The sequence below is a fragment of the Solanum verrucosum genome, unplaced genomic scaffold (assembly GCF_900185275.1).
Source record: "Solanum verrucosum unplaced genomic scaffold, falcon-dt-bn FXZP01000100.1, whole genome shotgun sequence".
Classification (NCBI taxonomy): Eukaryota; Viridiplantae; Streptophyta; class Magnoliopsida; order Solanales; family Solanaceae; genus Solanum; species Solanum verrucosum.
The window spans coordinates 847145-900097 of NW_026020254.1; the positions used below are offsets into that span (position 1 = coordinate 847145).

The following is a 52953-nucleotide window of genomic DNA, read 5'->3' on the forward strand; positions in this document are numbered from 1 at the left end:
ACAAAACTTAATAGTAATTTATTTAATTTATATTTAATTTAAATAGATTTAAAGAATGGTTAAGGAAAGTTGTAGAAAATAAACCAAAGAATATTAATCCTAACTTAGTTAGAATTTTTTACTTGATATGGTTTTCCTAGTTTATATTGGAATAAGTGTTATAAATAGAGTTCTCCTGCAACGTATTTTCATGTGTAGCTTCTTCAGAGATTTCTTCAATGTAATTATAGTAACCTCTTTCACTAATTCATTTAGATCCTATTCAATGGCTTCAAAGTTTCCAAGAGCTACACGGGTGAAGAACAAAACCCCAGCCCCAATCCAAATCACCGGGAAGCTAGAGAACGTCAAGAAGCGGAAATCAGACCGCCCAAACGGAAAATCAGTGACCCAACACAAGTATCTGATTACCGCCTTCGCAAGAGAAAGGAATTTGAGTCCTTAATTAGCCGTGTAGGCTGGAACAAGAGTGTGTAGGTGAAATATGCTGAATGGGAAGAATCACAAAAGGGCTTGAAGCGTGCTCGTTTTATCTGGGAACGTGCGCTTGGAATTGATGCACTTAACCGTGACCATATCATCTGGTTGAAGTATGTCCATATGGAGATGAAAAATAAATTTATTAATCATGCTCGTAATCTATGGGATCGAGCTGTTATCCGTTTGCCTAGGGTTGATCAGTTGTGGTACAAGTATATTCATATGGAAGAGATGCTCGGCAATGTAGCTGGTGCAAGAGGTAATTTTGAGAGGTGGATGGGGTGGATGCCGGACCAGCAAGGGTGGTTGTCTTACCTTAAGTTTGAGTTAAGGTATAATGAAACAAAGAGGGCAAGAGAAATTTTCCAGAGATTCGTTCAGTGTCATCCCAAAGTTAGTGCTTGGATTAGGTTCAAAATTTGAGATGAAGAATGGGGAGATTGGGAGGGCAAGGAATTGTTATGAGAGAGCTGTGGATAAGTTGGCAGATGATGATGAGGAAGCTGAGCAGTTGTTTGTGGCATTTGCAGAGTTCGAGGACAAGTGTAGGGAGACGGACAGAGCAAGGTGCATATATAATTTTGCACTTGATCACATACCGAAAGGGCGAGCTGAGGATTTGTACAGCAAGTTTGTGGCATTTGAAAAGCAGTATGGTGATAGGGAAGGTATTAAGGATGTTATAGTTGGAAAAAGGAGGTTTCAATATGAGGATCAAGTAAAGAAGAATCCACGTAACTATGATACTTGGTTTGATTATATTCGTCTAGAAGAGAGCGTTGGAAATAAAGAGAGGATTAGAGAGTTTTATGAGAGAGCCATTGCTAATGTTCCTCCTGCTGAAGTGAAGCGGTATTGGCAGCGATACATTTACTTATGGATTAGTTATGCATTATATGAAGAGCTTGATGCACAAGACATGAAAAGGACCAGACATGTTTACAGGGAGTGTCTTAAGCTGATTCCGCATCACAAGTTCTCATTTGCAAAGATTTGGTTGTTGGCTGCCCAGTTTGAGATTCGGCAGTTAAGACTCAACGAGGCACAGCTTTTACTTGGAGAAGCTATTGGTAGGGCTCCTAAAGACAAGATATTTAAGAAGTACATTGAAATAGAGCTGCATTTGGGGAATATAGATCGTTGCAGAAAGCTTTATGAAAAGTACTTAGAATGGTCACCTGAAAACTGCTATGTTTGGAGCAAATTCGCTGAGTTAGAGAGGTCCTTGTATGAAACGGAGAGAGCCAGAGCTGTTTTTGAGCTTGCAATTGACCAACCTGCATTGGAAAACAATTCTGGTGAGTTTGGTGATCTAGTCCATGCCAAACTACCAAAAAAGATGAAGAAGAGAAGGCAAACAGCGAACGAGGAGTACATAGACTATCTTTTGCCCTTTTCAACTGCATAGCACTGTTAAATTGAATTGGCCAGAAGGATATTTATCTTAAAACTTAATTATATCATGTTTAGATGTGGCGCTTCCTTAGTGTTCCTACTACTCTTCACCACTACAGCCATATGTCTGTATCTTTTCTTCAACTTGTTCAGAAGATCATATAATGGTAAAGAATCTGGGACTCTGCAGGAGATTAAAAAAGATACACAAGTCAACTTTCCCTTTCACTTTTATTTCAACTATTATCAAGTTGAATTCTCAAATGGTCATAGTTAATGTGTTAAAAAGTTACATTTCATTCTTGATTCCAATTTTATTCAACAAAAAAAGTAATTTTCTGAGATAATAACACTATCAGTTGAGTGGCCATCTGAGAAATCAACTAAACTATTTTCTTAAATGTCATGTCTAAGCAAAATCAATACCTATAATTTGGAACAAATGGAATACTCTAATTTCATAGATCAAATCCAAGTAGTTGATAGTATTATACTTTGGTATACTCCTTATAGTGAGATCTTTGATAGGCACCTCCTCATCAGGATGAAATTTTATCAAATTCTTCACCTGGAGGGTTGTATGAATGGTAAAGAAACTGAAGAAAAGTTAATTATGCAATGAAAATGTTGCAGAGTGATAATTGAAGTACTAGTACATTTTTGGGTTATCCTTGAAATACTACCAAAAAAAAACTTAGCAGGATTAGGCCTATAACATTTGTTGGACTACCGAGGTATATATAAAGGCATGCGAGTGAGGCCTTTGCTTTATGATCAGATTCATCATCTCACTGAGAATCATCAATGGGTTATACATGTAAACAACAAGTGCTAATTGAATGAAAAAATTAACAGGGCCTTAGACCTTAGTAGCATACTCGGTAAGTTTATAATGAAGATCAAGGGAAAAGACTCTGGACATGCTCAAGGGAACGAATTCCGCCTATCATCAAATATATATGGGATTCAAAGCTAGTCTAGTCTTAGAAGTTAGAACTTGGACCAAGCAAAAGATAATGTATGCAGGAACTAAAGCATCTAGGAACATATTATTTCTTGCTTTAGCCATCTAAATACCCTGCCTTTGCGAATTGGACAAATTCTGATTTAGTGATAATCTGCATAAAGGTTATTTTCCAATTAATAAGTGTTGTTTTAGCTCATCTCAGATTAGAGTAAGTAAGTGAACCTGTTGATATGGAGCAAAGATGAGAATGAGAATTCAATAATGGTTATTATTGGCTAATGTGTTTCTAATGCTCAACTACATCATTGTTTCTTTGTGACGACATCTAAAATTTATCCATGTGCTATTGAATAATATGTCACACCCTTTTCAATCAGGAAAAATGGTTGGAACCCATAAGTAGTTGGACAATCACTTTCATGTTTAGTTGCTTTATATATGGAAATGTTAATGGAACATTAAAAGTTTAATGATTGAAATTCAGAATCTCCGTGCTGCAACTAAAGTGATTCTGCAAATAGTATCCTTACGGTCCACAGGGTCTTAAATTATTCCATTCTTAGAACTGATGCATCAAGGATGAGTTATCGACTCACGTTGCAGAAGGTTTTGCTGTTCCTCAATCAATCTATCTGATTATATATAGGTTCATGAAGTGTTATTTTGACGTAGGCTTTGTTGACTATTGTTTCACATGGTCAACTTGCTCTCACACATACATAGTCCCTTAAAACCGAAATTGGTGGTAATAATTTCCCTTTATGTTGTGATTGTTTCAGTTTGTTGCCTCCATTTGTAAGGTATAAGCATGTATGGTGCTCAGTGTTGTCGAGTTCGATTGCATTCCCTTGGCACTAATAGGTGTTGTTTCTGCAGGAACTTATTACTGTATGTGATGTTACACATACTTTGTACTTCTACATTTGATGAAAAAACATCTTTCTTGTTTGAATCTCTTATTTGATTATGCTGCTTTATACAAGTTGAGTACTACCCTATCTTTATGAATATTTGGTTTTGTAACTTTCTTATCAACATTTCATGCTTCATTAACATTATTGGACAAAATATTTCTCCAAGTTATGTTTATGGGAATCCTATGTATAATGTAGTCATTGAACAGGGGATTCACTACATCAAGAGAAACATGACGTGATAGGTAACTGGCTAGTTTTTGTTGTCTGATGCCAACCCGAATTCCCAACGTTTTGGATGTTTGGTTTGGATTGAATATTGAATTTGGTGCTATGGATTTTCGGACATCATACGAAAATCTAAAAAAAAATTGTACATTATATTCAATTCTACGTATATCATATGTGTCCATTACTAATAAGTTCAGTTTCCATCGGGTGCAGATTAGTACTTCATCTGTCCCTAATTACTTGTCCAATTTTACTTTTTTACTTGTCAATTTTGACAAATCAAGAAAGAACAATTTTTTTTTATCTATTATACTCTCAATTAATTAATTTTGAAAAAGGTAGAACTTCCTGAAAATCTTAAATTTTTAATTTATCTACTTCATAATCAATAAGGGTAAAATAGTAAACTCACTATGTCAATAATTATTTTCTTAATAAGTGTGTTAATTCAAAAGTGAATAAGTAATTAGGGACAGAGAAAGAGAAAGTGCCTTGCAACCCTACTCACTAATGCAATATTAAGCCCTATATGAAACTTCTACTAAATCAAATACTCCCTCCATCCAACAATAGTTGTCCACTATACTATTTTGGATGTCCAACAATACTTGTCCATTTAATGAAATAAATGGATAAATTTACACATAGTTCCTAATTTACCATTATGTCCCTATAACATTTTTCAAGATATTGAATTTATTATATTCAAAAGATGATATAGTAAAATTACCCTTCAATTTATAGTTTCTTAAGAACTGTGCAAAGGCAATACTGGACAGAGGGAGTATAATATACGCTTTTCGTCTTTCTCATGTTACCCATGATAAAGTTATACATTCTAAAGTGCATATCATTAATAAGTGAATTGAGGTTGTTAATTGTTTTTGACTGTCTTAAAGGCTCAAAAGTCAAAATTAAAAATTCAAAATATCTAAACAAGTTAATCCAAAACCGAACTTAAAAAATCCAATCCAATACGAGCTTATTTGAATTGTAATTTCAAACCTAAATTTTCATATCCAATTCGAACGACTAGATTCAAAGACTTGGCCAATGGCCACATACATTGTATTCTGTTTATAGATGACTGTTTTCAGACTTTTCAATTGTCCTCTGCTCATTGGAAATCAAATGACAAAAGTATTTGATTTTGATGAGAGTCTCAATTGTACTTAAATCTTTAATTCTTTTTTGAGGTTATTATTTGTGGTGATAAAGTGTTTTGCAATGGTCCACATTAAAAGACAATTCTATTATAACTTAATTGTTTGAGAATATTTGTATACTTTTCTATTTGCTTTAACTCTATAGGAGACATGTGAGGGGACCATTTGGTTTTAGGTCACTTTCAAATTACTTGTTTTGCTCCCTGATGGCTTCCTCAATGTCTATCTCTTTCTCCAACACTAATGGGGACCTCTGGTCTGGTATTTTTGTTTCTCTCTGCTCTTTGTAAATAAATTATTATTACAGCTTTTTCAATTTTTCTTGAAATATTGCTACCACTCAGGTTATTGGTGGATGTTAAAGTCTGAGATTTCTTTACCAAGAGAATTAGTCTGATATTTCTTTTGTTTGGATTTTGCACATACATCCCACCAACGAATGATACAAAAATTCTTAATATGACTTATAGTATGTAAAATCAAGATATGCTTTCATATTTCTATTGAAATGATTGTTGTATTTGCTGTCATGAAAAGGAAAAGGGAATATTAGCAAGTAACAAATCAATAATAACCAAAGATCTTTGTTTCTTAAAATATCATATTCTTTTATAACTTAACCATAACATGTTACTTACCTAGACTCTAGCTATGAGCCTATGACTTCCAAAAAAAAAAAGAAAAGAATATTAGTGTTTACCACAACAAGCACTAATGATTTTGACAACAGAATTGGAAACAGAGGAAATATTCAGTAAGTTTTAAGTTCTATATGAGCAGAGGCGGATCCACTAAATGAAAAACATGTAGCTTTACGAGAATCAGTACCTTTTGTCTAGACCTTGTATATATATATATATATATATATTAAAACATCTACTAAATATTTGATTTTGAATTCAGTTTTTATTATGTATCAATTCGAGGCTGTCATAGAAATTCATAAATTTCAAATTTTGGATCCACCTTTCTGTATATGAGAACTTCCCTCAAGTTCAACAAAGTTCTCAATTTGATGCTGAAAAGCTGTTTGTACTTGGTTCTGTAGACAATGTAATGCATGGTTGTGATTGATAGTATAATGAGAATATTATTTTAGCAGATTAATATATCAAAAATCCAAATGTGACATAAAGTATAAACTAGTACTATATAGTACAAAGTAATAATAGAAAATAATTTTTTGCTTTGCTTTATGGATGATCTAGATGACATTAGAATTAATTCTTCAAGAATAAAACGTTTAGTCATCAAATTGTATGCATAAATTAAAATTTTATAATAGTACTAAAATTAAGGTAATGTAGCAACAACATCCGTGAGTGTATATATATGGGGTTTGTCTTTCAATTTTTTTTCACTCTTTCTTCATTTCGTTTTCAGTTATTAATTGAATTTGTCTGTAGTAGACCACCCCATATGTTATTGTTAGAAAAAGGATAGTACATCCTTCAATCAATACTGGTTTATTTATTTTATTATATATATATACATATATAGTATTTATTCCTTATATGAATGAAGCTAGAGTTCTTCATTCATAAAATCTTTTCTCTTTAATTTCTTTGTGATTTTTTTAGCTTCCGTAGTAAATTTGATTATCGAGGAGATATGGAAACTTCGCAGTCTCTCTCGATTGAGAGTTTTTCGTATAGTTGGTTAGTAGATTTGGGGGATTCTTTCAGAGCTTCTATGGATGATTCTGGAGATGATTATGAAACTGCTTTTATTGAGATGGATCCTGCACTACCTCCTTCAAAGAGGTTTTTTAATGTGAATCCACAGGATTTGAACTTTGATTTTCCTACATCGGATTCTTCTTTAACTCTTGTTCATGCTGATGAACTCATTTCAAACGGCTTCTTGGTGCCTCTGTTCATCAAGAAGCCGATGAAGATGGAGTCGGATTACGATGTAATTGAATCCCACTCCATCGCGAATTCTCCGGCATCTTCTGCTGCGCAGCAGCAGGATGAATCGTGTTCGTCCTCTTGTAGGAGGGTGAATCGGTGTGTATCATTGAGGAGATGCCGGAGTTTGTCGAGGAGGATTTTATTGAAGTATTTTGATTTTCTTAGGCCATTTTGCCAGAAAATAAGAAGGTGTAGTAGAATTGGTAGGTGCAGATCAAGTAGTGGAAAGGAAGTGATGAAGAAGTGGGAATATTGTTCAGCAGCAACATCTCCAAGGACAAGTGTAGCTTATTCTGTTGATAATTGGCGCAGATCTTGTGATTCTGAAAGCTCTATTTATGAAGCTGTTCTACATTGCAAAAGAAACCATTAATAGTATGTTACTACTTCTTTTCACTTTCTCTCTCTTCTACTTTTTTTCAAACGGACAAATTCAGGATCTAGAGTTGCAGAGTTTGAAATAAGTTGAATATTTCACATACGTGTGTATATACGTAGTTCGAGTTAAAAAACTGTAGCTAAACTCAGAACTTATTGTTGAGTTTATTCCACATGGATCGTGAGATTAGTTTTTTTTGTTTCTTTTATGATCTTAGACGATATATACTCACCTCAGAACTATTTTTTTTAATTTACACCGAAGATCCATTTACTATCATGGTTAGAATTAAGACTCATTTTGAGTTTTTGGTTTATTCAATAATGGACCCTCATATTATGTTGTCCATGCTACAGTTGTCAGGTTTGGACGTGTGAGATATGTTGAGATTGTCCCACATTAGAATTTCATCTTTTTTGAATAAGTTAACTTTTGAATTGAATTAGGGTCAAGGTTCATATTTCTTATCGGTTTCTCTAGATCCATCTATGCATGTTGTAAATTTTTTGATTGTCACTCAGATTATAATATTGTTTTTTTTGGTTAATTTGTTAAATTTCAGGTAAATAGAGAAAATGAGAAGCAAGTAATATGGGATGAGAGGTCTAAAGAAGTTCACATGTGACTGAGGGGTCGTTTGGTGTGAGGGATAGAAATAATTAGTGATGAGATACGAAAATAGTGATGGGATAAAGTTTTTGTATCTTGTTTGGTTACCATATTTGGGACAATTTATCCCACCATTTATATCATAGTGATGGAATAAGCTATCTGGTATATATGATGGGATAAGTTATCCCAAAATAGTTTATCCCAGGATAACCTATCCTGGGATAACTTGTTCCCAACCAAACGACCGTGAATACATTAATTGTCACTTTGTATAGCTCCTTCTCTTTTCTTCAAGAATGGGATTGTGATTTTTTTGTCTTCTTGAAGGAAGTGGAAAAAGCTTGTAAGGAAGGGACTGTGTCAGCCATGAGAAAAATATTCTTTGGGATTTTTGAAGATACGATATATCTTCATCATGACTCATATTATTTTATTTTATTTTATTTTGTCCTTTTTTTTTCTGCACAATTTCAACTAGGAAATTGTCTTTCTTTTGTGATTTGTATAAAGTTTTTGTGGGAATAATAATAATAATTCAGAATTAATATATTGTATGTCATCACTTACGTACTTCCCCTATTGCATTTACCCTTTTGATCTAGCTAATTATTATAACAAGCATACTAAAATATGTTATAATGATAATAACTATATTCCTATGAAGAAAGTACTAGTAATTAAATTTGGATTTATCGTTCATGGGATTGAAACAGTTTAGTACTACTAGAAGTAATAGTTTTATAATATATTCGAAAGAGAATTCATATCGTTTTCTGCATGCCTTGTATCTGCCATTAATGGCGTCTAAATGGTCGACAAACATAAATTTGTTAAGTGTATGGACATTTTGTGAAATGACGGTGATATTTAATTTGTCAGGTCTGATACCATATTGAAATGTGTTATAATTTAGAGTAAATTTAGGTTTACCAAACATAAAAATCGTATTTGTATGTTATACTTATAGTTTGTATAATTGCGTTCCATAACAAACTTTATGTTTGCTATGGCTATTAATCTGTATATTTCGGTATATATATACATAAAAATCTGTATTTGGGTCTATTTGTATATTTCGGTATACAAATGGGTTCTACAATTAATTTTTATACAACACATATGTATACCGAATGGGTCTATTTGTATATTTCGGTATACAAATGGGTCCTACAATTAATTTTTATACAACAGATATATATGCCGAATGATACTATTTGTATATTTTGGTTTACAAATGGGTCCTGCAATTAATTTTATTCAACACATATGTATACCAAATGAGTCTATTTATATATTTCGGTATTTATACAAATGGAATGGCAAAATACATGGAATGTTTACTGCAAATTACAAATAAAAAAAACTATGGCTATAACATTTAACTTAAATTAATAATTTGCTATTTATCTAAAAGTTTAAGTTATCAAAGAGAATATTATTATTATTATTTAATTATATTCTCAACATATCTATCATTAATGGCTGCTTAAATGGTCGACAAATATAAATTTGCCCCACTCGAAAGTGATGTACCTATTTAAGAAAAAAAAATTGGTCACTTTTAATTGCTTGTCTATTTTAAACTCTTTACTTTGAAAGCTTATAATTTAGACAATATTAGTCTATCAATTCATTTTATTTTTCCATAATACGTTCTTATATTTACTTGTCACTTTTAGCTTATTAAGAAAAAAACATGTTTTATTTTTAATGTTAATTACGTATTTCCCATATTCATTTTCCAACATTAACCAAACATCGATTAATATAATTTTTTGGTAAAATGACTATATCAATAAGTATTTATGAAGATCAAGGCTGCAAAGTTCAAAATAGACAAATAAAAATGAACAAATCAATTTTTTTAATCATAATTTTAATGAAATAATAAGTCTCGAATAAGTTGTACCTTTAATTACCAACATTTCACTACCATTTGTTTTAGCAAAGAATTTACAGCAACTTGAATGTAAACACTATTCAATGAAATACGAATAGGGAAGATTGAAAAGAAGAAGAACAAAGTGAGAATATTTGGAGCCTAGAGATATCTTAATTGATTATTTCATTATTATATTTTTAGTTTTTATTTTCAGTCTTTCGGATTTTAAAAGTATATATATATATAGCGAATGGGCAGGGCTAGTTTCTTTTAATTAATACAATAAAAAAAAATCTCAAAAAGAAGAGTACAAGAGAGGAGGCTAAGGCATTACTTATCCTAATAAGATAACGAATTTCTACTAATTAACATGAGAAAATATATGAGTTAGAGAAAATTAGAAATTTTATACCACATAAATAATGAGGTTAAAAGCCTCCACGTCAGTCAGCTAAGTGCATGTACCCTCGAAAGTTCGAAGGGTTAGGAATTATGATTATTTGATAGGGGCCTTTGATGAACCTGCTTAATGTACGTACTACAAATAATATCATTTTGTCACCAAAATTATATACTTCTTCAATTTACCTGTCTTAGCTTAATTGAATATGAAAATTTAGAGAGAGAGAAAATAACAAAGGATTTTAATTCTTTATGATTTTAAATTTAGAAAAAAAATGCATAATGTATTAAAGAGTTGTCAAATTAGTAAGGAAATATATTATTGTTTTTAAAAAAAAAGTAAAATGTTGGAATATATACCATAAATTATAATATATTTTGGTTGAAATATAAATGATAAAGAATGAATAAATAAATATTCAATTTGAAGCAATAAGATCTCATTCTTTTTAAAGAGAATCAAGCAACAAAAATGAAAAAGGAGTTCTACACTAATCATGTTTTATTTGAATTAATTACAGGACAATATTATACAAAATAAAAATAAAAAATGCTATGAAGTTTACTGTATATCCTGTTGGCATATATAATAATATAATAATCATCTAATAATATCAAAAGACTCATAAAAATCATATAGGACCTAAAATAAATGAATTAATTAACATGACATATTTTTTCTCTTAAAATATCCTTCTTTTGATAATCAGGTAAGATACACAGCATGAATATTGAATAGTAAATGATTTTAAATTCTTGAATCATATGGAAATGGTAATAATACTACTGATTAATTAATGTGTATTTTAGTACATCTTAAAGTGCAAATAATGTATGAATTGAGATATAAGGAACTAATAATAATACTTCTATAATTATTTCAAGCGTACGAAGATATAATTACCCTAATAATTAATCCACAAATTAAAGTATGTTGAGACCATACTTTTTCTGAAATCCCTTGTAAGGCTGAAGGCAACGTGAGACTATACTATAATCTTTTTTTTCCATCTTATATGGTCTATTTTAATTTTTTCATTTTTTTCACAAAATAAAAAGCTTAGTTTACTAGTCATTATATTGTCTTTTATTCCATCTGTGATTTATTGGCAATCATTACTAGTATTATTTTTATATTAAATAAGATCTAAACTAGGGATAATGCATAAGTATCCTCAATTTATGCCCGAAATCTCAGAGACACACTTATACTATACTAAGGTTCTATTATCCCCGAACTTATTTTATAAATAATTTTCTACCCCTTTTCGGCCTACGTGGTACTATCTTGTGGGCCCAACGCGTGTTGACAATTTTTTCAAGCTATCTGGTTGATAGTGCCACGTAGGCCAAAAAGGAGTAGAAAATTATTTATAAAACAAATTCAAAGGAATAATATGACCTTAGTATAGTATAAGTGTGTCTATGAAATTTCGAGCATAGATTTGAGGGTACTTATGCATTTTTCCTCTAAACTACAAAGTTTTGATGGGGCTCTAAGAATATAATAATTCAAACTTTTTCTTGGCCCCTTCGTATTGACATGACCATTTTATGTTGCTTCGATTAATAGCCTATAACAATTAATTTAAATATTCCAACAAAAAAAAGGTTTTCTGTGTGTACGGTTTACTTCTTCTTTGGATGATTGTTATTCATTGTATTGTATTGTTAGTTTAAATACTGATTAGTACTTAAGTTTTATTATATCGTATCGTTTAAATTCATCGTTAGGTAACGTTGAAAAGACCCATGAAGACCAGTTTGGTGTGATCGCATCGTTACCTTAATATTTTCTTCTCATTTTATCTTTATTTATTATTTAATAATTCTATTTCATCTTTTACCCTACTTTTTCATAGTATCTCTACCCCGTACCCTACTTTGCTTGTAGGTTTATTCAAAACATGGATGTGTGACATTATGTAAGAACGATATAACTTATTCAAACACTGTATTCATTAAAACAATACAATACGATACATTATGAAATAACACGTAACAATCATCCAAACAAAGTGTTAATTGCCTAGAATTTTATTTTTTTTATAAAAAAAATTACATTTTATGCTAAGGACTACACCAATTACCTAAAAAAAAAAAAAGAAGTAGCTCTAATTCGGGAAATTTAGATTTAAGGAATAATTGCACTTTTATTCTTCAGTTATAGATAAATTCTGATTTTGGTCCATTTAATATTTCCTAAGCACTTCTAATCTCAATTAACTAAAATATGTTTTTTCGTAACAATAAAAATTAACATAACACATCGATAATTGAATAATTTAGCATTTAATAATTTGTTAATTTTGTGAAGATTTATGATCCGAGAGATTAAAAATGTACAAATCAAATTTCAATTAATTAAAATTGATATGTGCTTAATTAAAAAATATAAGGACGGAAAATAGAATTTATGGATATCTAAGTAACTAAAAGTGCTAATTTTCCTAAAAATATTTCTCTTTCTTAGACTCGGTAGTCCTTTCCTTTCCTTTCCTTACTACTTTATTTTAGTACAAAATTTTAAATAAGAACAATCAAACTTTTTTATAACAGCGTCATTTATTTCGATAATTTTTAACTGCTATAGAAAAATAATAAAACATATAATATAACCTAATGATTTCACGAAAATATAATTATTAGAGAGGTTTGATTGTCCATAATTGAACCACTTACTTAACAAGGAAACCTTACTTTATAATTTTATATGGAATGTGATAGAGTGACCCACCACGTGAAAGTCAATAGCATTATAAGAATCGTTATCCCCTTGGCTTTGTATGTTCAACTTTAGACATTGGTTATGGTTTATGGTTTTTTGCCCATTCCACCATGTTTTTCTGAAACCTCAATTCTTGACAACATAATTCTAAATCAATCCCTACTCCACCACTACTTTTCCTTCATATTTATCCAATATAATTATATATTTCATACACTGCATCAAAAAATAATCTTTAGTGGCAATTAATTAACTGCAATAGCTTAATTGTCGCTAAAGATGTATTTTTGACGGCAATTAGCACTCTTTGTATATGTCTCTAAAGTCTTTAGCGACATTAGATCTAATGACACTTAACTAATGTTGGTAAAGACTTTAACACTCTTAATTAATGTGTATATTTATTGCCGTTAAAAATTATTTTATTGTAGTGATAGTTTTATTACAAAATATATTTCCCAAAAACACAAACTTGAAGATGTCTTCTTTTTTTGAAAATGCAACTTTGGTTCAAAATTGGTATAAACATACTCAACATCTTTTTATCGTTTACAAATATGGTGAATTTTAGAAATTCAGCCTTAACAATTACCAAACGAACAAACTCAGATTGATCGAGTTATTTATGAAGTTGAGTATAATATTCATGTAGATCAATAAAGCATGTCACATATTTAATAAAAGTCTCGCACATGTTCCAACATATATACATGCTTCATCTCATAATTTCGTAAAATGGGGAATAATTTTAACCCAAAAATTCACAAAAAGGGTTATTGGAGGCCAAGAGGTAGAAAGAGAAGAATTTTTAATCCGAACGTTAAAAATAATTAGAATCAATAGGTGAAAATAGAGGAAATTTAAATAATTCTTTTAATATATGAGAGACATTGTTGATCCTTTTTCAAATAAAGAGAGATGTTGATTCAAATTCAACATAAACTTTTCACTTTCTAAAGAATAGAAATTTGGTAAACTTGTTAAAACTAATTCATTTTGAAAAGTATTTTTTTTTTTAAAGTTTATTTGACAGAAGAATATTTTATGCTTGACTAAATTATTTGAGATTTTTGTGCTAGGACAATATTTTTAGAAGTATCTTTACGTGTCAAACTACAGACAAATATATGCAGGTGAGTTGATTAACTATCTATCAAGGTACCTCAATACTATATTGGGTAAGCCCTTCTTTTAATTAAAATATAAACGTTGTATTTAATAAGATATAAACATCATTTAAAAGACTACTATTATTAAGAATATATAATGAGCCTATATTTATGATTTATAATTTGCAATTTCGTTGATATAACTCTTAAATTTAACCTTTTAATGGAGTATAGTTACCAAAAATTGTCCTTGCGGTCGAGGGTATGCCTACTTTTATCTTTTAAATAATACCCATGAGCAGTTTTAATCTCTAAGTTTGCTAAAGTAAATCACTTTTGTAACTAATAAAATGGATAACTCTTTGTTAAGAACTAAGGGTTGTTGAGTGTTGATCATGCATGAACATTTTACATGTTAGAATAAAAAAACAAGTTTACCATTAGTTGTCCAGTGTCACCATTTTAGATTTCACGTTTATTAAGAAATTAGGAAAATTTATCATTGTACCCTTATTTAGTGTTATCTTGAAGTCAAGTTTTCAATAACTGATCATGAATTATAATTTATTTTTATTAATTAAATTGATCAATGAACATGAATTAATTATTTAGTTTTCCTATGTCATACTTTCAAGGCTAAAAACTCTCAAGGATAAAATAGAGCCAAAATTTTTATTAATGTGTCCAAGAATAATGGTGTAAAACAAAACAAAACATTGTGCTATTTGGGGTTCGAACCAAAAACTTCTCCATTCAAATGGACATCCATTATCACTTTGTCAAAGACATAGCTTTTGTAAAGGGTGTCCAACTTTAAATATATATCCTTTGAATGTAGAATTTGACTATATATACAACGTAATTTTCTGATGATCGAAGGGTGTTCAGTTGGACACCCTTGAGTGGCTATAGCTCCGCACTTGACGACATATAAATAGGAACGAAGGGAATATGACAATATCTCATTAAATGCTTCAAGCCGACCAATTTGCTTGTCTAACATGAAGATCCAAATACCATCATCATCAATCAATGTCTAAGTCAAGCATCAAATAATTCAAAAACCATCTTCATGCTTCAAGCCCATAGCGGACGGAACTAATCCGTTTCTTTACCCAAAATAAAGGAATCATGGGCCTCGCTCACGGTTGGGCCCATAATTTGGCTCTCCCCTAACTCTCTTGATATGTTTCGACATTTCATTCACTTTTACTTGTCAACTTTATTACTAGTATATTTTTACTTTTAGTATATAAAGAAAAAATATATCATTTAATATGGATACGGTAATAAAATACAGGACAAGTAAAAGTGAATGGGGAGAACTTTTCCGAGAGCAAATTAGGTACTATTAACATGTTCAATGGAGGAAAAAGGATACATAGACAAAAGGTAGTCTGTTTTTTCTTTCTTCTTGAACTTGTCTTCTTCCTTAGTAATATACCCCCTTTGCGGGGTTGGAGCTACCTGTATTGAAGAGGTTCAATTGAATTTATTTTTTTAATCATTCGTGCAAATATAATAAAGTTAATTAATATACTTTTTTGTGTGTATGTATAATCAATCAGTATATTCCCCTAACATAACGAAAGTTATAGTATAGTGCCAAAAATAACTCAATTTATTTTCGGTTGCAATTTTGAATCCCAATGTGGCATGATTCGAATTTCGTTAGAGCCCAAAAGAAGTGCGACCAAATAATGGCATCTATAAATAATATAGTTTTTTGCCCATGTCTAGTATCAATGGTGATGGGGAGGGGGGACCAGAACTCATCATGTATGTGTAGCTACCCATACTAGTCAATTTTGTGATTGATACTTTGATTGCTGTAGCTACTATTATCAGCAGCACCAAGTAAGTTGAGTCACCATTGTGCTGATTTACTTGTCACACGACACTACATGTACTATTAGCAACATGTTTCTATGTCAACAGTGACATCTTCAACCTATTGGTTACAAATGAAAGTAGATCAATTTCCAAGTTTTAGAAGTTATCAAGTTGCTATTATTTGAAAAGGCAAAAAACATTTTCAATCCTCATGTAATTGGAATCGTCTATTATATAGATTCTTAACATTAGAGCTTAAAAGCTTTTGCAATTTTATGCTTAGACACACACACACACACACACACACACACACATATATATATATAATAAAAGAGACAACACTTAGGAGGAGCGAAAATCTTGTCGAGTGATTCATATAATGACATTGTTTGAAGGTATACATAGGACAAACAAAAATTTGAAATGAATTCATGTGACCAAACATTCATTGTGGACACTTGCTTCTCAGAAGGCATATTAACCCTGTTTCCCTTTTAAAAGGTGGTAAAGAAGATACATGCTTGTCATGGAACCCCTCCTTTTACCTATACCTTTGATCATCAATCTAAATTTGATCGAGTATGTTTTTAAGAATTGACAACAACAACAAAATACCATGTATAATCCCCCACTAAGTGGGGTCTGAGGAGGGTAGAGTGTATGTAGAAGTAACATAAGTATAAGAAATAGCAGATAGTAACAAATGGTAACTACAACAACATAATATGATAGTCAAAGAACAAGACAATAAATAATACTTAACAAAAATCAAAGGACCAGAGCAATACTACAACTACCATGGTAGAATAGACCTCAATAGAAAATTGGATAGTTATGTCAATAGTTGAGTGAGTTCAGTAGTTTCTCATATATAAAATTATTGGCTCTACAGATAAAGTATCATGGAGCAGAAGACAATTGTTCAAGCATCTGAAAAAGCTTTGCCGCGATGACTGATGAGGATGGCCTTTTTCTCTGAAGACCTTTCTCTTCCTTTTCGGCTAGTAATCACTTCGATTTTGTAAGATATTTAAACGATATAGATGGTAAACATCTTCTCTGATCTTTGGCTTCAAATACTTGAGACTTGTTACTTTATGATCATCAGTTAAGTATGTTAGATAATCTGATTCCCTAAGTTGAATACCAAGATACTTTATATATTCTCCTAGGTGAAATGCTTAAAAGTCTCAGTCCTTCTGTATAAAACACAACAAAAAGACAGCAAACCATAACAAAGACAGCAATCATCAGAGGTGAAAAAAGATACCAAGGACCCTTTTATTATAGATACTCATCTCAAACACTTTATACAAAAAGGAAAACTTTAAACTTGGAACGGCACTCGTCCTCCTTATAGATACTCATCTCAAACATTTTATACAAAAAGGAAAACTTTAAACTTGGAACGACACTCGTCCTCCTCTTGCATCCTTCTTTTTACAAGACCTTTTATGTGCCTTCTCCTATATCAAGTTCACAGGATCACCAAACTCTTGGTGTTCCTCACTTGATTAAAAGCTTAAGGCTTTACAAGCGATGCAAGCTATTTTAATGCAGGATCCTCAAACAGAACGATTCAATCTTGACTAACTTCTTTTGGAGCAGAGGTCCTTATTAACTCTACGCTGCCAGATAGAGCTGCTTCGATATCTTTGGCTTCAGCAGAATCAGCATACTTAAGGAATTGATCAATATCTGTGCTGCCAGCTCGTCTATGATGATACCATCGTCTATGTGTTTTAGGCTTTCTTTCACTAATTGCAATAGAAATGTCATTTGGAAAGAGGTCTCTTTGAACAAAGGCATGAATGATAGTTGTCACAAGCAGTCCCGTCACTGTGAATGTAGAAAGGGTACAAAGTATGACAACCAGGCACTTTGTCACAACCGTGTTAACCATGATTGAGTATTTGATCGTGGCAATAGCAGCTCCGGTCATTGGAAAAGTGTAAGCCCACCAAGCCAATGAGAACCTGAAGCCTCGGAAGAAATTAATTCGAACAGCCTGTAAATGAATTAAGAAAAACACAAAAGGAAATGGATCAGCTTGCTGTCATGACATAACACAAGAAGAGGCTCCAAATATTTTTGTAAAGAGAGTAATATTTACCAGTGAGAAGTAAAGGAACAAGGCAATGAAGTAGGCGATCCGTGCACCAAAATCAAAGGACCCTTGGATATTTGCCCATGCCATAGAAGCAACACTAGGGGCAGCAACAAATAGAAAGAACACAGGATGTAGCTCCTTTGGAAGTGTCTCATTTGTTGGAAGTCTTTGGTAGAGAGTTACAAACAGAACGGTGTAATGAGCCAATCCAACAGCAAAGAAGAAAATTGGCCCTTCTTTTAATCCCATGGATGCACCAAGCAAGGAACCAACAAAATTTCCCACAACTGAGAGATGATTCGATGGATTGGCTACCTTTGAGAGCCTTCGTTGACCACCAGACATCCATTGTCCGTAAATCTTGAGCTCCAAACATAAGAATGGAGTCATAAGGACATACCATAAAGCATGAGGAAGGTTTTGATAGACTGAAGGTGGAAGTCCAAGTGCTAAGAATAGAAGTGCTATCCATGGAGCAAAGAAGAAGTTAACACGTATCGGGTGGTAGTACTCCCTACGAACTGCTTCAAAGTAGAAAATGATTTTCAGCGCATAAGCAAAAGTAACAATCACCATCAGGACAACAGAGATCCACCAAAGCACAAGGTTTACATCCATGCTTATGTGAAGGAATTTGGTGGAGGCAGAAGTGGCCAAGGCTTTCCACATTATAGCTTGGCTGCTAACGCCAAGAATGATACCAAACGATGAAATAGGATAACGGAGTAGAAATGGCCATGTCTTGTCCTCTGGAAGGATACTTTCCTCAGAAGCCTGTATAGGAAAGATATAAAACACCCATTAATTCACACAAATAGTTAAAAAGACAATCTATTACCTAAAACAGTTAACCAAAATTAATCGATAAAAGCATACCCTTAGCTTATCAAGTTCTGGTCCCTCCAAGGCATCAAAAAATCGATCCACAGGAATATTAACCGGAGTATTAGGCTCCGGTTCAGCACAGGGTTGAGCTACAGACTCTTGTTCTGTTTCCTGGTTCCTAATTCCGCGCAAATTTGATAATTGTCTCTCAAGCCCACCAGACCATGTTTTGAAGCTGTCAAATCTTTTATCCTTCGACTTGCTAATCCTAGGATGCCTAGGAAGTTCGCAGCTTGCATGAGCTCCAGCTGAAGATGCAGTAGTAGTATTAGCTCTTGGCATAGGCTGAGAATAAAACTTTGTTTTCCTATCTTTTGATGTAGCAGTAGCAGAATCAGGAGCATCTATAGTCTCGTGGTTCTCAGCGAAACCAACTTTTTTCGGAGTGGGTGGCATGCTAATGGAAACTGCATGAACTCTTTCGCTCTCTCGCTCAGCAGCAGCAGCAGCAGCAGCTTCAGATATCTATAGAAAGATCATAGAAAGTATACATTTAGGCTAATGAAGTGTCACTCAGTATGTTACATATCAAGGTGGAAATAAGGTCAAATATACCTCCTACTTTGTTACATGATCAACAATAAACAGAGGATTTTCATAGTTGTTGCAACTATAATAGAATCAGAGAATTTCAAAGATCAAGCATTTAAATTTAAGTACGTATATATTATCCTTGTTATGTTCCAGAAATTGATCTAATTTCTTTCGATAAATACAAATATATGATCATCTATGTCAACGATAACATCAAAATTATACGTCCCTCAAGAAAAATTAATACATATTATACATCAAGCTAGCTAATAGTACCACATATCCTTTATCAGCAAAAGATGCAGAGTCAATAAAATAAATACAACTGAATAATAACCACTAATTAAGCAGCTGGCTGATAGTAAGTACTAGTACTATTAATCAAGATTTTAAAGAAAAAAGATTTACCATAATTGCTGAGTTTGAAAAGTTAGAATCTGGTGCAAGCGCAGACTGATTATTAATATGGTCATTCACTATGGCATCAAAATCATGGTCCATTTCAGAACTGATGAATCTGATAAGTGGTGGAAGTCCTTCTGGAGAAGCTTCGTTTGCAGGATGAATTTGTTGATCACTTGTTCCCATCCTTATTTAATACTCCTGTAAGAACAATATTATTAATTATTCGCACTACTAAGAAGAAAAATGTTCGGTGGTTATTCTCACAAATATATAGAAAAGAAAAAATGAGAGTGTTTTCACAAGGAAAAAAAATATATCAGGAAGCTTCTCAGTATTTCAATGAAAATCTATTTCTTATCATGTTTTTTATCGATGAGCTGGTTTGGTGGATGGCGATGGTAAAATCATATTTTATAACACAAATTTTTTATTAATTCACGATGAAAAAAGTGTTTATTTCTAATAGTGTGATCGATACTTTGAGTTTTTCCATATTTAAACTTACGTCACACCATCAGCTCACTTAAAGGGTAATTACAAGTTCATTACACTATCGTGTATCTAACTTAAATAAAAAAAATTTATGCTTAACCATATGAAGAAAGAAACTTCAGCACGCATATTTTAGACAAACGTAGACAAATTCTCAACAGCACAAACCAAAAGGAGTATCATTATATGCTTGTTCGTTTCAATTTATTTGTCCGATTATTTTTTTAGTCTGTTTAAGAAAAAAATACTTTTTTCCCTTTTTACCACTCTTTAAAACCAACTTTCCAATACGAGATGTTTAAAGTCAAAACCAGACATACAAATTGAAAAGTAACATTTTCAAAATAAGTATGCCATTAAAGAAAAAAATACTAATTGAAAAGCTAAGATTGATAACCAAAAGTCTCTGGATAGCAGGTGACCTCTCTAGATTTTGAACATCTTTCTTTGCAGACATAATGAAAAAAATAAAATAGACCAAAAAAATCACTACTTTACCTTTCTAAAATGTTATGTTGCTTAAATGCAGACAATGCAATAAAGTCCAATAAGAGTATGAGATTTTTATGTCAATTGCAAAGCAATTTTGAAGAGGCCAGCTACAGTATTTATATAATTATATTGATTGAAGATCTAAATTGTGGCACTCAAAAAATCTGATTTTTTTGTTTTTGTTTTGAGAGAGATGAAACAGGCAATATATATGTAGGAATAGAGTAGAATGGAGAACTTTGGAAGGACCAAAATTTATTGAGAAAAAAACTACGACTCTGCCAGCCAAAGAAAGTATAGTAGAAATAGAATTAAATTAGTCATGCAATGTTCTTGGAAGCAGACATCAGTCACATCATGCGTTATTACAATTTACAGCTGCCATGTTATTTTAAAAAAAAATAATAACAATCCGTTCAACAAAACATAAATAAAACCCCATATGCGACAAGAAAGTTTAAAAAATTATTTTTTAAGTTTTGTGTACCGTTTCTGTTTCAATTTATGTGAAGATATTTAACTGAAGTTTAAGAAAAAAAAAACATTTTTGAGGTTTGTGTTCTGAAACATGTCATAGAACCTTAAAGATAATATAGAAAATTTGGAATTAAATTGTTGTTCAATACAGAAAGATATCATTCGATTTAAGACGGATTAAGAAAAAAAATAGTGCCATATAAATTGGAAGGGAGTAATTTCTTATAGCAGTCTGGTATATGGTAATCTGATAAATACAATAAAATTATACTAAAAAGATTTTTTTCTTCGTTTTTTTAAATTGGGGGTAAAGGATTTTAAGGAGAATCATACGCTCACCAACAAAGTAAAAATTCAGATAGTCAACTAATTCAACTACTACTATTATTTTCCTAAAAAATCTTTATTTTATCGATGTATATAAATTAGATTATTTAAATATAATAGTAGGTGAATATAACAAGTACAACTTGAATATTTGTCCTCCATTGACTGGAGAATAGGTTTGACTTCAAAATATTTGCCAACTAATGAATAAGCGGAGCAACGTATATAATTAGTAAGGCATGGAGTTGGACAAAAATGTATAGGCATTTTCAACATTTCTAACAAATTGGTACTACTATTAAATTAAGGAACAATTTTGCCACCTTTTGAAAGATTACTACAAGATAGAGACAAAGAAACAACAACTATGATTCAGAGGTGGATTTAAAACTTTCAATTTATGGATTTTAAGTTTTTTCTTTTTTTTAAAAAATATTACTGAACATATTAAATTCTAAATAAATTATTTATATATTTCTTGTGAATTGTTCAAAACAAATCAAAAGTCATGGCTAAAATTATTGAATTTGACGAATACTATTGTAGCTGGAACTTTAATTTCGAGAGCGCTAAAATCAAACACACACAAATAAATCACGAACCATCAGTTCCAATTGCGACTTGTCTACGTGAATCATTTCAACCTAACCCTAAAATACTAGATAAAATTTAGCTAGTCTAAAATTTGGCGAAAAGATAACGATTAATGAGAAAAATAAAACTGAAGAAAGAGACAGCTCAAAAAATTAATTCTGTACTACGGCAGCTTTTATTATTTTGAATACTATTTTATTTTGGCAAGTAAACTAATTAAGCATACAGGTCTGGTAATTACATCATTTTTTGTACTTGTTAGAACATGAGACATCGGAGGTTCTTGACAAAAAACAAAAAGAAATATATATTCCATACTTCTCCAAATAAACTAGCTTACTATTAACGTCACATAATCATCAAAGAGTTAACATAATAAATATAATAAAGATCAACGGAAGCAATAGGTGACAACAAAAACAACCTGTGACAAATTAATATTACAAGATATTTTCCCTTCCATGAAAAATATTATAGGTCTATATCAATGCTCAATTAATGTAACAAATTTGTCAACCTGTATTAATTGAAAACTATAGTGTAAGAAAAAAAAATCAAATTTAAATTGTAGAAAAAAATTTCATTACCTCAGAAAAAATAGACTAGCCCACGAGTAGATTTAAGCATAAAGGAATATCTTACCGTGAATTGAGGAGAATCTTAGAAACTTATACACGGAAATTAAAGAATGGACAAACAAGCGTATTGGTGGGTCAAACATGTTATACACAAAGAGATTATATACACACATAGAGAGTCCCCACTGTACAGCAATGAAGAGTACTATTCATTTATTAAAAATATATGTATTGAAGTTGATCACCCACCAAATAAAAATATGGTCCCTCTCCACGAGGGTTGTGGAGGAGTGGTAAACACTCTTTCATTTTTAATTAAAGGTCTCAAGTTTGATTCTCTCTGAATATGGAGTCGTCTCTGTTAGGGATGACTTTACCCTCAATGTGGGACTTTCTAATGCAAATTTGGATTTAATTGAGCTCCAATTTGATTATCGGACACCGAATGAAAAACAAAAAAAAGGATATGATCCCTCAACTCTCACGATTAATTTCACCTTGTTATGATTGTTTTGGAAAGAGATCCAAGCCGGAAAGTAGAAAATAAAAATAATTTTTTTTGAATATAAAATTTACTAATCTTAAAAAAGAGAGTGTAGACACATGAAGAAAGTAGTAGATTCCTCATACAATTCTTATAAGAAAAAAAATGTACAAAAATTGGTTGAAGAATCGACTAAGAAAAGATGAAATTGGTCGAAGAATCGACGGAAAGTTGAGAGAAATTGGTCGAAGAATCGAAGTAATTTACATATGATAAACTAGAGTTTTAGTTTGATGAACGAAAGACTCGAGAGAAATGGGGATTTTTTTTAGGTTTTTAGATAGATTAGTTATTCTGAGTAATGAGTGTATCAAGGTGGTTAAACGGGTGATGGACTGGTATTTGAATTTGGGTTAATTAATTGGTTAAATCGGATTGAGCTGTAGGATTGCGCCATGTGTACCTAATAAGTCTTCTGTTAGAGTGAAGGGTAAATATGTTCTGATTTTTGGACGGCAGGGGTACCAATGTCCGAAAAATATGACGAAGGGTATCTGTATACCATTTACGATAGTTCGGGGGTATATTTATCTTTTTTCCCTTTTCTTAATAGGTCTACCAAATTAAAATTTGACTAGTAAATTAGGCTGGAGGGAATAAAATGTTTAAAGTGCCTCAATGTTGCACAAATCTTAAATGGGAAAATTGTTCTTTTTTTCAAATATTTATATTTTTTGTTACATTACTAGTTTCAATTGTTTTCATGTTAAATGCATGTTAAAAAATAATTCAATTTGAAATATTTTTTTCCAACTTTTGTTCAAATACTATTATTTTGCAATATCATATCTTTTTATTTTTACAAAATAAAAATAATTTTTTATATATGTAAACACCCTCTTTACACCCGACTTGTAGAATTACACTGAATATATTATTATTATTGTTTATATATATAAGTACAAGTAAACTAGAACGGAGGGAGTATTTGAATCTTAGTCTTTAACTTTTAAACATTTCAAGAATAATATTGCAATTAATTCTTCTTAAAAGAACACTTTTTTTCTAACAAAAGAAGTCATAAATAAAACCGTCATCTAGATCTAGTGAGAAATCAGCCTCTTGTCATCACATTTTTAAGGTGTGTTAAAATTCTCTTCTTCTTTTTTTCAACGCGGACTAAGCATGTTTTTGGCATCAGATCAATTTGCTTGAAACTACGTACGTCAAAAAAATGTGGACTTGTTTAATATTGTTAGGAATATTGAAGCGGTCACATTGTTCCACATGAAAGAAAAGACGTCATACAAATTATGCATAAAAAAACAGGAATATAATATATTTCTCTCTCTATTTCAATTTATATGATACATTTCGTTTTTCGAGTGTCAAACACTTTAAGTTTGACCAAGAATATGCGCATGAAATCTTCAACTTTTTTGAAATAAAATTTATATATTTGTACACTACGTAAAAAGTATTTCAAGTCACAATAATTGATAATTCAAAATATTTAAAAAATTATGATAAAAAATAGATTTATTTAAATCTCAAAATCTGAAATATGTCACATTAGAACAGAGGGGTATATAATATAATCCAAGTGGATCCAATAGAAGGTGTTTAATTTGTTGAAACCTAGGAAGCGCACTTGAGTGCAATTTGTTTACGTACGACATAATAAAGCGTGTCCAAAACGGGTGCATGCCTATAGAGAGAGAGCAAGTGGAATAAAGGGTCGACGTACATTGAGTAGGTTTAGTGGAATTCATAGTGGAAACTAGAAACAAAGTGGTGGCAAGAAAGGAAAATATATATAATGAAGCAAGTGAAAATTTGCACCAAGTATAAATATTCTCACTGGTGGTTAATGAAGCAAGTGAAAATTTTGAAAGTGAGTTATTCGATATTTATATCGATAATATATATGTATAGCATAATGTAAAATAATATTATAAAATCTCGTTATAATTATAATATTTGTTTGAAAATTCCTGGATTGTTTTACTAATAAGGCATTATTGTTATATATATGTATACTACATTTGACGTTTGGTTTTGATTTAGTTGTTATAACAAAAGTACAATTTTTTTTAAAAATAATTTTGTGTACCAAGAAGAAGGAAATGTACTTATTCACCAATTTAACCAAAAATAAATAAATAGAAAGAGTATGATGGATGTAAAAAAGGTAAATATTTTGGTAGTTTTTTCTCTTGAAGTTATGAACATAATTTATTGATATTGTTTAAATACAATTTTTCCTTTTAGATATTTGTATTTGAAATTTTTCATGTACATGACATCGATGTTCATGATTGTCATAAGTGTTTCAATATTTTATTTTTATACATAATATTTTTCTTAATATAATATAAAAAAATAATTCTAGAGAAAATCAAATTATCATAATAATATGTTATCATAACAAGATTTGAGTAAGTTAATTATAAAGGGATAATTTTATGAATAGTGTAACGCTATAATTATTCTCACTGCTATTATAGGTAGAATGTTATTATAGAAAAAAGTAAAATATAACATGAAAAATGAATTCTAGAGAAAATTATATTATCATAATAATATGTTATTATAACGAATGACTGATATAACAATATTTCACGGTAGGATTGAATGAATATGCACGCTACCACATTATCAAAAATGATGAAAAAAGACAGAATAGTACATATAACACCTTAAAGCTGTGCTATATGAATTCATCATTTGTTTTAACATACTCATCAAAATGTTGTACGATTACATCATATATATTACTCCCTCTGTCCCTAATTACTTGTCCACTTTTGAATTGACACACATATTAAGAAAACAATTAATGACATAGTGAGTTTACCATTTTACCCCTATTAATTATGAAGTAGATGAAAAGTTCTACATTTTTCAAAGTAATAAGTCATTTAATTGAGAGTATAATAAGTAAAAAAAAATTGTTCTTTCTTAATTTGTCAAAATAGGCAAGTAATTAGGGACAACTATAAAAGGAAAAGTGGACAAGTAATTAGGAACAGAGAGAGTATTGTTTTAGGTACACTAAACTTTGGTAAAATTTGCAATTAGTATCATTATTAAACACTGTCGCTCAAATCTAGATTGGATTCTACTTTATTTTGAGCACCATGTAACATAATTAAACAACTCGATAACCTAATAGTATTACGTGGTAAACACTAATTATAGCGGATTAAAAGCGGATCTCGAGAATAGTTTATGTATTCATAAGAACTCAATTAGCTTCTCTATAGATTTTATATTTCAATAAAAAAAAAAAGTCCTAATATATCTATGACTTTGAATCCAATTATTTACGATATCATAAATTTTAAATCCTAGATCCGCCTCTGAAGTCCGAGCAGAGGATATTGCTTCTAGTGACATGAGAAAAAGTAGTCATTGTCTAAGAATTGAAATAAAGGGAACAACACATATTTCCAAAGCGGAAAGCGAACTCCACTATACTTTATATAGAATGACGAATTACAAGTTGCTCATTGCAATGAGTTGGTTGTAGACATATATAGCAGAAAAACTGGAGATTCAATTCAAATAAATCCACCATTTTTGAGTCACACAATTAGTTTTTTTTAAATAAAACCAAAATAAACTTATGTGGATACTTGTAATAAGTGGAATTCTGACTCTGAATATGCCCACCACATAGGAATTGGTCCAATCTTTTTTCAGAATTTGGTGCCTAATTTTTGTATTTCTTTGTTTGGAACTTGGTGTCTTCAGATATACATGTATCTTGGATACATATGGTCAAAATTAGTTGTAATTTATTCTAGATATAATATATTCAAATAAATTTGCTTATATATATATATATATAGTGTGATCTGCATGTATTAGGGATACAATTGAATTTCACTCGCATCCTCCTAGTGGCGGAGCTAGGAATTTCACGAAGGATATAAAAAAAAAAGGTGAAAAAATGTTGCTAGTGAGATTCAAACATATGAGCATTTAGGGCTCTTTCAAGGCATTTAAATTCACTAGGCTACAACACTTTATTTTGTCAAGTGTGTCCAAAATTTGTTATTTAATCACTCCGTGTATCATTTTACTTATAAATACGGTATTATTTTTCAACGAAGGGTGTCCAATTGTAGCTACGCCCCTGCCTCCTTCCCAATCTCGCTCGTCTCTCTCCCTATTTTTATGTATCTAATAGAAAAAATTATATGTATCTAAGTTTATTTTTTTCAATATATGGTAATTAAGAAACTCGTAATTAATGAAAAATACGTAATATTTTAAAAGTATAAGTAATAATAGTATATATGATAGTAAAATATACCTAATTACGTAGATTTTCTTCTTTTTTAATGTTTTTTTTTTGTGTGTGTGGGGGGTGACCGGAAAATACCTAAAATTAAATTTGGTCACAACACATGCAGTTGACAAAATTTTGCTCTCGTCCACCAAAGACAAATAAAATCCACTTTACCCTTTTGCCTTTTATCTTCATTTTCTAAGATTTTCCTTTTAGTGGTTAAAGATCTGATGTAAATTATTTTATTGGTGAAATAAAAAAACCATCCTTTTTAGTAAGTTTATCTTAAACTAAATTTTCCCCGAAAAAGGTTATAATCGAACAAGTGGGATCGAGCAAATGACTTTATAACATTTACGTATCACAAGTCATTTTTATAGTAATTGATTTTTGAAAAAATATTTCTACAAAATAGCAATATATTAATTTGGCTAAACTTTTAAAGAGTATTGCGAGAAGCTCATTTTTAAGCCTCTGAAAAAGAATTTCTATGACTATGCCTGAAAATACTTTTAAAATTATCTTGATCGTCACCTTAATTAATTCTCCCAAAAAAAAATTTAAAACTTCTTAAGAACTTAGATAAACAAACTATAAAATATCATATACCTATATACTCGCTAGCTAGACAACAAACGTTTAGAAAAAAAGAAGGTAACAAGTAGCACACGTTACAATTATTTAGAGAAAATAATATAATTGTTGTTGTATTATATTAAGTACTGATAATAATAAATATGAAAATTTATAACAAATACTCTATATAAATTTCGTTAAAAACTTTAGCGACTCAAGATGCCATGACATTAACACAATTATTGATAAATATTTTACGGCAATAAATATTACCCTTAAAAGAAAAATAAATCTATTACCACTAAATATATTTTTGTTATAATAACAATAGTTTTTTTTAGGTAAAACATTTTTCAAATAATCCTATTTTATGAAATTACTTTTATGTCATATTCAACTTAAACGGGCAAGATAAAAGTTTTTAGGTAAGTTATATATTGATACATAAACTAATACTAAGAGAGACTAAGGAGGTGTCATATCTTTTTTTATATATTATTTTTTATTTGGTGTCGGATATTTACTTTTGAAGTAAAATGCCTCCATTAAAAAGGACTTCATACCCAACATTGAAATCCCATATTTTGGATTAAAAATTTAGAAGTACTTATCATTTATCACTACTTTAATGAAGTAATTAGATGACGTCTATTTGATAGTATTGGGAGAAATAATCCCCTCCTTTAATTGTACACAAATTTTGTTAGCAAGGTAAGAGTCGTTACTATTGTTTTTCTACTTATCTCGTTAAGTTATTCACAACTATAAACGATGAGCCAAGTCACACATTTTCATCTTGTGCGAACTGCGAAGGGTTTTTCTTCTACTTTTGCAACTAATTAAAGTAATTCGAGATTTCTGGGTTTAGTTCTAGTCCCCCATAGAGGTGCTTTAGAAAGGTAGATACAATAATTTTGATCAGTGGCGGATCCAGGATTTAGACTCCGTGGGTGCCAAATAGACTTATCGATTGAATTAATTTTATATTTGATTAAATTATTCGTCTTTTCGATATAAATTAATTTTAGTTCTCTAATTTTTCTTAAAAGAACGTGTGCAACAATTTCCTTTTTCTTAAAAAAACGTCTTTCTCAAAAAAATAGGTACAAATGGGATTCGAACCCGCAATATCAGCCTTCTAAAGTTGCCCTCCTACCGTGGCACCACAAGCCAATTTTGTTCTGTGGGTGGCACGCTTTATATAAATATAAATATTATATATATATATACCTATGTATATATAGAGTTTCCGTCGAAGTTCGGGGTGGCGTGGCACCCCCAAACCCCTTAATAGATCCGCCTCTGATTTTGATAGTTATTGTTACCTTAATTTATTCTATAAAAGCACATATTGTGTGTACACAAAAAAAATAATAAAAAATCACCCCTCTCAAGAAATTTTTGTTTTTTTCTACTCAAATTTACAATTTTAGAATTGAAGGTGAATGGTGTTGACTATCCGAGCAATCCAATTATGCACAATCTAATTGGTGTAGATATTGGAGTCCGCAACGAAAACAATTTTTTCACCAAAATAGTTAATCATCTACTATAGGGTAAAGGTGATACACCTCCCAATTTTGCTTTAAAAATCAAACTCCTTCTTAATTATTGTATATAAACATCTCCCTCATTTATTCTAATTAATTTTTAAAAATATCTATTTTACCTTTACATTATCAATTTTTGTCTACTATAAATTCATTTAAGAACATAAATAAATCAATTTTACATATATATACTTATAATTTTTCGATGAAAAAAATGTGAATAAACCCCTTCTACCCCTCTAGCTCCACCTGGACAACTTGTAATATAGTTCTATTAGGTACATCCGAGACTTTAAACTTTCTTGAGCCCATAGATTTACTCTAAGCTATTACGAGAGGCATGCTATCATTTATCATTTCTCTCACTAATAAACATTTGATTTTATTAAAGTTGTACGATTTGACATTAAATGTATATTGACTTTTTCCAATAACCAAATATTTTTGTCCATAATTCAAACCTCATTTTAAGTCAATTCACAGATGTCAAATCAACTCATTACTATCATAAAATTTATTAGCTTTATTCTTTCCATAATTTTTGTTAAATGTTTTCTTTATATATATTTTAAAAATATATGTAATTTGTCTACCACAATTATTTATACCAATTTAAAGGTACTGCCGTCAATAGATCCATATTCTAAGATGTGTTATACCCTTTCAAAGATTGGACCACACATAATTTGTATAGTAGTGATGAGTGTGTATTTTTTTGGTTTACATCACATTCAATTTTAAGCCAATTATATATAAAGTTGCTATAGGAAAAAAAGGAAGAGCAATTGTCTCATTAATAAATGGGACCTAAGTGAAAAAGGACAGAGATATGTAGACTTCAATATAATTGCGATGTTTTGGAAATGAAAATAGGAATAGGACTATGCACTAAATTATATAGGGAAACTCATCACTATGTATAGTTCGATCAAATTTATTAACAAAATTATGTATATTACACTTGAATATACAAATAATATATTGGTTATTCAATACTCTGTAAACAAGATCACTCAAAGACATTGGATTGTAATTATCTCAATTATATATCATCAATAATCCATCCTTATAGTCTTGGTGAAATATGATCTATTTTTCTTTTTATGCATGTAATAAAAATTAAGAAAATTAATAGAGTACTATTATTTGGTTCTACCAAAAGCATATGTTAGGCAACTCCTTTTTGTCCTAATATAATGGTGTCATCTACTTTTACCTAATAACATAACACGTATCATTTTTCACAATATCTCAAAACACAGATACCCATAGGTTGTTTTAATTATGGAGCACTAGTTATCATTAAAGCACTTTTTTTTTCTTTTATAGCTAAGAGTTTGTTAAGTTTGGCATAATTAAACTCTTGTCCTCTATTACTTTACTTATCCATTCACATTAGTAATCTATAATAAAATTTTAGGAGAATGTTATAATCACTCCATTTTAATTTACTATTAATTAGCTTTATGACTTTCATTGAGTTTTTTAGCAAAACCATCCAAAAAACTATTTTCCTCAGCTTTCACTATGTATAATCCACATAATATATATCTCATTCAATATAAAAAAAAAACTGAACTTTAAACTTTTCAAAGTAAACAAAAGCATCTCTCAATTAACTTTTTCATTCACTTCTACCAAAGCAAAGTGATGTGTCCATTCATAGCTCCAAGGTCATGGTACTATAACTAGGCCCAAAATCTATTTCATATCGAAGTATTATTAGAGTAAGATACATCTCAATTTTTAGTTCAATCGATGTTAAGTCTCATATTATATTATTTTCGATCTAGATGTCAGTCTAGCGAGGTGTGTGATGGGTATTTGAAGTCCCACAATGATTATATGAAATCTTGGACAATATGATATTTGCATTAATTGGTTTTTCCAACTAAATTGAGCATTTTTCCTATTGGATAATAAGTTGGCATTACCTCACTTATGGGTACAACTCTTTAACTATCTTAAGTTTTAACTTTAGGATCAAACAATATTGAATACTTTTGTTGTAGCAAATACAGTAATCATTGTCTTTCATCAACTTTTTTGTTGGTTTAATTTGTTTCTTACTCGATGTCTAGTAATTATTTTGGGGTTTGATTAGTTTGAATTCACGCGGAAAATTTTCACTTTGAGAGGTAATATATGCATTTCCTACATCCTACCAAAGATAATTTCATATTGGAAAAATCACACCACACATCTATTTAAGGGTTAATATTACAACTTTTAGATCTACTTTTTATATTACTACTTATAACATTTTAATTACAAGTATTAACAGATTAGTTTTAATTTATAAATTAATGAATTATATATTATTAACTAATATATACTATATAATGTTATATAATTAATAGGTGAGAGAAATAATATTAATGAGAGAGAATCAATTTGTAATTATCAATTACACCTTTTAAGGAATTTTTTAACTTATAACATGTCAACCCACACCCCACCCTCACGTTACTCTCAAAATATTTTTTCCATAAATATAGTAATTTATAATTGACAAGATAAATCTTTCCCTTGATATTCTCCTAATTAGTTAATTTTTATTTTTATTATTTTATTATTTTATTATTTCCAAGATAAATATTGATTACTATTCAAATACTTTTTATTTATTAATGACTATTGGGGCCTTTAATTTTTTTAAAAAAATAAATTTATCACCGTATATTGTAACATGTAATTTTCTCTCACTTTAATCTATCTTTTTTGCTTTTCTTGATTTTTTTAATTTTAAATTTTGATATTGTTTTTTATTTTTTTTAATATGATTTTTTTAGAATTAAGAATTCTATATTTTGAAAATTTGATTTTGTTTTTTATTTAATTAATCTGAAACTTGATTTTTTGAGAAAAAAATAGTTTTACTGAAATTTTGAACTCGTTTTTGGTTTGTTTTCTATATCTAAAATACTATTTTGTGGGTGAAATAAGTATATTTGATTCTAAAATTTGTTGATATATATATAGATAATATGAGACCATAAAATCTTTAATAAGGAGTTCCTAAGTTTTAGCCTAAATATGATTAAGAAAACCACACTTAAATACGGAATATAAATTGAAGAGAGAGGAAAATATAGAACTTGTATTAATTATTGCAGTTTAGACTTTTAATTACATGTTTTGATTTTTGGGTGATGTATATTTCTTTTGCTACAATTTCTGACAACAATATATAATATGCATTGTTTTACAGTCAGATTTATTCTTCCCAGAATTATAACCGTTGGATACCAATTTCATACATTTTTATTTTTTTTCTTTGTTCTAAAATTTCAAGTTGGATACCAAGTGTATATAAATTGAATACAACATTAACTTGTTTTAAATTGTCTAATTTTGTTGAAATATCAGTTACATTTTGTTTTTGTTTTTTCATTTTCAAGTGGGATATTTATTGGATACCAAATTGATACCAATTGAATACAACATTAACTTGTTTAGGTTGTCTAATTTGGTTGAAATCTCAATTACATGTTGATTTTTCAATTTTCCAATGGAATATCAATTCGATACTAAATTTATACAAATTGGATACAATATTAACTAGTTTTGCGTTGACTATTTCAGTTGAAATCTCAATTATATGTTGGTTTTTTTCAAGGGAAAAGGGACGGATTTATCCCCGAACTTTAATAAATGGTACGTATATGCCCTCGGTTATACTTTGCGTTCACATAAGCCCCTGCCGTCCAATTATAGGTACACATATACCCCTCTCACTAACGGACCCCTAATTTCTTACACGTGTCTTAACCCTTTTGACCCTTTTTTTTAACCCATAACCCAACTATCCGCCCCATAATCCAATACCCACCCAATTTCCTCTAAAAGGAATCCTAATTAAAACACCCAAATTAACACACCAAAATTCATCGCGATTCTAATTTGTCTTCATCGATTCCACCACCACCACCGCTGTCGTCAGAAGCTGCACTGCCACCACCGCCGCCGCTGTTTCCAGCAGTAGCAGTGCCATCATTTTTACTAACTTTCAACCAAGAACAGATGATAATAACAACAACAACAACAACACCAATAACTCTGTATTTTGCTTTCAAGATCTGGTCCTCAAATCGAGCATTTTATTGAATAAAAATAAAATTACTGATGATTTTGAAGAGTTACATCAACTGTGCAAGTCGTTCTTTACTCAACAATCCGAACAAATAACGGTCATTTCATCACCGGTCATTTCGGTCACTTTGAGTTAATAAGACAAACTGGAATCGCGGCGAATTTTGGTGTGTTTTAATTAGGATTCCTTTTAGAGGAAATGTAGAAAAAGGCCTTGCACAAGTGACATGACATACCTCTGGAGTTACTTAACACATCAATTATATTAAAATGGTGGAATAAGTTATAAATATACGTGTTATCGTGACGTTTTGTAGATTGATTTCAACTTTAAATTTTGACTCAAACCAGTCTTCCTAAAAAAATAATTATATAACTTCACCTAGATGTTTTCAATGAATTTCTGGCAGTCTAGCACATCCGAGAAAATTTACGCATGATATACATGATATATTATCGCTGTAATTTTTTCCAGGTCGAATTTAACTCTAAATATCACCTCTAAATCACATCCGATCTTCTACAAAATTTATAATTTACTGAATAGTGGTTAAAGAAGAAATGTTGGTATTAGTTAAATAGTTTTTACAAATGAATACAATTTTAGAAGTCTGAAAGGCGGTGCCTAAACTAGTTGGACTTGCTTGAGCCCAAATAGGTCAGGCCGTGAAGTTTTTTGAGTAAATTTTATGTATAGCAAATATAAAATTCATAATTGTATGCTATGACTATAGTTTATATAATTGCACTCTATAGCAAATATTTAGTTTTGCTATGAAGTTGTCTTTCTGTATATGTCGATATTCCTTCAATTTAATATACATTTTGATTTTTTAAAAAGTTAAATAAAAAAAAAGCGGTAATTTCGGTTAGAAAAAAAGGAAAAAAATCAATGAAGTCACTCACATTATGTTTCAATTGAATTTCCTTCCTTCTACGTCTTCTTCAACAGTAAGAACTCCATTGTAACTCTGTTCAGAAAATCTATCAAGCTATTGATGGTACTATACAAACAATCGAAATCATATTAATTTTAGAGATAACAACAGGGGGTAATTTCATGATGAAAAAATACTCTGATTTTATTTTTTTCTGGTCAAAATTGGTGTTCAGTTTGTATTCAAAATTAGATTTTCTTTTAAACTTTCTTCAATTTCAATTGAATTTAGATTCAGAGGTGTATATTTTGTTCATAATAGAGTTTAACACTTATGATTTGTATAGATAATTTGAATTCTAAGAAAATTTGTGATTATTTTGAATCTTTGATCGGAGATTCGCTTTTTTCACAGTAATATTTTTTCGGATTCATATATTTGATGTCAAAACTATGAATGAAGATGAAATTGTATTATGATTTGTTTAGAGTTTATACGTATAGGTGTTTTGATATGTGTCAGTAAGATATGTATAATTCATATACGAAAATGTTGACTATTTGTTTCGAAATTATATATTTATACAATGCAGCTTCATCCTAATTTTGGATATATGATTCTTATACAAATGCAAAAATTTATACTGTGTGAAAGTAACAAAATCACTGAACTGTGTGAAATTGTATATTTGTATAAACTTTGTATATTTGTATAAAGCTTTAATTTGTGTATATAATCGTTTATATAAGTGTATATTCAGAATATGTATATAAATGAAAAACTAAATTCGTTGTAAGTTATATACATATACATATTAGTGTTGTTGTGACATGTATAAGTATATGATATTGTTGATTGTTTATTTGAATTTGTAAGTTATATACATATACCTATTAGTGTTGTTGTGAGTTGTATAAATATATGAAATTGTTGACTGTTTATTCGAATTTGTATATTTATACAGTGCTAGTTTGTCCTTATTTTGGATATTTGATTTTGTATATTTATATATAATAGGTATATGTATATGCCAATTATTTTAGGTTTGTCAATTTTATATTTGTATAAAGCTTTAATTTGTGTATATAATCATTTATATAAGTATATAATGGGAATATGTATATAACTGAAAAACTGAATTCGCTATTATTTTTATAAGTATATGTTTTTGTTGTTGTTGAGATTCTCAATCATATAAATATATATGTATATATAATTTAATTTTTTTATACAGAAATTCTAAAAATGGCTTTATTAGCTGTGTTGGTTATGCATTTTGGTAGATGGGACAGTGACAATTGTTACATTGATTATACAATTGAAGGGGTGATTTTTAAAGAAAGTTCATCGTATAAGGAGTTGTATAATGTTATTGCAATGCAACTCGGAGTTGATATGAATGTGATTAAGGTGAAAATTGAGTATAAGGTTGAAGAAAGCAACACACCATTGTTGATTCACAACGGCATGGGTGTTAGAGTGTATATCATGCTTAAAAAGGCTGCAAATGACTTCAACAAGTATCAAATTTGTATAAGCAAACGGGATAATAGTAATAATACCACTAAACTGTGTGAAAGTTCAAATCAGGAGAATGTTATGGTTAGATCTATTTGTATAGATGGTATTGTTGAATTTGAGATTAGGCAGATGACAATTGGTGAATTAGTCGAGCCGCTTTGTGTTTTGGGGTCAGGGAGCTGCGATGGAGTCATTTCAGATACATGTAATAAGTATGTGAAGGTTGACCAAGTGTATAAGGATAAAGCCACTTTGAAATTTGTGATGAAAAAATATGCAATTGAAAAGAGATTTCAATATAGGACAGTAAGGTCAAATGCAATTAGGTAAATAGTTTGTACATACAAATACATAATTGTATATGTTGTTTTAGTTATTCGTATATTGATGTGTTATGCTCTATTTGTTGATCTAGTTATACGCTGGAATGTATTTTGATGAATGTGAATAGTTAATGAAAGCATCAAATATCAACAAGTCTGGAATGTTTAGGATCCGAGCATTTAATATAGATCATACTTGTCCATTGAAGGATAAAGTATATTCACAAAAACATGCAATAAGCATACTGATTGGTGGGATTGTTAAGCCTAATCTTGTTGATCACAAGGGAAAATATACACTTTCTGATATTTGGAGTGATGTGAAAATATATCTGGGAGTTGATGTAAATTACTCGTTGACTTGGATGGCTAAAAAAAGACTTTGATTTCATTGAGGAGCACCATATCTGCATCTTATAACAAACTTCCAGCATACTTGTATATGATCGATATTACGTATCCAGGCTCGCATATAAGTCTGAAGAAAATCGATAAAAATGAGTTTTTATATTTTTTTGTTGCGTTGAATAGTTTCATACAAGGTTTTGATCATTGCAGGCATGTAATCATTATTGATGAAAGTCATCTAAGAGGACCGTATAATGGGACGTTTGTGGTTGCAAGTACAATGGATGGAGCAGGTATGTTCAGTGTGTTTTTGAATGTCTATTTTTGATTTTATGTTAATTTGTATATAAATAAAAATGTAGGACCTATTTTCCCATAACCTATGGTATCATTGATTCGGAAAATGACGCCGCTTGAACTTGATTCTTTATACAACTAAGGGAGGCGTATGGATAAAGGAGTAATATCTGCGTTGTCTCTGATAGAAATGAAAGCATTATAAAGGCAGTGACAAGAGTGTATAATAATGTGCCACATTATGCTTGTATGTGGCACTTGTGAGTATGAGTGTTCATGGTTTGGATAAAAACCGATCCAAACGAAAAACCAAACCAAATCGATTAAGTAAACCGATTTAATTTGGGTTTTGGTTTGGTTTGGTTTTAGATTGTTAAGAACCGATAGTCATTGGTTTGGTTATGGTTTTGTTCGAAAAAAATTGAAGAAATAACCGAATCGAACCAACAAGTTATATACATAAATTTTATTATTATACATACATAATATATTATATTCATAAACAATTTTAAAGATTTTATATATGTTTCATCAAAATTTATTTATAATTTACTTGTGAAAGAAAAAATGTCCAAGGTGATAACATTTTTCTTATTGGTTTCATGTATATGAGTGTCTATGGAAATTCATTGTGGGACTGAAAATGTCATTGTCTCTTCCTTCTATGCCAAAATAGTGAATTTTGAAGTTTTATTCAGTAAATTCAATGATTCAAAGTTCTGTAATGCCAGTCATTTTAACTATATTTTCGTTTGAATGGATTGTTGTCACTTTTTTCACGTTTTGAATGAATTGTTGTCACTTTTTTCACGTTTTGAATGAATTGTTGTAACTTTTTTCACGTTTTGAATGAATTGTTTCTTTGATTTTATGTATGGTTAATAACCGAATAACTGAATCAAACCAAACCAAAATCGAAAACAACCAAATCGATAAATGCATATTATATTTGGTTTGGTTTGGTTTGATAATTTTAAAACCGATTAAGTTGGTTTGGTTTTGGTTTTGACCAATAACCGACCCAAACCAACCCGTGAACACCCCTACTTGTGAGGTAATGTTGAAAAGAAATTTAGAAAGTCCTAGAAGGAGCTAAGTTCTGTATTTTTTACAATGACAAAGACATGCAATAAAGTTGAGTTTGATAGGCTACTAGATACTGTAGAAAAGGTTTATGTAGGTGTTAAAGAGTATTTGGAGCTAGCTGGATATGATAAGTGGTCAATGTGTCATGCTGAAACTCATCGGGGATGGGCTATGATGTCTAATATTGCAGAGAGTATAAATGTTGCAATAGTGTCTGTGAGGGAATTATCAATTTTTAATTTCTGAAAGAGGTTAGACTGATGTTTGGGAGATGGAATCATGACAACAAACACGAGGTAGCATGCACATTTACTCCGTTGGTTGAAAAATTTCAGAATATATTGATCGAAAATGACGCAATGAGCACAAGAATAGGGGTATGTTTTGTGTATATCTAATATTGATTAATCAATAATTAATCGTTTTAAAATTGTATAAAGGCAACTATGCACACAGTTAGAATTAATACATATACAAATGCATAAACTTATACATATACATAAATCTGTTTGTATGAAACAGGTTGTGCCATCGACTGAATATACACACAATGTGACTGATGATGGTAGGAGTTTTGTGGTCTGTTCAAAGAATAAAACATGCAGCTGTGAAAAGTTTCAATACGAAGAAATACCATGTGAACATGCTTGGGCTGTACTGAAGCGGAAAAGTCTATTAGCTGATGGATATTACTCGAATTTGTATAAACGAATGACAATTTTTAAAATTTATGAGATATCGATTTATTTGTTGCCTGATGTAGCAGAATGGGTGTTACCTAAATACATAATGTATGATGAAGTTTGGACTCCAAAATTCAAAGACCTCCAAGAAGGCCAAAAAAGAAACCTCGTTCAAAAACAACACGTGAATTGGTTGGTCTCAAAGGGAAGCATACATGTAGCACATGTGGAGTTGCAAGTCAGAATAAGTGTTCATGTCGAAACAGGCCTCAAGAAGTTTAATGAGCTCTTTCGATTATATTGGAGTGTAATATTAGATTTTATAGATAGTTGAATGTTATTCTCAACTGATTTTGTGTTTAAAGCTATATGAGTTGGAATGGTGATGATGAAATAAATTTGTTATGTCCTATTAACAGTGAGCATTTTTGTTCTTCTTTTTGTATTCATGCTCTTGTATATACTATGAGTTATCGTTGTCGTATATATTGTCCATCGTATACAAAAATTGTATATGTATAAGTTATATTGAACATATCATTATCTTTGTATTTATGCTAGTACAAATAATTCTATGTGTATTTGTTCTATTGAAATATTTTTCTCTTTTTGAACAGAAAATGTATATGTACACTCTATATTTATATTGTATGAACGATTGTATAAGCTGGCTAGATTTATACAGTTAATGTATAAATATACGTTGTTATTTAAGTGATTTGTATATTTATATTTTATCAACGATTCTATAAGCCTAACAATGTATATGTATATACTCAACATAAAACATACTCCTAAATTTATATAGTTAATGTATAAATATACATTGTATAAATTGGTTTGTATATTTATACTTTATGAACGACTGTATAAGCATAACAATGTGTATATATATATATATATATATATATATATATATATATATATATACTCAACATAAAATATACTCCTAGATTTATATAGTTAATGTATAAATATACATTGTATAAGTTGAATTGTATAATTATTAAAGTGTTAAGCTGCATATATAATGAAATTAACAAAAAACAAACAAGTAAAAGACTTAAATGATCAAACGAGTATATTACAACCAAAAAACTTGGAAGTTCAAAACATTCAAGGTTATTATGCATGTCATTTGCATATACAAAAGAACATAGAAATTTAGTACTACTATTTTAATTAATTGTGATCCTTTCACTGCTATCGTAATCTCTATGAATTCTGATTGGCCTTTCTGGTGCCTCGGAATCAATAGTGGCATCGGCTTGGATCTTTTGCATTCCATAATTCCACAATAATGCAACATATCGAATACGTGTGAACTCTGAATCAAATGCATGTTGCTGCACCTTGGCACACAGTTGATAACATTATCATTCCTGTTAACATTAAAGAGATCTTTCACTGGATTTTGATCGTTGTGTCCTTTAATGATAGATGTATACAGATCTATGATTCTCTTAGTGGTGGTGCACTACATGATTCCAAAGTTGGAAATGAGATCATGAAATATGTACAACTTATTCCCATGTATCTATCTAAGTCTGATTTTTACGGGAAGAAAGACATTGGCATATATTCACACCCGAAATACAAGTCCCACTTTGAATTTGACTCGTTTGAAATGATTTATGTCAAGGTTATACCACAACAAACTGAAGGAAGCTTGTAAGTTTTACTATGGTTATTTTTATTTCTATTGTTATTGTTAATTTTATACTGATCATAAAATTTGATGTATTTTATTTTCAACGATTGTGGACTATTGTTGTTGCTTATGCAGACCATATCAGTAATGGATATAATAAGCATTCTAAGTGTTGTCAATCAAATTATTGAAATTGCAATCGGCAATAATTAAACTGAATGTGTTATTGTCGGAGTACTTGGGTTTTTTGCGTATGTAATATAAAATGACATCTATGCTTTGTAAAAATAAGTAGGTATAATTTGTATAAAATGTCATTTATACAGAATATATCAATTGTATAATGAAATAAATAATATCACACCTACCGAGTCATCAAGCAATTGATATTTGTATGCAAGCTTATAGAACAGTTCTTGTGTTGGACAGTGACAATTCCAAAATGAAATCATAATTGTAAGACAACCTTTTTCTTTTTGTATCGTTTTTCTTTGCCCTTCCTAACAAAATCAAAATCAAAAGCTTTATACAAATATACGTATATATAATTAAATCTATATATTTAGTAAGTACAAAATAATTTACTTTGTGTTGTGCTTAACAAGCATGCCTTCATTTAACTTTTTCCAAAAATGCATATACAGAGTTATAAGATCCACATCCGACATTGAAGCAAATGAATATTTCAAATCAAAGGTGAAAGGAAACCTTGATGAACTACCTGAAATGTATAAAATCATAAATAATCATTATAAGACTAACATTTATTGGTATGTTTGTATTATTGTGTATACAATAAATTTTGTTGTACCAGACTCTTATTCGAATGATGTCACATAAGGCGAGGTGTTGAATAGGCCTGGACGCCTTTCACTAGGAATTGATAATGGTGTATGCTCGTCCACAAGTAACAAAGGATGTAACACCATGCCTCTTTCTGAATTAAGGTTTGATTGGTCATCATGTACCATCTGAAGAGGTGATGGACACATGAAAACTTCTTCAACAACTAATTTATTGGCATCAAATGATCTTGGTTTGTTTGTATCTGTAAATTCTTCCTTTTCCATCTTTTTAGTTTGGTCGTATATAACATTTAATAAATCATGTTGTTATAAATAATAAACAAAAAAAAGAATTCAAATGAACGGATTATATACAATTATAAAGTCAAATTTATGAAGATAAAAATTGAGAACTACATACAAATGATGAGTTGTTGAAGTCTGCTTGATCATTCCTGATTTGGGATCCCTCTTTGTTAACTTCAATTGGAACATCTTGACGATCCTCCTTCTAAATATATAATAAATGTAATATAAACAAATATTTATATATTATAAAAATAAAAAAATAGTTGTTGAAAAATTCAAATCTCAGAAGTGTTTTGAACACATTTTTGAAAACTTTGAAGTGTTCTGAACCTCAAAAGTGATTGAAACCTCAGAATTGTTATGAACCTGCAGCAAATATCACTTGATATATTAATAATAATTATGTCTACATAATTATACAATTTGTTATACAAATTGAATGTTGATATTAAATTATACAGCTTACAATTATACATGTGTTGGATAGTTAGTTAATTGTATATGTAAAAATTAATAAATTACTGACCATATCTGTATACGTATACATATATGTATGTTATTTATTTGGAAAAATTTAAATTGTATATGTATGTTAGTTTATTTGTATATACCAAATGATAATGTTGTTTATAACACAAAATTAATAAATTATCTGTGGCTCGAGAGTGTTGAATTGTTGACCTAAAGGGCTAAATCCTGAGTGTCCAGCTGGAGACTGTAAATGTGACTAGTGAATACTAACTTGTGGATTAAATGATGGGACTGTTACTCGGACAACATTCTGCAGAAGATTTAAGAAAATATACATTATATACAAAATGCCATGAAAGTTTGAATGATCAACAAGATAAATAAGTATAATACCTCTTGATCATTTAGATCATTATAAACAGATTGATAGTTCAATTCAGAAGGTGAATGTCGAGAAGGTTCTTCGGACTGATCGATATTGTCTGTTGGCACTTTATGTGTAACTTCTACACCATCGCCCTGAAGTGAAAACATTAATTGTATATTTGTTTTTTATGTATAAAATCTATGTATTGATCTCTATTAACAAATTTTATCCTCCGCATTCTTGGTTTGATAGAATCCAACACAACTTTGAAGTTCTTTTCAATTAAGTTCCTTAAATCAGTAAACTGTTTTCCCATCTAAAATTGGACATGTATAAGTAACTTTAATGTTAAATATACAAATTAAATAGTAGTTGAATAAAAAAAAATTAAAAAAATTAATACCGATATTTTGAATTGATCAAACTCATCACACGATATACTGAAATCAGGTGACTTGCTGGTGGATGATATTTCAGAAGCAACACTTGATTTAATCTTAACATTTTGCTTAGTGCATGTATAGGAAGCAACATTAGCACGTTGTTTAGCTTGCCTTTTTGGAAGTGGTGGCTTGGATCTTTTTGGAACATTGGCATTTTGAAGAGGCTTTCTTAAACAAGGTTGCTTTGAAATAACCTTGGGTGGTGTCTTCTTCTGAATAAGAGTGACTGTTTGCCTTGATTTCTTTTTAGGCGGAGACGAACAAGTATCAACCTTTTCTTTTTCCTTGTTATTTTTTGGACGTGGAGGATCCTAAAAATCATTGTATATTTTTGTTGGATGTTGACCCAATTGAACATACTCAGGAGACAATTCAAGAATCTTAAGTTCCATTGGAGTTGGACTTAGATTCTGAAAAACAAGCTGCAAATTATTGACAAATTCATATTGACATATTCATTAATAAATCATTCAAATATGATGTATGCATTTGTATAATTTTGTGCAATTATATATGTCTAACTGTACATTATACAAAAGATTTTCTTATACAAATGCAAAAACTTATATATAAACAATGCACAAAATTATATAGTGAACAAAATGTATGACATAGATTTTAAATGAAAATAACCTATACAAGTTTTATAAAGAAAAAATACATTACACAAACTGATTTCAATTGTATAAATATTTATATTGTATATATAGATAAATTATTGTACCGCTACTAATACAACAACTATTGATATTATACTTATACAAACAAATTCAAATGTATAATTGCTTACATCATATGTATAGTGAAATACAAACAATTTATGTATGTGTATAAGTTTGTGCAATTGTATATGTCTAAATGACCATTGTACATAAAGTATCCTTATACAAATGCAAAAACTTATACATAAAATAATGCACAAAATTGTATCAAATGTATAAATGTTTATACTGTATATATAGAGAAGTTGTTGTGACGTTACTAATACAATAACTATTAATAGTAAACATTATACAACCAATTTCAAATGAATAATTGTTTACCTTGTATGTATAGTTAAATAGTTCTATTTTATACATTTAGTTTGGATATTAACATAGTGACTATACACAACTGTATAAACAAACAGATACAAGACATGAATCAACAGAGAAAATACAAGAATAATATACAATCGTAACATATGCAAAAATAATGATTATACAAATACCTCATCATGCTCCAATGAGCCAGAAACAACCACTTCCTGTCTTTTTGCATTGTCATATGTATAATTAGTTGTTTTTTCTTTCATTTTTTTACTTGACCCAGCATCAGACTGATCTTTCTTATCTCCCTCCACAATTCTGATGTTGGATTGCTTCGATTTTGCACTCATTTCCTTCAATCTGATTGGGTCATTTTTCAATTTGGATCTGATCTCTTACATTGCATTGGATTTGGACATTGAACTTGTAACCTCCCCAAAATCCTGAGTGAGACCCAAGGAAAACAATGGTTGTTCAACACTATTTTTGCCATGCAATTGTATACCTCTTGTGAATCTTTTAGATGGAGACTGGGCATCCATTGTTCGAATGAAAACTATGTATGAATTATGAACTGATGTGAAAAATAACTTGAAAAATGAAAAAAAAAACTAGACGAAAATTTAAATTAATCGATTGAGATAAGTTTTGGCGGTACCTGAAATTTTTGAAACCGCAATTGAGAACGTGGTGGTGAAGATTTGAATTTTCAAAAGTGATTTTGGGGAGAAAATTTGGGAGAAATTGAAGGAAATAGGAGATATAAACGAGAAGAAGAGATTGTATAAAAGGGAATAATGTCAGTTTTTTATTTTTTTACTTATACAAATCGGTGGGGCCCATTAATAGCAAACTGACCGAGATCTTTGTTTCTCAAAGAAAATAAATGAAACAATATCTACTCTATTTATTTTACATTAATAATTTGCCATTGTGTACAATTATCCCAAGCTTTTTTACAATAGAATAGGATCTCCATCATAGAGGCCCAGATTATGTAAGAAGATCTAAGTTAAGGGATTGAGTTTCTTTCATCCGCAGGCCCAATACAAACCTACAAAGTCAAATAGAAAAGAAAAAAGTGTTTGGGTATTGGACGGGCTAAATAGAGAGTTGACAATGATGTATAACACCTTGGGTGAACCGACCGACCCATCCCAAAGTTCAGTTACAAGTTTTTTTTAACTGTATTAACTAAAATATACTCTAATGAAGCTGAAATTACCACGGTTGCTGGCACCAGACTTGCCCTCTAATGAATCCTTATTAAGGACGGAAGCTAGCCTCTGCGCCTCGAGTTTGTGGCTGGCCTAAAAACAAATCAACTAGTGATTTAATTTGTTGTTTGAGAATACCCATTATAATTGGTGTGATTTGATTTTAACTAAAACAAAAAAAAAACTGAACCAAACTAACTATCAAAATTTGAAGAGAAAAAACCAAACTAACTCGGCCTTATATGTAAAAATATAATTTCTATTTATTTCTTTAAAATTTTCATAATTTTTGTCTTTTAACATATTATTTCAAGCTTTAACCTAAAATTTTGAATGGTCCAAAATAAATTATAGCTCATAAATGCATGTTATTGACTCAAAAAGTTCAAATCAAATCAAATTGATGCTAACAAAAGAAATAATTTCAACACTAGAAATGACAATAATACTATGTATTCTTCAGAGAATGTGTTGTCTATTGTCACTGAAAAGGGTAGATGCAACTAATTAATAGTTGCGCGTTCGTCTGAATATAGTATGTTCAATTTATTTGTAAAAAAAGTATTAAAACTGCAATAAGAATCCATAATTTTAAAATACAACAGGTTAAATCCATAAAATTTAAATTTTGGATCTGCCTCTGATCACAAGTCGCGAGAGTGATATTTTGAAGCAAATTTCTCATTCTAGTCTTTGCTTTATATATAAAAATAAAAATATAATGATTAGACATTTTGTTTGATAGTAACTCCAAAGGCATGGATGGTATAGTAGCATATATATGAAGGTCGTAGTCAATAATTGGACACAAGTTGGGCAAACAAAGCATGGGTGTGGTACCCTATCAACGTAGCAATGCAACATGCTGTGATTAATTAATGATCTAAATTAACTATTTCAATTCTGGCATTTTATATCATGACAACCTTGAAATATTGGCCTTTGGTCCAAGAAATGGCTCATTAACAAATTGAATCTTAACAAGTTCTTTAATATATCTCCCATCAATCGAAGATTTGTGGCTTTCATATACCTTGAAAACTTTTTGAGGGCCCTGATTTGATATTTCATTGTCCTGTTTTGGTCCTAAAAGTGACTAGAATTGTTTATTACATCTATTGGCCTCACTTTTGACCTACTTGAGTAGACCCTCTCTTTTTTTCCTCCTATTCGTTTGGGGTCAGGTATTTATATTGAAGTTCGATAAATTTAGATGGAGTCGCACGTTCAGAAAAAAACTCTTTAACAAAAGCGATTTTGCACGGATTAGAGTTTGAATCTAAGATATATGATTAAGGGTGAAGGAGTACGTATCGCTTTGTCACGGTGAATGACCCTTCTCCATATAAGCATGCATGCGGGCACTAGCAAGACCAAGAAATGAAAGTGGGCACGGACGGCAATTCGTTGCCTGGTCTAAAATTGGTACTACACATAAAGACCCTTTGTGACTATATATTTGCTTTGCATCACATGGGTCGGCTCTTATGTTTGCAAAATCAAAATTACAAATATCCCTTTTTACATAATAAAAAAAAAAAGAACTTCGATAGGCTATTTCTATGCTGAAATTTATTGGTCGGGTTAGTTCAATAGATAAAATTATCCAAAATTATATAAAGAATCAACGGAAAATCCACGTTTTAGGAAGGGATTCAGGTAAAACCATTTTCTTATGTATCTATATTGAAAATTACTTCTGTTGATTTGAATAATAAGCAGTATAGTTGTTGAAGGAATCTACTTAATTCATTTATAGTATTTGAATTTCGGATAGATATTTTAGGTTTTTCAAATTTTAATTTATACAAATCTTGTGTTTAATTTTAAGTTAGCTTTAAAATCTTCATATGCTTAATTAAATAATTGAGAGACATTTTCATTAACATTTTGTGCCCTTTTTGCTACACATTCTTTAAAAAACCAACAATATATAACCTTTTTTTCTATGACGATAGTGTTTGGATCAGCTTTTAATCACGGGTTGATTAATTTCACAGCATACCTATTACCTCACACCAGAATAGATGTCGATTAATATTATTATTCAGGTTAGCTTGCACGCAACTCGACTAATTTCATGACATGGACCCACCAGCAAAACTACCAGGCGGTGGTGTCTAAGTATGTTTTCACGCAGCTCAACCTAATTTCGTTAGATATATATTTGCTACCTTTCATTAATACAGTTATCGAGTAACTCTTTTGGACAAATAAAAGAAATCATCTAATATTTTTCTCTGTTTAAATTTAAACATAAGAGCTATAATTCTTAGCTCACATTGTTGGCAAAAAGCTGTTCAAAAATACAAAAATATGTTATTTTAATATTTTGTTGAATTCTTTTTTCAAAATTTTTGATTTGGCCACTAAACAATACCTTCTCACCAGCTATAATATGGAACACTCTGATGTACTAACTTATCACTCAATGACTGAATTAGGGATCATCATTAAAATATATTGCCATGCTTTGTCTTATTGAGATGAACAATCTGATGAGTATAATTTTTCAAAGAGAGACGTAAATAGTAAGGCCTAATCAAAATATGCAACATCCAACACTATCACTAATGACGGCAAGTTTTGAGTACTCAAAAGTCTTTTTTGGAGATTCAGATAGCTCAGTTGATTGTCTATCTAAATGTTCACAATATTAGTGAGGGTTATTTTCATCGATCTTGTAATCCCCTTCTCATTTCTCTGTCAATTTTTTTAAAAAAGACAAGAATTTTTTTTTTACAATTGAAAGTCCTTTGTTTCTTTTCCATGACCATGTTGGCATCCTATAACCAACAAGAAACTTACACTGCTACTAGTAATTAAAAAGCTTTGAAAGCTACGTTGATTAACAAAAGCAAATTCCTCTATCAGTAAGATATAGCCACTTCTAGGAGAAAAAATAAAAATTCAAGAATCTTGGGACACACTCATTTGACTTTAGTGTGATTTGCTTTTTAGTGTGTGTGACGTGTCAAAAATAAGTGGGGAATAAAATAGGATCAATATATTATTCTGTTGGGTTTTTAGTGGTCTATATCACTATCAACGTAATTTAGGAAAAGTTCTTCTTTCCCACTTTCCCATAGCCAACAGCTTTGTAAAATTTTTGTTTATTATTATGTCATATAAATATAATGATACTTTAAGATTACATGTTCCAAATCTTATATCTATATAAATGTTTGTCTCACAATTTCACAAATCTTTAAGTTTTTTTTAAAAAAAATCAAACTATATCCTATAAATTAGAATAAAGTGGATAGTAATAATCGAGAATCGTCCAAGTATATATATGTTTCACTCTTCCTTCTTGTTATAGTGGCAAGCTAATTATGTTGTTAGACACGGATGCAAAATTTTAAATTAGTGTGAAAAATACCATGAACAAATTTGCTACTTTGAAGCAATATGCATGGAAGTGAACTTAAAAAGGGACCTGTACTACAAGTAATTCAAAGTTTTTCAATGTTTTTCAATGTCATGTTTGTTAATTTATTGAAAAAGGATTTATTCAATTATGCATATGAGTTAAGCCTAAAATTGCTTGAGAGTTGTTACTTAATTAGTTCAATGACAAAGGTGAACGACATGTTTGAAGTCCCCTAGTCAATTATTCTCTCTGTCTTAAAATATTTGTCATTCTTAAAAGGGAAAAAAGGTCTGAAATTGTTGTAACAATACCGAACTTTGGAAAGGACCCCATGCACTATTTAATAGTGTATTTTAAAGGTATATATGTGCCCACGTGGACATCATAAATATTGCATCATTATAAATAGTAATGTGTTCAAGTGGGCACATATATACCTTTAAAATACACTATTAAATAGTGTATGGGGTAAAAGATCCTCCATAAAGTTTGGTATCGTAACAACAATTTCGGCCAAAAGTTGGAATATTTTTCAAAACTTTTTCCCTATTATAAATACCTTAGCTCAAAATACTCATCATTTTAGATGTTTAAAAGTTGACACACATTTGACCCTTCCTAATTGCCGTTCATCATTAACAAATATTATAACTATAACAACTCTTCTTTGTTCAGATCCTTTTTTTAACCCTCAAGAAATTTGCAATCGCTATCTTTCCATTGCACATGCATTAATAGAGATGTAAATTGCATTAAGTAAGTACAATACCATGAGCTCAACTGAAAAAATATTAATTGGAGAAATTGATTTCTAACGATATAACCAGTTGCAACAAATCAACTAATACGTAGAGATACTTTTGTCAAGATTAATAATGGTTTTCTTTAAATAATTAGGAATGGACTTAGTGGAGATATTTATATATGGTCCATTCTCCTATAAGACATTCTATCTATATTATATACAAGTATACAACATGAGTCTAGCTAATGTTGCCATATATAATTAACAATTATTAGCACCTTCAAACCCATGTGTTAATCCTATTATTATTAGAGTATAATTATTATTTTATTCTGTTAATACATTAATCACAACGTCTGGCTTATTAAATGAATGGTTTTTTTTTGCTCCTAATGTTGAAGTTTTCACTCACTAGAATAATGTACAACTTGACACTATATTTATTGCTTCATGAAGTAATAATTAAAAAAGTGCTAATCCCCTGTGTGATGTAATTGTTGACATGGTTTACAAAATGTCCTTTTCTGGGATTTTACAGTAATTTATCCATTAAAATATGAATTAGTAGTACTCATTAAAACAGAATAAGTGTTACTTTACCCTGATAAGCTCTTTAATAAAAAATAATTGAGCAACCATCATGAAATTAAACAACTCTTTTAAAACGCATTAAATGGAAGTTAAAACATCAGTTTCAATTAGAAACACAATTGGTAATTGGTATATATAAACAACATAATTTCGTTCAATTTCTCATTTCAATATTGTCTTTTCACTATAACAAAAATAACTTTTAGTGATAATAAATATATACATATTAACAAAAAGTGCTAAATATTTTACCGCCATTAATTAAACGTCAATCGATCGATTAAAAAAAAATTAAGAAAAATATATGACCAAGTCATATTAGTAGACAGTAGCTAGTACCCTACCGCCGCCTCATCCACCATCCCTGGCAATATCAAACTGTTTTTGGATTTTTGCTTACAAAAAGAAAACTGTTATTCGATCTGCTTTTTTTTTTTTTAGACTTTCGAAATCAATTTTTCAAATATTTCAAAACGAGCTGCAAGTGAAGGACCGATTCTTTTGCGCTAATGCTCCGAGAGCTTCTCGTATAATATGTAGAAAGGAATAATTATGCCTTCCGAGAGATTTGAAAATCTTACTTCAAAAACTTTTAACTTAAAAATGAACTAACTATATTTTCTTTTTGCAAAAGCAACTCATTTTTTTAAATAAAAAATTGAATTTTGTGCGTAATCTGTTTAATAAAACCCAACAATTAAGGAAAATATTTTTAAATAAAACTTTCTAAAACTAAAGGAGATCTAAATCGAGTTGTGCCCCGGGACAGATATAAAATTAAATGTTAGGGTGTATCTTAATTAGAGAATTATCCACACCTTCATCGCTCACTCGACTGGGGATTAATGAGGATTCGAATGTCGCTGTATCTCCCTCAAAATAAAAATAAGAGAAAAGACATAAAGACACAATCAAAGTTGTCCCGTATTTGCATAAAGATACTTTAACTTTCAAAGTGTCCTATCACCCCACAAAACTATTTAATATCGTTGTAAATGGACCATTTTGACCCATTCCTCCGTCTGGGTTGTTACCACGCACATGAGGCGCGTCATTCCGTGTTTTCACTGCCATGGACCAATTTAAAAGTGCCACGTGTCATTTTCTTTCTTTATTATTAATTATATAATCAATTTATGTCATCTTCCCCAATTTTAAACCCAAAATAGCCCTAATTTTTTGATTTCATGGTTTTTTCCATAGCAAGATCAACATGTAACAACGAAAAACTATAATATCCTAACAATATCTTAACAATGGCAACAATAGGAGGTCGATTCCAACACTTTACAAGAAGATTTTAATAATCCCTAAAATCATATTAATCGAAAAAAGAGAAGATTTTTATCATATGATGTAGAGCCCTAACATGTTAGACCTTCAATCTCCAAGAATCTTCTCCAAGACACATAAACAACAAGATTATCAACAACAACACGACGAGAAAACTTTTCTATTTCTTTAGATTTTAGGGAAAGTTGAGAAATAAGAAAAGAAAAGAAGAAACGACTTTCTTCAAAGAACAGGGTCGGGTCGGGTCGGGTCGGATCGGGTCTTTTCTCATCATAGGGAGTGAGCAACACGCGCCACTAAATAGACGAGGGAATGGGTCAAAATGGCCCATTTACAAAGATATTAAATAGTTCTGTGGGGTGATAAGACACTTTAAAAGTTAAGGTGTCTTTATGAAAATACGGGACAACTTTGATGGTGTATTTATGTCTTTACTCTAAAAATAAATTCTTTTGGGGTCTCCATTTTTTTTAATGAAGAAAATAATAGTAAAAATTATAAGATTCAATGTGGAGATGGGGTCAAGACATGTCAAAATAGTAGGGGAGAAAGTGTAATATAATGGGATTGGGTGTCATCCACAAATCATAAAGTTATGATTTATTAAAGGGGAAATACATCATTACCCCATTCAACTATAACACTTTTTCTAAAAAGACACTAAAACTTTGAAATGGTCCTAATACCCCCTTATTCTTGTTCAAAGTGGATTTATTACCCCCTTATGATCCTATGTGGCACATGGAGTGTAATTCACTCACCACTAGCGAGTGAGGCAAAGTAAAAGAAATATTATTTATTTATTTTAATATTTATTCAATTAAAATATTATTTCCTTTTACTTTATTGGTTTTATGTTTTTTTTTTAAAATTTTGTACCGTCCTTCATCTACTCTTACCCAGAAGAGTTCTCGGACTCATTTTTAGTTGAGGGAGATCTAATAAATGAGATTATTAACAGAGAAACAGATGAAAGCGGAGTGAGGTTGCGGAGGAAGGTCGGAAAGGGCCGGTGAGAGAAGCATCGAAGATTTGACGACGACGGAGAGAGAATCGTCAGGGTCACGTTCAAACCCAGTAAAAAATACCCTATCTGAGTTAGAGAGAATTTCAGTCTTTGTAGATACAACAAATGTTGATTTTGAGCAAAAATTAAAGGCGAAGTACACAAAAATGATTGAACGATCGAAGAAGAAGCGCTGGAGATTTGATAGTATTTTTTATTTTTCAATTGTATTTTTGATTTGCTAGAGAAAATGGATGAGATGGTGTTAAAGTGTGGTGGGTGGTGGCTATGGTGGAGAATCGTCGGCAGCGTGAAAGAAGAGGTCACCAGCGGCAGTTGAACATTGAAGAAGAAGAAGAATAGAGATTTTTTATTTTTTTTAGAAAACAAAATAGAATAAGAAATAACATTAACATATATGAAAATTAAAATTAAAATTAAAATATAAAAATAAAATAATTGACACGTGGTAAGTATCAGTTGGTGCGTGTATTCACTTTCCTTCTTAAACTTGTGGTTGACCGAAAAATGGGACACTTTTACCACTTTTAAATTGTTTAAGGGGTTACTAGGACCTTTACAAAGTTCAAGTGTCTTTTTAAAAAAAGTGTTATAGTTGAATGGGGTAATGATG

At 30.3% G+C, this 52953-nt stretch overlaps 2 protein-coding genes and 3 pseudogenes across 3 annotated transcripts; 4 read left to right on the top strand and 1 right to left on the bottom strand.

Moving 5' to 3' along the window:
- The first annotated feature begins 265 nt into the window (after positions 1-265).
- On the top strand, positions 266-1888 carry LOC125833149 (uncharacterized; annotated as a pseudogene).
- Positions 1889-6764: 4876 nt separating this feature from the next.
- Positions 6765-8218, top strand: LOC125833223 (probable membrane-associated kinase regulator 6). Its single transcript, XM_049512371.1, has 2 exons — positions 6765-7441; positions 8008-8218. The coding sequence occupies exon 1, from the start codon at positions 6765-6767 to the stop codon at positions 7437-7439; it is 675 nt and encodes a 224-aa protein (XP_049368328.1). The 3' UTR covers positions 7440-7441; positions 8008-8218.
- A 9147-nt stretch (positions 8219-17365) lies between these two features.
- LOC125833199 (S-type anion channel SLAH2-like) lies at positions 17366-23112 on the bottom strand. Of its 2 annotated transcripts, none has more exons than XM_049512343.1 (5): positions 22970-23112; positions 19949-20143; positions 18998-19471; positions 18125-18895; positions 17366-18019 (listed from the first exon to the last, which is right to left on the bottom strand). In XM_049512343.1, exons 2-5 carry the CDS (start codon positions 20126-20128, stop codon positions 17591-17593), a joined length of 1854 nt encoding a protein of 617 aa, XP_049368300.1. In that variant the 5' UTR covers positions 20129-20143; positions 22970-23112; the 3' UTR covers positions 17366-17590. The 2 variants fall into 2 exon arrangements, with proteins under 2 accessions (XP_049368300.1, XP_049368299.1); XM_049512342.1 differs by lacking the exon at positions 22970-23112 and adding an exon at positions 20936-21117.
- Positions 23113-36757: 13645 nt separating this feature from the next.
- Positions 36758-37535, top strand: LOC125833150 (uncharacterized; annotated as a pseudogene).
- A 993-nt stretch (positions 37536-38528) lies between these two features.
- Positions 38529-39322, top strand: LOC125833224 (uncharacterized; annotated as a pseudogene).
- Positions 39323-52953: the final 13631 nt, after the last annotated feature.

Bases quoted from the DNA above. Each gene is read 5' to 3' on its own strand.
- LOC125833223 (XM_049512371.1), top strand. From the start codon at position 6,765: ATGGAAACTTCGCAGTCTCTCTCGATTGAGAGTTTTTCGTATAGTTGG.
- LOC125833199 (XM_049512343.1), bottom strand. From the start codon at position 20,128: ATGGGAACAAGTGATCAACAAATTCATCCTGCAAACGAAGCTTCTCCA. The intron at 18,896-18,997 runs GTATGCTTTTAT...TTTCCTATACAG, and splicing joins CAGAACTTGATAAGCTAAGG to GCTTCTGAGGAAAGTATCCT. The intron at 18,020-18,124 runs GTAAATATTACT...ATTCATTTACAG, and splicing joins TGTTCCTTTACTTCTCACTG to GCTGTTCGAATTAATTTCTT.